The sequence below is a fragment of the Nicotiana tabacum genome, chromosome 1 (genome assembly GCF_000715075.1).
Source record: "Nicotiana tabacum cultivar K326 chromosome 1, ASM71507v2, whole genome shotgun sequence".
Classification (NCBI taxonomy): domain Eukaryota; kingdom Viridiplantae; phylum Streptophyta; class Magnoliopsida; order Solanales; family Solanaceae; genus Nicotiana; species Nicotiana tabacum.
This window is the reverse complement of record NC_134080.1, coordinates 166,901,704-166,973,792: the sequence shown is the minus strand read 5'-3', so window position 1 is coordinate 166,973,792 and position 72,089 is coordinate 166,901,704. Positions and strand designations below refer to the sequence as shown.

Here is a 72,089-nt window from a genome sequence, read left to right as displayed (position 1 = left end):
TCGCCAATGTGGGACCCAGTTCTAACGTTTAACAATTTTTATTATTAATTTAAATATTATATAAAATATAAATAAATCTGATTAAATTTTAGTGACCAAATTTGGTCTCTAATTTAAATTCATGTACATTTAGTGACCAACTTTGGTCGCTAAATTAAATTCATTTAAAGTTAGCGACCAAAGTTGGTCTCTATATGGTCAAATTTAAAAATCACTTTTGTGTTTACTATGTAAATAATATAAATGTAAGTCGTTAATAATTTTGTAATACAAGGGATGAATAGTACTATGAAGCGGGCGTGTGTGTCTATATATACAATATATGTCCTTACGCTATACTATGCACTAAGTATAAGTGTATGAGGTAATACCGTATCGAATATAGCTTATATATATATAATATCTGTACTTACGCTATACTATACACTAAGTATAAGTGTATGAGGTAATACCGTATCGAATACAGCTTATATATATAATATATATACTTACGCTATACTAGGCACTAACTATAAGTGTATTAGGTAATACCGTATCGAATACAACTTATATATATATATATAATATATATACTTACGCTATACTATGCACTAAGTATAAGTGTATGAGGTAATACCGTATCGAATACAGCTTATATATATATATATATATATATATATAATATATGTACTTACGCTATACTATGCACTAACTATAAGTGTATTAGGTAATACCGTATCGAATACAACTTATATATATATATATATAATATGTACTTACGCTATAATATGCACTAAGTATAAGTGTATGAGGTAATACCGTATCGAATACAGCTTATATATATATAATATATGTACTGTTACGCGGCGCCTTCCTGAGAGTCCTTGGAAGGGCGACGTAAGGCTAAGCAACTGATGTCAGTGTAGTTGTTGTCCGCCAACTGAGGTCCCCTCCGTACGCTAGACTAGACTGTCAGTGCCGTACGGGAAAACCAATGTCAAGAGCAATTGAGAGAACACGAATGAGAATTGAGAATGAAAGAAAGCTTGATTGCATTAATGAAAGTTATTACAGAAAGGCAACGCGGTGTCGAGGGGGAGAGACACCAGTACAGAGAATTGTTTGCTTGCTAGAAAGTTTGATTGCTTTATCCCCCCTAATAATGCTTAAAAAATATAATCCAAAGCTACAAGACTAGACTTGATTAAGCTAGAGAAACATAATGGAAGTACATGGAATAAAACTACTCTATATTTACAATGAAAAAGACTTAGTTTGCTATAAGGCATAAAACAGGTCTGTTGTCCGCAGCATTGTCTTTGGCATCAGGGTCTACGCGCGCGGCGTTGTCTGCGCGCGCGGCGCTATTGGAATCTGCCTGCGGTTGGGCGCTGGCGAGGAATATCGGTGGTGCGACAGAGGCACATGCGCGCTTGTCACTTTGCGCGGCCAAGACCACGGGACCATCCATGGTGCTAGGCGTTGGAAGGCTTGCTAGGACGCCACGGGGCACACCTAAGGGGTCATGGGGCACGACTGGAAAGCCACCCATGAAATTCTCCCCCACCTGAGTTGGCGACGTCCTCGGCGCCTTACTTGCAAGATAATCTTCAATTAGGTTCTTGTAGGCTTTGAGGTTTGTTCCCCTCTCCCAAGTGTTCTCCTCTGCATCACAGCCCTGCCATTTCACCAAGAACTCTTGGTGATCCTTTCTTGAGGCATGAATCACTCTATCATCAAGGATAGCTTCAACACGCCTTTTCCTGGTTGAATTGGGCCCTCGAATACTGGGTATTGTGAGCTGGCTCCTTGAAGGATCCTCCGTGTCTTCCCGAAAAGGTTTCAGGAGGCTGACATGGAAGACAGGATGAATTTTCCACCAAGCTGGGGTATCCACCTGGTATGTAACTTTCCCAATACGCCTTTCAATGGACAAGGGTCCAATGTACTTTTACAATAAGCGAGGGTCATGGACCCCCGCAAATAAGTAACGCTTTGGAATTTTGACCATCACTTTGTCTCCTACTTGGTATTCAACAAAGCGACGATTCTGATCAGCATGCCTCTTCATCCGCTTTTGAGCCTTGACAAGATAGCTCCGCACTATCTCCAAATTTTGCTTCCACTCTTTAGAGAAGCTAGCAGCTCGAGGAGATTTAGACATATTTGGTGCATTGACTGTGTGTGGGAGTAGCGGTTGCTGTCCGGTAACAATTTCAAAAGCGCTTTTGTTTGTACTAGAGCTCTTTTGTGAATTGAAACACAGTTGAGCAGCATCCAGAAGCTTCACCCAATTCTTCTGCGATCCGGTTACAAAATGGTGGAGCTATTTCTCCAACATACCATTGAACCGCTCCATCTGGCCATCAGATTGCGGATGAAAACTTGAGCTGTGACTCAGCTTTGACCCAAGGCACTTAAAGAGTTGGGTCCAAAAGTTGCTAGTGAAGCGTGAGTCACGATCACTAACAATGTCTTTGGGTAGGCCCCAATATTTGACGACATGAGAGAAGAAGAGTCGAGCTGTATCTTCTACTGATATATATTGTGGGGCAGCAATAAAGGTAGCATATTTAGAAAACCGATCTACCACAACCAAGATAGTTGTTAGATCTCCGACCTTGGGCAATCCGGTGATGAAATCCAGGGAAACACTTTCCCAAGGTCTCTTTGGGACAGCTAGTGGTTCCAGAGTCCCGCCTGTGTTAAGCGGTCTGACTTGTCCTTCTGGCATACTAGACAAGTCTTCACATACTGAGCAACGTCATCGGCCATTTGAAGCCAATAATATGCACGGCGAAGTAACTCCATGGTGCGTTCTTCACCGGGATGGCCGGCCCACAGAGTATCATGACATTCCGCCAGAAGAGTTCTTCGTAGGTCTCCTCCTTTAGGAACATAAAGTCGGTTCCCTTTCACTTTCAAAAAACCATCTTCCATGTAGAACTGGCGAGTCTTGCCCTGTCCTACCAAATCAACCAAATACTGTGCAGCAGGGTCTTTGATGAGTAAATCCTGTATCTGGTCCTTGATGGAGGTGGCTACTTCGCTCCCCCTTAGGGTGGCGAGCAAGCACACCGATGCTAGATCAGCTCTCCAACTGAGCACATCAGCAACATGATTGGTCTTCCCACTTCGGTACTCCAGGTTGAAGTGGAATTCAGCTAGGAGTTCCTGCCATCTGGCTTGTCGACCATTCAACTTCGGCTAGGTCATGAAATGGCTAACAGCTGTGTTGTTTGTCTTGACCACGAACGGGGTTCCCAGCAGATAGTGCCTCCAGAGGCGCAAGCAGTGGACGACAGCCAATAATTCTTTCTCATGGGCGGCATAGCGCCGCTCTGCATCTTTTAGCTTCCGACTCTCGTACGCTACAGGATGCCCTTCTTGTAGCAAGACTCCACCGAGGGCATAGTCAGATGCATTTGTTTGTACTTCGAATGGCTTGGCCAAATCAGGAAGGGCCAAGACGGGGCTACTAGACATAGCCGCCTTCAATGCGTTGAAGGCCTCCGCTCGCTAGGGTCCCCATTCCCAAGGTGTGACCTTCTTGAGGAGTTCTATCAATGGTACTGCAATGAGGGAGTAGCCTTTCACGAATCGTCGATAGAAATTGCATAGACCAAGGAATGCCCTCAAGGCGTGGATATCCTTAGGCGGCAGCCAATCTGTGATTGCCTGAATCTTCTGCTGGTCCATCTTGATCCGCCCTTCCTCAATGACATGTCCGAGGAAGTCAATTTGCTTTTGAGCAAAGGAGCACTTAGATAGCTTTGCATATAGTTCATGCTCCCGCAATCGAGCTAGGACCTTCCATAAGTGCATCAGGTGTTCCTCCAATGTTTGGCTATATACCACAATGTCATCCAAGTAGACCACCACGAATTCATCAATGTACTCTCGGAAGACTTGGTTCATCAAAGTGCAAAACGTAGCTGGGGCGTTAGTCAAGCCGAATGGCATAACCAGGAAATCGTACGACCCATATCTTGTCACACAGGTCGTCTTGTGCTCATCACCCTATGCAATCCGAACTTGCCAATAACCTATCTTTAGGTCTATTTTGGTAAACATCGTCGCACCACCCAGTCTATCGAACAAGTCTGCCATTAGCGGAATAGGGTACTTGTTCTTCACAGTAATTTTGTTTAGAGCCCGATAGTCCACACAGAGTCGTAGACTACCATCATGTTTCTTCTGGAATAGCACAGGGGACCCGTATGAGGATTTGGAGGGTACGATAATCCCTGTGTCTAGCATTTCCGTCAATTGTCTCCAAAGCTCGGTGAGTTCGGGTTGTGACATTCTGTAAGGCGCCCGGGCAGGTGGCTTCGCGCCCGGCACCAGCTCAATTTCATGGTTCACAGTGCGCCTAGGCGGTAGTCACTTTGGCATGTCTTGTGGCATGACATCTTCAAACTCTAGTAGTAGCTCCTTCACGGGTTCAGGAATGGGACCCGAGGAGCGTTCTACATCTTCGATGCATAGGGTTGCCAGGAACGTGGGTTCATTTCTTTTGACCCCCTTCTTCAACTGCAAGGCCGAGATATTTTTAACGACCATCTTCGTGGGCATGCACGGGATAATGCAGGGCTTGGTCCCGTTGGCTCCCATCATCAGTAACATGTCAGCATATGGTACAGGTATGGTGTTGGTTTGCCTCAGGAATTCCAATCCAACTATCAACTCGAAGTCATCTATGATCACCACGCGCAGGTTGAATTTTCCTTCGTAAGGGCCAAGCTTCACCGGTACTTCTTTGGCTATTCCACCCACTGGCTGGGGAGGTGAGTTGATAGCCTTGACACGGCCTCTACCTTTCCCTATAACTAGACCAAGGCGCTCCACCTGAGTCGAGGCTAAGTAGTTGTGGGTAGCGCCCGTGTCTACCATGGCCCTAATGGGCTTGCTATTCACCTTCATCTCAACGAACATTAAGGTCCTCTCGTGCTTAAGAGGAGTCTCATCATCCGCCTTCTTTTTCCCTTTCTTGGTGACGGGACATGGGTCCTTCTTCTTACGGATACCAGCACTAGTCTCTGCTAATGCCTCAGAAATGGAGCCAACAATTGCATTGAAGGCACCTACTGGTTCAGTCTGATCCGCATCGTCTGAGTCGTCATCCGTCCCATCATCAAAAGTCTGATGGGCGTTCATCTATGCTTGTGGGCACTCATTATTCCAATGTGGTCCGCCGCAATGACGGCATCCTGAAGGAGGCTTCCTCCCCCGATCATTGTTGTTAGACGCAGCACTGTTGCTACCTGTGGAGGGAGCCTTAGGTTTGGTTGAGCTCCGATCTCCCCCACTTCTGCTAGGGCCACCATTGCTAGACTGGCCCCCTTTGAATCCCGCTCGGGCAGGCGGCTGAGGCCTATCCTTCCGAGCTTCCATTTGATAGTCCCCAAGGCATTCAGCTGCTTGGATCGCCTTGGGCAGGGTATCTACCCGTTGTCTTTGTAGCTCCATATGGGTATAAGGTTTCAGCCCTTCTAGGAAAGTGAAGAGCTTGTCTTTGTCCCCCATGTCGCGTATGCTTAGCATGAGCGCGGAGAATTCCCGCACGTAGTCCCGCACGGATTTGGTCTGGCAAAGCTCCCGTAGCTTTCTCCTTGAATTGTATTCGACATTTTTGGGAAAGAACTGTAGGCGGATGGCTGCCTTCAGTTCTGCCCATGTTTCGAGAGCATCTTCACCGGCCTTGATGGCTTCGTATTTCACCCGCCACCAGAGTTTAGCATCACACTGAAGATACATGGCAGCAGTTGCTACCTTCTTAGCTTCTTCTAGGCCCCCAACAACATCGAAATATTGTTCGACATCAAATATGAAGTTCTCCACTTCCTTGGCATTCCTAGCTCCACTGTATGGCTTTGGCTCAGGAATTTTCAGTTTTTGTGTCGCGGAAGTGGGGTTTGCAGCGCCCCCAATCTGGTTTCCACCGCCTCGCAGCAGGCCCTGTAAAGCAGCATTGACAACATTGAGCTTGTTTGTCAAGTCGTCAATAGTTTGTTGTATGGCAGTCACCCTGTCTGCCTCTTGTGCCCTGTAAGCTAAATCCTCGACACGCTCCTGTTGGAGTCCCTCGAATTTGCTAAAAATTTCGGCTGCCTCTGTGGCTGCCGTTTGTCGATCTCTCTCGGAGTCACGACTGATGTTTTCTATGTCAACTTCGGCCTGGAGCACCCTGCGGTCCAGGTCGTCCAACCTTTGCCCTAGGCTGGTTCTTAGTTCAGGCACCGTATCCATGATGGGCAGTAATCCATCAACCGTCTGTTCAAGGGCCGCAATGCGTTCCCCATGATTCACCATGGTCAGAAATGGTGGTAATGGCAATGCGTTCCCTCGTCCGATGTCGAGCCTAGGCTCTGATACCAACTGTTATGCGGCGCCTTCCTGAGAGTCCTTGGAAGGGCGACGTAAGGCTAAGCAACTGATGTCAGTGCAGTTGTTGTCCGCCAACTGAGGTCCCCTCCGTACGCTAGACTAGATTGTCAGTGCCGTACGGGAAAACCAATGTCAAGAGCAATTGAGAGAACACGAATGAGAATTAAGAATGAAAGAAAGCTTGATTGCATTAATGAAAGCTATTACAGAAAGGCAACGCGGTGTCGAGGGGGAGAGACACCAGTACAGAGAATTGTTTGCTTGCTAGAAAGTTTGATTGCTTGATCCCCCTAATAATGCTTAAAAAAATAATCCAAAGCTACAAGACTAGACTTGATTAAGCTAGAGAAACATAATGGAAGTACATGGAATAAAACTACTCTATATTTACAATGAAAAAGACTTAGTTTGCTATAAGGCATAAAACAGGTCCGTTGTCCGCAGCATTGTCTTTGGCAATAGGGTCTGCGCGCGCGGCGTTGTCTGCGCGCGTGGCGCTGTTGGCATCTGCCTGCGGTTGGGCGCTGGCGAGGGATATCGGTGGGGCGACAGAGGCACATGCGCGCTTGTCACTTGGCGCGGCCAAGACCACGGGGCCGTCTGTGGTGCTAGGCGTTGGAAGGCTTGCTAGGACGCCACGGGGCGCGCCCAAGGGGTCATGGGGCACGGCTGGAAAGCCGCCCATGACAGTACTTATGCTATACTATGCACTAAGTATAAGTGTATGAGGTAATACCGTATCGAATATAGCTTATATATATATAATATATGTACTCACGCTATACTATGCACTAAGTATAAGTGTATGAGGTAATACCGTATCGAATACAGCTTATATATATATATAATATATGTACTTACGCTATACTATGCACTAACTATAAGTGTATTAGGTAATACCGTATCGAATACAGCTTATATATATATATACTTACGCTATATTATGCACTAAGTATAAGTGTACTAGGTAATACCGTATCGAATATAGCTTATATATATATATATATATATATATATATATATATATATAATATATGTACTTACGCTATACTATGCACTAACTATAAGTGTATGAGGTAATACCGTATCGAATACAGCTTATATATATACAATATATATACTTACGCTATACTATGCACTAAGTATAAGTGTACTAGGTAATACCGTATCGAATACAACTTATATCGAATACATCTTATATATATATAATATATGTACTTACGCTATACTATGCACTAAGTATAAGTGTATGAGGTAATACCGTATCGAATACAGCTTATATATATACAATATATATACTTACGCTATATTATGCACTAAGTATAAGTGTACTAGGTAATACCGTATCGAATACAGCTTATATATATATATATAATATATGTACTTACGCTATACTATGCACTAAGTATATATGTACTTACGCTATACTATGCACTAAGTATAAGTGTATGAGGTAATACCGTATCGAATATAGCTTATATATATATAATATATGTACTTACGCTATACTATGCACTAAGTATAAGTGTATGAGGTAATACCGTATCGAATATAGCTTATATATATATATATATATATAATATACATACGCTATACTATGCACTAACTATAAGTGTATTAGGTAATAGCGTATCGAATACAGCTTATATATATATTTTTTGAAATAGCGACCAGCTTTTGTCGCTATTTTGGTCAAACGGTCAGAATATAGCGACCAAAGTTGGTCGCTATATCTAAAAATTCAAAACTGTTTTACCCACCAAAATAGCGACCAACGTTGGTCGCTATTTTAATTACATAACTCTCAAAACCGGGATCCCCTCCCATTCTTTCTAAAAAATTCCCAAAATCCCTCTTTTCTCTCTCAGACTCAAACCCCACCCCCCTTCCAACTCCCACCACCAGGCCCCACCCACGCCACCAACGACCACCGCTCAGCTGCCGCCGTCGCCGTCGCCGTCGCCTCTGCCGCTGTTGCGTCTCTCCTTCTCCACCTCCTAAAAATTCAAGGTTAGAATTACAAACCTAGGGTTTCAATTAGTGTTTCAATTGTTTATTGTTTCAACCTAGAATTAGTGTTTCAATTGATTATTTAACATTGTATTTTATAGAAACCTAGGGTTTAGATTGTATTTATCATTATTTAACATTTTATAGAAATCTAGGGTTTAGGGTATGGGTTGAATATTTAGGCTAGGCTTTATTGAGTATTTCTCCTTCAATATTTTAGTAAGCAATAGATACTAATTTAACGTCAAAGACTTGATTCATAGGTAGATATATATTAGGGTATAAATTGAACTTTTAGTTTAATCTTGATTAGTTTATAGGTAGATATTTAATATAGACACATGATAGTATATTTGGATTTTCTCTTAAAGTTCAAGACAATGTTAATGTTTAAGGCCTTAAGCGAATCGTTGCGTGGCTCTTGTTTGAGTACAACGAGTCGCCCACTTTTAGGATATAAATTGAACTTTTAGTTTAAGTTTAAACTCGTAGGATACGAATATAACTTATAGTTTTTAGGTTTTGTTCTTGTGAATTGAACTTGTAGGATATAAATTGAACTTTTTAGGATACGAGTTGAATTTTTAGGATATGAATTGAACCTTTTAGGTATGAGTTGAACCTTTAGGATATAAATTGAACTTAAACTCGTAGGATATGAATATAACTTTTAGGATATAAATTGAAGCTTTTATGTATGAGTTGAACCGTTAGAATATGACTTGAACTTTTGTGGATATAAATTGAACCTTTTAGGATATGAATTGAACCTTTTAGGTATGAGTTGAAGCTTTTAGGATATAAATTGAACTTTTAGTTTAACTTTAAACTCGTAGGATATGAATATAACTTTTAGGATATAAATTGAAGCTTTTATGTATAAGTTGAACCTTTAGGATATGACTTGAACTTTTGTGGATATGAATTGAAGCTTTTATGTATGAGTTGAACCTTTAGGATATAAATTGAACTTTTTAGGTATGAGTTGAATTTTTAGGATATAAATAGAAATTTTATGATATGACTTGAACTTTTGTGGATATAAATTGAACCTTTAGGATATAAATTGAACTTTTAGTTTATGTTTAAACTCGTAGGATAAGAATTGATGAACTTTTAGTTTTTAGGTTTTGTTCTTGTGAATTGAACTTGTACGATATAAATTAAAGCTTTTATGTATGACTTGAACTTTTTAGAATATGAATTGAAACTTTTAGGATATGAGTTGAACTTTTGGGAAATAAATTGAACCTTTAGGATATGTATTGAACCTTTAGGATATGACTTGAAGTTTTAGTTTATGTTTAAACTCGTAAGATAGGAATATAACTTTTAGTTTTTAGGTTTTGTTCTTGTGAATTGAACTTGTAGAATATAAATTGAAGCTTTTATGTATGACTTGAACTTTTTAGGATATGAATTGAAACTTTTAGGATATGAGTTGAACTTTTAGGAAATAAATTGAACCTTTAGCATATGTATTGAACCTTTAGGATATAAATTGAACTTTTAGTTTATGTTTAAACTCGTAGGATAAGAATTGATGAACTTTTAGTTTTTAGGTTTTGTTCTTGTGAATTGAACTTGTACGATATAAATTAAAGCTTTTATGTATGACTTGAACTTTTTAGAATATGAATTGAAACTTTTAGGATATGAGTTGAACTTTTGGGAAATAAATTGAACCTTTAGGATATGTATTGAACCTTTAGGATATGACTTGAAGTTTTAGTTTATGTTTAAACTCGTAAGATATGAATATAACTTTTAGTTTTTAGGTTTTGTTCTTGTGAATTGAACTTGTAGGATATAAATTGAAGCTTTTATGTATGACTTAAACTTTTTAGGATATGAATTGAAACTTTTAGGATATGAGTTGAACTTTTAGGAAATAAATTGAACCTTTAGCATATGTATTGAACCTTTAAGATATAAATTGAACTTTTAGTTTATGTTTAAACTCGTAGGATATGAATATAACTTTTAGTTTTTAGGTTTTGTTCTTGTGAATTGAACTTGTAGGATATAAATTGAAACTTTTAGGATATGAGTTGAATTTTTAGGATATAAATAGAAATTTTAGGATATGACTTGAACTTTTGTGGATATGAATTGAACTTTTAGGATATAAATTGAACTTTTAGTTTATGTTTAAACTCGTAGGATAAGAATTGATGAACTTTTAGTTTTTAGGTTTTGTTCTTGTGAATTGAACTTGTACGATATAAATTGAAATTTTACGATATGACTTGAACTTTTTACGATATGAGTTGAACCTTTAGGATATGACTTGAACTTTTGTGGATATGAATTGAAGGTTTAGGATATGAATTGAACTTTTAGTTTATGTTTTGGAATTTTAGATTGCCAGAGGATTATTAGAAGAGGTTGATGACGTTATTAGACAAGCAATAGAATTTCCACCAAGAATAACTAAGACACAGTACCTGGCAAAGTGTGCCTTTAATTGTTCTTCTCATTAGCGACAATGATGATGAGAAGGCAATGGCATGTGTTTCAAATAGTGATGGTGTAGGTAGGAATTTAGTATTTTCTAAGTAGATAAAAGAAAAGCTTATAGAGTAATTCTGTACTTCATTTTCCATGAGGAAAAGAGGTTTAATTGAGAGTGACAAGGTTGATGAAGACGGAATGTGTTCCGTTGGTCAAGGCAGTTCCCATAGAATGGGGATCATAAGACTCTATGATGACAGAGATTATAGGAAGTTTTGTTCTAAATTTTCTTTCAAGTCTGATCCGTACAAGCTTAATGTGATATTAGTGATATTTCTTCGGATTCAGATAATGATTTGACCGACAAAAGTATGGAAATGCTCTTAAAAAGAATTAAAGGTAAAATCTTTTCAGCATCCTTCTCTACCAAGAAAAATATTTTACCTTTAATTCTTTTTAAGAGCATTTCCATACTTTTGTCGGTCAAATCATTGTCTGAATTCGAAGAAATATCACCAATATCATATTAAGCTTGTACGGATCAGACTTGGAAGAAAGTTTAGAACAAAACTTCCTATAATCTTTGTCATTATAGAGTCTTATGATCCCCGCTTTATGGGAACTGTCATGACCAACAGAAACCATTCCGTCTTTATCAACGTTGTCACTATCAATCAAACTTATTTTCCTCTTGGAAAGTGAAGTAGAGAATTCCTCTATAACCTCTTTTATCTACTTAGGAAATGTTAAATCCTACCTATACCATCACTATTTTGAAACACATGTCGTTGCCTTCTCATTATCATTGTAGCTAAAGAGATCAACAATTGATCAAAGACACACCTTGTCAGGTACTGTATCCAAGTTATTCTCTGTATCCAAGTTCATCCCGAGTAATAGTACCATGAGGATAATCACCAAAGCCACCAGACAGCTTTATGATGCCAATGAAGCAAGATGAGCTATTCAATGAAACTCGTATTGTAAAGAAGAAGAAAGAGACTGATTCAGAAAGGAGGGTCGAACCTCGACTATATACATGTAGGTTTTTTACTTTTCATTAAGTATTTTGATTTACTTTTATATAAATTTTGAAATACTAATTCAATATATATAATTTTTCATATAGGTTCGCTTCATATGCAGCTGACGTGGGAGAATTCATACGCAGTCAACCACATAATGAATCGGGCGAGGCAATCCAACTTTCGGATGAGGATGCTGAAAGAACACTCCTTGAGTACTTTATATACTTTGAACTAGACAAAAAAATTTAGTTCTATTGTGTTAGTTCTTTTTAGTTCGAATGAGCTTGTAATAAGCGTTAACTTAGTTTTGTTAGCTTAATGTGTTAGTTCTATTGATTGTTGCTTTTAATTGTTGTTGTTGTTGTTGCTAGCATAAAATGCCTGTTTAGGATGTTTGGTAAGCTGGCAGGTGGTGTAGCTGCCAAAACAGGCAGTTTCTGCCAAAAATATACCAAGAAAAGCGACCAACTTTGGTCTCTATTTGGTCGCATTTCACTATAAAAAAAATAATTTTCTGGGCAATAGCGACCAACCTTGGTCGCTACCTGCCCAGATTTCTATTAAAAAAATACAATTTCTGGAAATATAGCGACCAATGTTGGTCGCTTATCTTTAAAAAAAATTAAATTCTTGAATTTAGCGACCAACTTTGGTCTCTATTGTCCAGATTTTAAAATATAATATTTGGATTAGAGACCAAAGTTGGTCGTTTTCTAATGATTAATGATAAATTAAAAACAACGTATTTCATATGTAGAGATCAACTTTGGTCGCCAAATTTATATTATTAAATTAATATAGCGACCAAAGTTGGTCACTAAAGTCAAAATCAGAATATTTGGTCCTTTTACCTTAGAGACCAAAGTTGGTCGCTAATTAGCGACCAACTTTGGTCCCTAAAATAAAGGGACCAGCAATATTGCGATCAGGCATGTTTGGTCGCTTTTTGGTCGCTTTTAGGCCTATAAGCGACCAACTTTGGTCGCTTTTTGTGGTCGCTTTTTACCGGATTTCTTGTAGTGGTTGTTAATAGATATTCTGCGAGTTATTTTAGTAACTTCTGCAGTATTCTATTTCTCTGTTATAGGAGACAATGCATTTGTTAGTGGATTCCCTTATAGCATGACCTATATTTTACAAAATATTTTGATATACCTTTAAATTTTTCTTTAAATTCGTCACACATGACACATGATGTGGTAGTTATCTAGCTAACTTTTTCACGTTTATAAAATGTATGACCGTATTAGATTATTGTGACACAACATTGAATAGGTCTTCCATAACATGACATTATTTTGAAGAAAAAAATATCATGAATGTGTTTTAGTGTACTAAATTGTTTATTAATACAATAACGGTTTAAATTAGGTCGCGTCAACTCAAATTGCAATAATTACTTATTATAAACTACACCTGCAAATACCACGCGGCAGTATAATATTTATACAATTACAATTTTCAAAGTATACATTCGTATTTGGTTGTCAAAAGTTAGACCAAACTTTGGCGAAAACATATTTCTAGTGACCCTATCAATGCAATGTAAGACGAAAGCGGCTTTTCCATGGCGGAATCATTATTGACTTTATTTATTATATTAGGACAATCAGAATGCTAATCTACTTATAAATTATAGTGCATAAAAATATACTACTATTTGAAGAGGTTGCAGTTTTGATTTAATTTCTATCAATTCATGTCAATTGGTAACTTTGACAAAAATCTAATATGACCTTAATAAAGTGACAAAGTCTTTTAGGACGAATGGATTGTTTGTACCTAAATTTATTAATTATTACCGGTTTGTCAAGTCTAAGGAAACTAGGACATAATAAGTTATTTGATTTAACAATTCTAAAAATATTAAAAAATGTTAACTGGGTGCGTTAATTAATTACTATCAGTAGATTAGATATTCATGATCTTGCCACTGTTAGCAAGTTCTAATGTATTACCAACTTACTTAGGAGTTCAAAAGAGTAACTTACAAATGAGAGTTTTAAACCTCAACTCCAAAGTTCTGCCCTTGTAAAAACACCTTAATTATCTTCTTTTTCTTTTTCAAGTCCAAAAGATTGGAGAATAACAATATATTTTCGTCCAGTCGGAAGGGCCACATATTGTGCTGTTATTTGGACTAGATGGTCAATTTTGTAGCCTTATATTTAGTAACTGGCCATTTTTGCAAAATTAGACTGGTAAGTAATATAGTTTTGAATTTTCAACTTCAGATCAAGTAGTCACTTTTGAACTTCAGGCCACGTATGCTCTAATTTAGAAAAACTGACCAGCTTCTAAATAGAAGCCACAACATTATTAAGTGTCTATTTGTGCAAATTAGCTAAGAGAAGTATGTAGCAAGTTACTTGCCTGCCTTATTACAGTGGCTAAAGATTACAACGAGCGAATCGTGATTATATTCCTAAAGCTTCCGAAAACGTTTCAAACCCCACAGAAGGCTCTGACAGTGTATTCCATTTGGTCGTTAATATGTTTGGCAAAGAAATCCAGCAATTCAAAGTTATCAAATGGTTGAAACTTGATAGGGTGTTTCTCATCAACAAGCTCTTCTGGGGTTTGTATCATCCCATTAATGTATGAGAAATGTGCTATTGTGTACCTTGGTTTGTTCTCCTTCACAATCACCCTATGTACAGGACAATGCAATCTGTTGTTGCTCCATGCCTTTGCAATCATAAAAGATATTAATTGTTTAGTTACTGTTTAAGGAGTAGTAGAGAATCATCAGGCTCGACATTATAGACTCTTAAAGAAAAGATTTAACTTAGTTATATCAACTCTTGTCATGTACATAGGTTTAATTGATTAGTCACTTGTTCATCTTTTTTACCCCCAAAAATTAGACTTCACAGTGAACAAAATAGTCATTTAATTATTTTTTTTAATATTTAAAATAAAAAATTACTCTTACTTATTAAATACACTTTTTAGTTAGCGAAGAAAATTAATTTCGACCAACCAACCAATTTTATATGTTATCCTTAAAATCAAATTATTTTTTTATTTGAATTATATAACATAATTTTAATTCCTTCCATGTTACTTTTCATAATATTTAGGACCTTCAAATTGACTAAGTAATATTTTTTTTAATTAAATTTTTCTTTATTTAAGCTATGCAAAAAGTTCTAGTATATTTGTCCTGCAAAAAATAGTTTGTCATAGAACGTATTCTTGTGCGATGTCAAATCTTCATCAACTTGACAAAAAAGAGGTCATATACTGCATAGAATATTTTTAAATCTTTGATGAAACGCCAACCTAGAATACCATACAAATAAAAATATGTGGTCAGTTATGGGTATTATACGTGACTTTAACAAATGAACAAAAAAAAAAAAGATTAAAAGAAGAAACACCAAAATAAAATAAAAAATTCTTTATAAGAAAACCAAACTAATTACGGCATTCACTAGAAATTGCATACTATTACAACTATGTCGACGAACTAACCAAAACAGTAGAAAGAAATATAAACCTGCTAACTAAATAATATACTGTTTATTATTTCAAGCTCATATATTTATATATTGTTCAATCAATTTGAATTTAATTTCTAGGCCGGTAAAATAATTTTAAAAATTTATTTTTTCAATGCAAATTTTATAATAATTAGCTTTATACTTTTTTCTTTAGTTTTTATTTTATAACTCAATCACATTTTTTAATAATATCTATTAATTTTTATAAAATTCTAAACTCATTGATACAGGGACACGCGCAATGCATGTATTATGAGACTAATAAATTAAAACATACTAATAGTATAAAATATTGTCACAAATTTAATCAATATAGAAAACTTACCGAAAATGCTTCCCCTACCATAACAAGAAAAGAATTAGCAGGAGTCATATCAACAGCCATCCATTCACCATCTTTGGTCTTAATTTCCAAACCATTAACTTGGTTCTGGTGAAGTATGCTCAGAAAAGTTTTATCAGTGTGAACTTGTGACCCAACATTTGATTCATCCAATTTTGGTGTCCTATACTTTATTAATCGAAGGAGATAAGTTGTTGATTCCTCTAGAGAATCATAGCATTTTTCTACTCCATAGCTCTCAAAAACCATCTTTTTCACCATCTTCTCCAAACCAGCTACTATGTTTGCATAGTCATGAATAATTTCACTAAATTAAGAAAAAAACATTAAGGATGAGACTACGTGCTAATTAGGCCACAATTCATTGCTCTATGTATGTAACTCAACTTTTGGAATGGACATTTTTTTGGGGGAGGGCCCGTTTGGCCATAAAATGTTTTTTACTTTTTTTTTTTTCGAAATTTTTTGACTTTTTCCAAAATCGTGTTTTGGCATGAAAATTTTAAATTTTACTTGAAGTTGAATTTCGAATTTTTTTGAAAATTTGAAAAACTTCGAAAAACTATTTTTCAAAATTTTCACTTCAAATCACTCACAAAAATTCAAAAGCAGCTCCAAAACTGGATTCATGTCCTAGAAATGAAAACAGAGAGAAATTACAGCTTATAAATTAGTATTGAATTCCAAGAATATTTTCATAAAACTTTGATCAAATAGAATGTTATTCGACTTCGAACAAAAATACCAAACAATTAATTAAATAAATATAAAAATTTGTGATTTAAACATCCATGATATTTTGATGACTATACGACCATGTCATTGAAAGTAACATAAGAAATTTAAAGTTAAAAAAGAGTTTTTAAATATATAAAGTTATCATTTTTTTCGAAACAGACTAATATATAAAGCGTGTTATATAAAATGAAACATATGGAGTACCTAAAGTGGTCATTTCCTGAAGGCCACATGAGGTTAGTAAAATTTTGAACTCCTTCAGCAGTTATTGCATCTCCAATATTAATCCCTAGGCTTTCTTGAAGAGGGAAATCAGGGATTTTTCCATAGTAGCCATAGAAGGGTTTTTCAGAAGTGTTATAAAGTTTGGTTTCTGTGGGAAGATCAAACAATTCTTCCACTGCTTGAAATATATCACTATTTAGCTCCGGCGAAACCGAGTCGTAAACCGCCAGAAAACAACCGCACTCTTCCAGTGCACGGCGGACTTCATCACAAGCTGAGAACCAATTCGAAGTATTAGGTTTCAAGTAGTGATTTGATAGGGTCAAGAGAGGAAGTCTTAGGGGTGTTTGATGACTCATGTTTGTAGCAGGTTATAGAAACCCTAATACTTTTGTAAGATGCATTTCTTGTTTTGCATGTATCCTTTATATAGAAAAAGGATTTACCTAACTTATTTATGCACTGACAATATAAATATATTTTATATTAATAGTATATTTTGGCATATTACAATAAGTGACATATCTGTTATAAATATATTATATTATGGATGTTCATTTAGTACTCCGTTGTAAATAAGCTTCTTCAAGAAGCTTATCCATATGGGACTCCACCGTAAATATGTTTATCTATTTAGTACTCTATTGGAAATAAGCTTCCTCAAGAAGCTTATCACTTCGGTACCCGGTTATGGATAAATATTACCCCCGGTAGAAGATTATCCATACCAGGTATAATAAGCTTATCCTTTCAGTACCCAATTATGGATAAACATTACCCCCGATAGAAGATTATTCATACCGGGTATAATAAGCTTATCCTTTCAGTACCCAGTTATGGATAAACATTACCCCCGGTAGAAGATTATCCATATCGGGTATAATAAGCTTATCCTTTCAGTACTCCGCTATGGATAAACATTGCTCTCAGTAGAAGATTATCCATATCTGGTATAGTAGCAACTTACACAACATCTTCCTTTCTTCTATAAATAGAAGTGATTTCAGTTCATTATGTACATCAGTTTGAATTCGAATAATATAACAGTTTCTCTCTATACTTGTCTTTACTTTACAGTCTTTATTTTATAACACGTTATCAGCACGAGACTCTGACATCTCGAGCAAATACTTTGAAAGTATTAGAGGTAAGAACTTTCTTTTCCTAAATAATGTCAAATCTTTCTAAACTTGAATTTGTAGCCCTGGATATATCGGGCAAAAGCTACATGTCTTGGGTGCTTGATGCTGAAATTCATCTTGATGCGATGGGTCTGGCAGACACCATCAAGGATAAAAATCAGGCATCAAACCAAGACCGTGCCAAAGCAATGATATTCCTACGTCATCACCTTGATGAGGGCCTGAAAATGGAATATCTCACTATTAAAGGTCCAGTCATACTGTGGAATAATTTGAAAGATAGATATGACCACCTGAAGATGGTCGTTCTTCCACAGACATGTTATGATTGGACTCATCTAAGGCTACAAGATTTTAAATCTATCAGTGAGTATAATTCTGCTATGTTCAGAATTATTTCCCAATTGAAATTATGTGGTGATAATATTATTGATCATGATATGTTGGAGAAAACTTTCACCACTTTTCATGCCTCGAATATGCTCATGCAGTAGCAATATCGAGAGATGGGATTTAAAAAGTATTCTGAACTTATCTCACATCTTCTTATAGCAGAGCAACATAATGGGTTATTAATGAAAAATCATGAAAGCCGACCTATTGGTTCTTGTCCATTCCCTGAAGTGAATGAGACGAACTTCCACCAAGCTAAACGTGGAAGAGGTCGTGGCCCCAGTCGTGGTCATGGCCGTGGTCGGGGAAGAAACCCCAATCATGGTAATAATAATGCACCAAAGAAGCCTCCTCACCACCAACAGTGGAAAAGGAAGGAACAAAAGCAAGAAGCGGTGCAAGCGCCAAATGCAGAAAATACATGCTATAGATGTGGAGGAAAAGGGTACTGGTCACGTACCTGTCGTACGCCAAAGCACCTGGTCGAGCTTTATCAAGCCTCCCTGAAGAAGACAGAGAAAAATGCTGAAGCAAATTTTATTTCTGAAGATAATTTAGACTTCATGCATTTGGATGTAGCTGATTACTTTGCACTCCCAGAAGGAGAAACAAGTCATATAATCGGTAGTGAATCTGTAAAAATGTAAATATTTTAATTTTTGTTGTTTGTAATAGATAGTATGGTTATGTAATTGTTGTACATAAATAATAGTTATGCTTTGATAATGATGTTTACTATAATATATTTTATTTATGTTATTTTGAAGAATATGGATAACCCTCAAATTATGTTTGGATCAAAGACAAATCATGAAGATATTTATGTTATTGATAGTAGAACAACTCATGCCATATTCAACGATCAGAAATACTTTTCTTATTTGTTTAAGGAAAAAGCAAATGTTTCAACAATTTCTGGTAATATAAGTTTGATTGAAGGCTCCGGAAGAGCCATAATATTTCTGTCTAAGGGAACAAAACTTATTATTGACAATGCATTGTTCTCCTCCAAGTCCTGAAGAAACTTGTTGAGTTTTATAGATATCCGCCGAAATGGGTATCATGTTGAGACAATAGATGAAATGAACAGGGAATATCTTTGTATTACAAAGAATATTCCTTGCCAGAAATGTATTGTAGAAAAGTTACCAACTTTATCTTCTGGCTTATACTATTCAAAAATTAGTACAATTGAAGCACACTCTATCGTAAACCAGAAGTTTACGGATTCAAATACTTTTGTGCTTTGGCATGACCGTTTGGGCCATCCCGGATCAATAATGATGAGACGAATTACTAAGAATTCGAGTGGGCATCCATTAAAGAACTTGAAGATTCTTACAAATGACGAATTTTCTTGTGATGCTTGTTATCAAGGAAAAATGATCACTAGACCATCAGCAATGAAGGTTGGTATTGAATCCCCTGCCTTTTTAGAGCGTATACATGGGGATATATATGGACCTATTCACCCACCAAGTGGGTTGTTTAGATATTTTATGGTCCTAATAGATGCATCTTCAAGATGGTCTCATGTGTGCCTCCTATCATCTCACAACCTGGCGTTTGCAAAGCTATTAGCCCAAATAATTCGATTAAGGGCACAATTCCCAGATTATCCTATAAAGGCTATTCGCCTTGATAATGCTGGAGAATTCTCATCTCAAGCTTTTGATGATTATTGTCTATCCGTTGGGATAAAAGTTGAACATCCTGTAACTTATGTTCATACTCAAAATGGCCTTGCAGAGTCATTTATTAAACGTCTGCAATTGATAGCAAGACCACTACTTATGAAAACAAAATTTCTCACTACTGCTTGGGGCCATGCTATCTTGCATGCAGCATCACTTATCCGTCTCAGACCGACACATTATAATAAATATTCTCCGTCAAAATTAGTTTTTGGTCATGAACCAAATATTGCCCATCTACGAATTTTCGGATGTGTTGTATATGTGCCAGTAGCACCACCACAACGTAGTAAGATGGGACCACAAAGAAGGATAGGAATATATGTTGGGTTTCAATCACCCTCTATTATTCGCTATCTTGAACCATTGACAGGAGATTTATTTACTGCTCGATTTGCAGATTGTCGGTTTGATGAAACAAATTTTCCACAATTAGGGGGAGAGAAAAAGGAAATCAAAAGAGAAATTGTGTGGAAAATTTATCATTATCTCACTTTGATCCCCGTACCCCTATATGTAATCAGGAGGTCCAGAAGATCATCCATTTACAGAATATAGCAAATCAAATGCCAGACGCATTTACTGATTTGAAAAGGATAACTAAGTCACATATCCCAGCAGAGAATGTGCCTATCCGAATTGATGTCCCAGTAGAACCACCTACTAGCATGAGAGCTAGTGAACCTAAAGCACGCCTGAAGCGTGGTAGGCCTTTGGGTTCTAAGGATCGAAATCCTCGAAAAAGAAAATCGACAAATGATCAAAACGATACTATGAAGGGATCTCCTGAAGAGACCCAAAATCTGATTAGTTCTGAGATTCCTGAAGAAATCAATGAACCCGAAGCTCGTGTGAGTGAGAAATTTTTAATAAGTTCGATCAGTGATGGGATTAATTTAAATCGATCTAAAATAGTGGTGGATAATATTTTTGCATATAATGTTGCACTTAATATTATGCAAGATAGTGAGGATCTTGAACCTCGATCTGTCGAAGAATGTCGACAAAGATCTGATTGGCCAAAATGGCAAGAGGCAATTCAATCGGAATTGAAGTCACTTGCTAAAAGAGATGTCTTTGGACCATTAGTCCAAACACCTGCTGGTATAAAACCAGTTGGTCATAAATGGGTTTTTGTGCGAAAAAGGAATGATAAAAATGAAGTTGAAAGATACAAAGCTCGCCTGTTGCACAAGGATTCTCACAACGACCTGGAGTCGATTTTGATGAAACATATTCATCTGTTATGGATGCCATAACATTTCGATATCTCATCAGTTTAGCACTACATGAAAAGCTTGAAATACATCTAATGGATGTAGTTACAACTTATCTGTACGGTTCACTTGATAATGAAATTTATATGAAAATCCCTGAAGGATTTAAAATGCCTGAAGTAAAATCTCAGGAAATGTATTCAATCAGATTACAAAGATCTTTGTACGGTTTAAAGCAATTTGGGCGCATGTGGTATAATCGCCTTAGTAAATATTTGCTGAAAGAAGGTTACATAAATGATGTTATTTGTCCATGTATTTTTATAAAGAAAATGGCATCAGAATTTGTTATACTTGTTGTTTATGTTGATGACATAAATCTTGTTGGAACTCCAGAAGAGCTCCAAAAGGCAATTGAATATCTTAAGAAAGAATTTGAGATGAAAGATCTTGGAAAGACAAAACTTTGTCTTGGTCTGCAAATTGAACATTTAGCAAACGAGATCTTTATCCATCAATCTGCCTATATAGAAAGGGTCTTAAAACGCTTTTACATGGACAAAGCGCACCCATTGAGTACACCAATGGTTGTTCGATCACTTGAAGTGAATAAGGATTTGTTCTGACCTCCAGAAGAAAACGAGGAACTCCTTGGTCCCGAAGTACCCTGTCTCAGTGCAATTGGTGCACTAATGTATCTTGCTAATGCTACAAGGCCTGACATAGCATTTTCTGTTAAATTACTAGCAAGATATAGTTCTTCTCCTACACGGAGACATTGGAACGAGATTAAGCATATATTGCGATATTTAAAGGGAACTCTTGATATGGGTTTGTTTTATGCTAACAAAGATAGTGCAGACCTTGTTGGTTATGCAGATGCAGGTTATTTATCTGATCCCCATAAAGCTCGATCTCAAACCGGCTACGTATTTACATATGGAGGTACTATCATATCATGGCGCTCCACAAAGCAATCTATTGTTGCTACTTCTTCAAATCACGCTGAGATAATAGTTATTCATGAAGCAAGTAGGGAATGCGTATGGTTGAGATCAATAGTTCATTTTATTCAAGAAAAATGTGATTTGGAATGTGAGAAAAAACCCACAATTTTATACGAAGACAATGCTGCATGCATAGCCCAATTGAAGGGAGGATTTATAAAAGGAGATAGAACGAAGCACATTTCACCAAAATTATTCTACACACACGATCTTCAGAAAAGTTGTGACATTGATGTGCAACAAATCCGTTCAAGTGATAATCCAGCAGATTTATTCACTAAATCTCTGCCAACTTCAACTTTTGAGAAGATGGTATACAAGATTGGAATGCGGAGACTCAAATATTTGAAACAAAGTTTTCATCAGGGGGAGTAAAATACGCGATGTACTCTTTTTCCCTTACTAAGGTTTTTTCCCATGGGGTTTTCCTTATAAGGTTTTTTGAGGCACCTGGCAATGCGTCTTACTAAATATGTGTACTCTTTTTTCCTTCACTGGGATTTTTTCCCACGTGGTTTTTCCTAGTAAGGTTTAAATGAGACACATTATCTTTTAATGAACATCCAATGGGGAGTGATATAAATATATTATATTATGGATGTTCATTTAGTACTCCGTTGTAAATAAGCTTCTTCAAGAAGCTTATCCATATGGGACTCCACCGTAAATATGTTTATCTATTTAGTACTCTATTGGAAATAAGCTTCCTGAAGAAGTTTATCACTTTGGTACCCGGTTATGGATAAATATTACCCCCGGTAGAAGATTATCCATACCGGGTATAATAAGCTTATCCTTTCAGTACCCAGTTATGGATAAACATTACCCCCGATAGAAGATTATCCATACCGGGTATAATAAGCTTATCCTTTCAGTACCCAGTTATGGATAAACATTACCCCCGATAGAAGATTATCCATATCAGGTATAATAAGCTTATCCTTTCAGTACTCCGTTATGGATAAACATTGCTCTCAGTAGAAGATTATCCATATCTGGTATAGTAGCAGCTTACACAACAACTTCCTTTCTTCTATAAATAGAAGTGATTTCAGTTCATTATGTACATCAGTTTGAATTCGAATAATATAACAGTTTCTCTCTATACTTGTCTTTACTTTACATTCTTTTGTTTTATAACAATATCTCATTTTCTGAATTATACTAACCATACTTTGAATTTATAGTAATTAAGTTATATTATCTTTTAGGTAACGTGAATAGTACAAAATTCCTTATACACTATCTGAAGAATTTAAACATACAACAAAATACATTTTGTACAATAATCTTTTATTTTTGTCTATTTAAAATTCTCATAGATGTGCTCTGCGTTTGTTGATTATCTGATATTAAAAAATAAAGTTGTTCTACGTATTTAGACAACGACGAATTTGAGACTTTGTCTAAAAAACTTAATACTATACAGTAGTAGTTTTCAATTTTCATTTATGGTTGACTTGTTTGTCTTACATACTCTTCATTTAAAAAGATCTATTCAAAGAAACCAAATTAAAGTTAGTTGGGGTTGACATTGACATATACTATTTCAGGTTCCATTGTTCCTAGATCCAAACTTAACATGGTTAGATTTGTTCCGTTAAAATTTAATTTTGTGCGTTCTTATATTACTACGTAATATATTTCTTGGGATCATAAGTAACTGTGGAATTTTTTTATTTCTGATAATTCTGCGTTAGTTATATGGCGGTTATATGAATAATTAAGAAGGGACAGCCGGACAAGTTAATATATAGAGCACAGAGTTATGGGAGATAGATACGGGTATTTTTACAATATGCTTTATAAAAAGAAATGCAAGAAAACCAAGCGCTTAATTCGTAAAATTTACACATTTTTCATAATCGTAGTGTTTGGGCTAGCTTGTACGCAGGGGCAGAGCTAGAGTATCGCTACGAATTTTGCCGAACGTAATAGCTTTAGTTGAAACTTTATATGTCTTAAAGATCCACCGAATATGTATAAATTATTAATTTAGAACTTAATTACTTAAAATAGATTAAATCCAGAACCCATACGCTTCAATCCCGGCTTCGTCTCTATTTGTGCGCACCTCAACTAATTTCATGGGATATCAATTATCTTCCACCAACACATATATAAGTAATTCAATCCCCAAAACTTAGACAAATAAAAAAAACAAAAGAACTAGTAACATTGTAAAAAGGTCCATAAAAGATTTAGCCACGTTATTAAATTGGAAAAATCAAAACGAAAAAGGATAAATTCGTTATTGGTTGACACGAAACGACATCATTAATCACATGTCATATTTAATCTTTGTTCTAATCGCATATTTAAGCAACAGCCTCAGCCCGTCCTTTAGCACAAAAATATTGCAATTGAAACTTCATAATCTTTTGCTTTTCAACTTAACTACTGTTAGTACCAGCGCGGATGCGCGGACACTAATCATGTCAAATATTTAAGTTATTTTGATTGTATGTAAATAATCTTAAAATTTATACTTTCTCAATAAATATAGATAATCATTGGATATTAACTACATGAAAAAATTTAACGATTTCTTCTATTTTTGTTTTTTGATACCATTCTTGCTGGTGTCATTGGATCCTAAAAATAGTCAAGAAGCAAAATAATAACTCATATTTATGGCAAAACAATCAAATGTTGAGACAATGAATGACTCTTTGGATAAGACTTAACTCTTTTACTACTACTTGAACTCTTATTTGGTGTGTTGATATCTCTTAAATATATTTCTTTCTTAAAATTTCAGTTTATAAAACATTATTTTTCAATAATAATTATTTTTATAATAATGTAATTGAAAATATTATTCTTAATTCAAAACTCATTTCAGTTGGCTATCTAAAAATATAAAAAAAATTCTTTAGCTAGTGAATTTGTTTTAATCCATTTTGATAATTGACATTAACCATGTTAAATATCTGAATTATTTGAATTATATGTAAATAACCTTAACATTTAAACCTTCTAAATAATTATAGATAATCGTCAGATATTAATTAAGAAACACTACATGAAAAAATACTAACATTTTCTCAATTCTCGTAGTGATAATTTTATTTTTGTACTATTCTCATTGGTGTCATTTGAACATAAAAATAGCCAAAAAGTGAAATAATAACTCATATTTACGGAAAAACACAAAGGTTGACATGATATAAACGATTCTTTGATTACGACGTGATTCTTATACTACGACTTGAACCCTTAGTTGGAATGATTTTATCTTTCAAAAATATTTCTATTTTGAAATTTCAATTTCTAAAACTTTATATATATTATAATAATAATTATCTTTATAATGATGCAAGTGAAGATATTATTCTTAATTTAAAATTCACTTTAATCGGCTATCTAAAAATTTAAATGATTCTTTGGCCGGATTTATTTCAGTATGACTCCACTTTAAGTTTATCGATATCTCTAGCCCCAGAATTTGAATTTTTAATATCCTATATATACAAAAATTTTGTTCTTTGAATTATTAAATGTTAAATTAGTTGATTATTATTATAAAATATTGCATATATTGTCTTAAAATTGTCGAGTAGTTTATCTTTCGACATCATACTTGGCTTAACCTCAATGCAAACTACTCAAATTGCATTCCAATTCAAATTCAAATATCATATGAGTTTGTTAGTAATAGTGATTTTTTAAAAACGACACATAATGTAAATTAGAAAAAAATCAAAAATATTCTTATTATAATCTATGTATTTGAGTTGAAAAAAAAATATTTGAAATCGATGAGATTAACTTTCAAATTTTTTATACTCAACAAAGATGAAACATAAGAAGAAATTTGTTGTCATCTTTTATTTCTCGTTTTTTAGATTTTTATAATATGTTTTTCAATATTTATTTTCTTTTATCTTATTTTTTATGTCATTATTTCTGTTGTTATAAAAAATTAATTTATTTAACTATAAAAGGATGAGTTTTAATAAAAATTGTTTACATATGAACTTTAATTATATTTTTAGTCTTTGGTTGAAATTATTTCATATTTTTCTTTTGGCTTTATCTAATCAGCTAAATAGGTGCTCACCCGACCACTTAAATTAAAAAAAATTGAAAGATGTGTTATTTATATATAATACATATATAATATGTGTATAATCGTGTGTTGTCGGTATATCATCTATTTATATTAGCTATAAGAAGTAAACAATAAATATGGCCGGATATTATGTAAATATTCCATAAGATTTCGGTTTTTTGAGTTTATCCATGATATAACTTCTATTATAATAATTTTAAAACTACCTACTAATATTCAAAAATATCTTGTCTTTTTATTATCTTTGAATTAAAAAAAGCAAAAAAAAAATTGAAATAATTTCTTTACATTTTTAAAAAATATATATCACGTTATACCAATTTTTTCTTTATATATACTCTTTGTTACACTTAAAAGTCGCTATAGAATCTATCAATTAGAAACCAATTTATCTCTTGTTGAGTTTGAAAAAAAAACCTTTCACATAATCTAATGATTCAAAACTAATATCTTCAACGAAAAAAATATTATACCCTTGCAATATTGGCTTGACTACAGTTAAATGAAGGGCTTGCAGCTTATACCCTTCAATTTCTTGAATGTGCTAAATTAAAATTAATGATAGCAATTGTATAGCCAAAGTTTTGTTATTTGTTTGATGTCCATTTATGCAAATTGACTCTTCAAACAAATATTTTTCAAGAAGAAAAAAGAAACAACTTTATTTTTTTAATATTGACTGATTTTGTGATGTTTCTTTCTCCAGCATGTATGTTTACTTTATTATATATGTAAGTAAACTTTTATTTGATTTTGTAAACTCTTTTTTGTTATTTAGATAAACATAGACGTGTACCCTATATATTATATTTATTTTAAAAGAATTTCGTTTTATTCAAATCTAGCTACAGTGTTTCAAAGAACTATACTTATAAGATTTTAAATGTGAAAGAGTTTTATAGTTATATGAAGTAGTTTTTTTTTGCTAGAGGCAAAGTAGTATTTAAATAATTATAAAAAATAAAAAAAGTTCCTAACATGATTGCATATGATCATTAACCGAATTAAGTATGATAACATGATAAAAAAGATAAATTTTATTTTTAATTTAAATTCGAATTTTAGAACTTTATCTATAAATTCAAAATTATCTTTTAATTCAAATTTTGTATATATATATATATAATATTTGTATTTAACTAAAATAGTCAAATATAGAATAAAATTACCATATATAGAATAAAGTTACCATAAACTATTGATATTTATTAGCTTGCCACTTGGCTTAAGCATAATGTCAATTATATATGTTAACTTTCTTGCTATAATATATATATAGATATAGATTAGGAAGAGAAATTTGCAAGTTGGGTGGGAATATCAAATGAAAATTTTCAATTTATTATATGCTGTCTCCTGGCTTTAAACCATGGGGAAAAAATGGTTGGTCAACTCGTAACAACATCATTAATCATACATCATAATCAAGCTTTACTGTAAAAATTGGACGTTGGTCGCCCCCATTTAACCTACACTTATTTTTTAAATTTTTTTTTCAAAATAGTTTTAATTTATCCCCTTTCTCCTCCTTCGTTTTCTTCTTCTTCTTCTTCTTCTTCTTCTTCTTCTTCTTCTTCTTCTTCTTCTTCTTCTTCTTCTTCTTCTTCTTCTTCTTCTTCTTTCTTCTGCTGCTGTTGGTGCTGCTATGAAACTTCAGTTCATGGGATAATTTCCATAAGTATGTTTATCAGATTATTTAAAAATAAATTATAAATAATTACGTAAGTTAGTAGATAATAATTTGTGAATATTTTCACGTAATTCTATTCTTTTCACGTTTATTGTTTCCAAATTTATGATTTAGATACTGTTGGCAATCTGATTATTTTATAGTAGTAATACACTATGAAAGAATAAGGTGATTATTTATCTTGTATGTTAGAAAGCTTTTTCAAAAACTTCAGCTTATATAGTGCTGAAGTTTTTACAAATGAACTAAATAACTTCAACATCTTCTGCTGAAGTTTTTGAAAAAGCTTTACGACAAAACTAATGAATCCAGGACAAAAAAAAAACTTCAGCTTATATAGTGCTGAAGTTCTTACAAATGAACTAAATAACTTCAGCATCTTCTACTGAAGTTTTTGAAATAGCTTATCCAGGACAAAAAAAACTTCAGCTTATTTAGTGTTGAAGTTTTTACAAATGAACTAAATAACTTCATTACCTTCTATTGAAGTTTTTGAAAAAACTTTATAACAAAATTAATGAATCCAGGACAAAAAAACTTCAGCTATTTTAGTGCTGAAGTTTTTACAAATGAACTAAATAACTTCAGCATCTTATCCAGGATAAAAAAGCTTCAGGGTATTGCCTTTGCTATTTCAGGTCCGTCTACTAGAATGCTGAAGTTTTGTGTGATTGTCTTTGCTACTTCAGCTCCATATGCTGAAGTTACAAGAAAAAGCGGGTACGCTTGTAATTTTTTTTGCAAAGCGAGCACAAGTTAAAATGTGACCCAAAAAGCGGGTATAAATGCAAATCCCCAGCTTTCCTTATTTCCATTATGTGGTCAAATTTTTATGTTTCGTTATTTGTATTTTTTAAACCTATTTTTATGTTTCGTTATTTGTATTGTTTAAACCTAAATTTGATCTTGCGGTCATTTTTATTAATTTTCGGAGCAATTCACTATAGTTCAATTGCAATATGACGACAAGTAGCTACATTACTTTATTGTTGAAGTGAATAAATTTACTTTAATATGATAAAAGATAATTTGTGTATATACGTTATAGTGTATAAAATTTAACCAGTCGACCTGATTGCAAAATCTTACCTTTAATACTTGATTGGGTTGGGTTCTACTAATCTAGTATACAAGTAGAGCAGTTGTGTAATGTATTGGGATACTTAGTACTATTAGCTAAGGTGTAGCAATACCGTATAGTGCACTTTCACCTTTGAATTCTCCTTAGGTTCTTTTCAATTGTACACTTGACGCCTGAATCCAAACTTTTCATTTCTGAGATCAAATTTCACTAAGAAGTTGTACATCTGAAAATTCGCCAGAATTATCGATAGTCCGGTTGACAATTCCGGGCTAAAAGCACTATCAGTGATCATAGTTAAACAAATCACATCATTTTCCTGCAATGGAAAAGTAATTTGCCAATGGCAATGCCATCTCTGAACCACCTTTGAAATGAAACTTTAGCTCTGGCAAAGAAACTGTTTTATGGCTGGAAATATTGAAACATGGCCTTAAACCTGTTAATTTCTCAACATTTTCAGTTCTTGAAATACCCTTAACTTGGTTCCACAAATGCACTAAGCACATGCTCGAAAACGCCACAATTCATGTATGTGAAAGTTGTGCCTAACCACAATACTCCCTCTATTTCCATTAGTATCAGGTGCCAAATACTCCGTCCATTGTGATAATAAAATGCACATTATTTTCGTGTTTGGATAGACATTATTTGGATAGTTGATAATACTTGACATCTTTTTGTTTGTTCGTTTGATACTCTTACTAAACCACATAAAAAAGAGTGTTGTATATTTAGTTGGTTGCATCTCAGTTCTTGCAGTCATTTTAGTTTAATGAGGTTAAGGAGTTTCTGAAGTATTTTCTAATCTATTTTTATTTAGTTTTTTTTGGAGTAGATACTTGATATGATATCTTGGAGGTTATGTTATAATATTTTTTTTAGCTACATATTTCTACCCCTACCATTCTGTCTAATATAAATAAGCCTCTTTGGTTTCCTCTATTATTAATCGAAGTCTAATTATTATTATTTTTTTGTAGGATGATGATGCGTAAACCAACGTTACTTGCAATCTGGTTCATGTGCTGCACAAGTCGGAAGATTTGTCTTTTGGGTTCTATTAGATTAGAATTTAGTAACCTAGGACACGTGATGTTTTTATCCTTTTCAGTAAAAACTTTTAGAAATATTTAGATTTTAGAAGGGTGTAAATACCTAGTACAACAACTTTATGTATTGACCTTTTGCATATATATAATATTCAGTAGTTTATATATATTTGTTAAAAATCTAAAAGCATATAGGAATTATGTATATAGCAACAATTCATAAGTTGTTGCTAAAAACATTTCATGAAGCTTATATGCAATAATTAATGTTGTTGACACAAAATAACTTATTGCCACAATAATGCTTGTTGCTAAAATTCTTGATAACAAATTAACTAGCAATTCCCGTCATTTTTTTTTTTTGCAACAACTTATATTGTTGGAAAAATGATTGATTTGTCGCAACAATTATTATTGTTGCTGAACATTTTTATAAACCACAATTATATGCCTTTAAAACAACATAATATAATTTATTGCAACAACAAGATTTGTTGCGATAGTTTAACTTTTTGGCAACAACATTGGTTTTTGTTGCATAGATTTTTCGCAACGGAGTTTGTTGTTGTGTGCAACAACTTATTTTTTGTTGCGAAAAGTTTTTTTCGCAACGACAACCAACATATCACAACAAAAAATGTTGTTGCAAATTTCGTAGTTTCTTGTAGTGTGGAAATGGTATAAACTATAGTTATGAGTCAAGAGCTAGTGCAGCCTAGGAAAGGTGAGTTGGTTTTCCAATTGCAGATTGATCTTCTGGAAACCTCTTGTGGATTGTCCAACTTACAGATACAATCAAACAATTACCAGCTAATTTCTTCATGATTCAGAAACAAGGTTTTTTCAAACATCACTAATTCACTATATGTACGTTGTTTATAGGGGAAAAAAACCTTATTCGTACCCAATATTCTGACTCATATGAATTCTGAACACAATGTTGAAAAAAGAATTTGAGCGTTCCAAAATGATAATATAGCTTAACCATAAATTGTGTTCTTCATCAACAAACCTATTTGGTATTTCTAGACCTCACTTTTTTGAATGAGAACTACCCAAGTAAGTACTTTGCCTTCATGATCACTATGTACTGGATAACACTGTATAAAATTTGCTATAATAGAATCTCTACATAACTTATAGGGAAAAAAGTTTATAACTACGGGGATGTACTAAAATATAAAAAGTTTATCATTTAACCATTTTTAGCCAACAAAAAGCTACTAATGATATACAACATACAAAATATTTAGGAAAAAAATGATTTTTCTCAATGGGTATAGCTGAATTTGGTTGAAAACACATATACAAAGCAATATATAAAATTTGAGCAAGAATGGAGGTGATTTGAGCTGGTCTAGAGTTAAATTTTGTGGCTGAAATCGAGGTGAAAAATTCCTTTGCGGCATATGTATCTTACACACAAGTACGCAGATATACAGTAACTACACATGGAATACGCAGGAGATACATGAAAAATACACAACTCATCTTCTTTTGTTCATCGTCTACATCGAATTTTAAATTCAAACTACCTCAAATCTTCACTAGATCGTCTCAAAATCGAGATTCAAACTCTATAAAATGCACCAAATCTATTCTACCAACACCCACTCAAAACAAATTCCAATTTTGAAAATCCAAACTTTCAAACTCCTTTACTTATTAAGCAATCAAATGGTGCTCTATGCATATGTCACAATGTGTGGTTTAATATCAGATGTATGAATCATAGACAATATTTGCTTGAGGAAATGAAGCAGATCCTTCAAATATCTCTACTACGTTTTTCTTTTGCTAATTTGAGAAAGAAACGAAGTTGAAAGAATATATATGTTTCCATTAAGAAAGATACAAAATCTATCTATCTATTATCTATTATCTATTATCTATTATCTATTATCTATTATTATTATTATTATTATTATTATTATTATTATTATTATTATTATTATTATTATTATTACTATATACTATATAATTTATATAAATAATTAGTATAGTCTTTTTTACCCTTTAGAAATAGAATTCACACTAGACAAAATAGTCATTTAAGTATTTTTCCTAATATTTAGGAATTAAAATAAACCAACAGTTTGGCTATTAATTCTTTCCTTATTTTCCTTATCTGGCTATTAATTCTTTCCTTATTTTAGTTATGTAAGGATTCCTAATTCACACGTACAATTTACCTTTAATTCATGAAAACTTTGTTATTTCCTTAGTTATAATCATTAATACCTTTAAGTATTATATTATAATAAAATTAATTGATTTTCATGCAAGTCGAGATCTACTATTCGTGCTCAGTATCTGATAAAGTAGAAACAAGTTATATACCGGAGATCTGTAGGGAGTCACTATTTCAGTAGTATTTGATCGACAAGTGAAACAAGTTAATCACATCTCACGGGTTCTAATTCTTGAACCCTAATCACTTTACATCTTGTGCTCACATTACAACTCATAACTGCACGGACAACTCTCGTGTCAATAGAACATTCCTCACGCAGAAGACAAGTAGACAAGAGTACGTATAATGGTTACTGACGTCAGGAGTCATCTTTTAAAATTGATATGGGTGATTTAACTACGTGTATGCTTCTGCAAGTTTCTACTACAATTCCAGTCGACAAATAAGAGAAGAGACAATGATTAAGCACATAAGGAACGAACATCATGAAATGTACGGTGTAATAATAGCAGTAATGAAGTTTGAAGCAGCGACCAACACAACAAGATTAGCTATATAGAACTGAGCAAATAGAGCAACACGGAGGACAACAACTAGCAGTCTGCTAAGGAAAACAATAATCAGAGACAAGTGCACAGAAAAGAAGAAATGACAACAGATCCCTCCTGAGGTATCACCTCGTAGTCTCAAATCGTAAAAAGAATCACAACGGCACAGCAAAAACCATGAGCAAACAACAACAACCGCACGGCAAAAACCTCATTCCATAATAACAATCGCACAGCAGAAACTTCGTACCACAATAACAATCGCACGGTAGAAACCTTGTGCCACAATAACAACCGCAAGGCAGAAACCTCGTGCCAAATAATAACCGTACCGCAGAAACCTCGTGCCACAATAACAACGGCACGACAGAAATCTAGTGCAAACACAATATTGAATACAATATCAACAACGACAATAACACAAGAATACAAGAACACAGCGAGTAAATCAACTCAGGAACTCCAAAATACAAAGAGACAGAGGAACGAGCTCACAAGGAAAGACACAACAGGAAATAATGGTACAACATAGCAATAGCTCAACAAGGAAGAGATATTGTGTAGCAATGATTCCACATAAGTACAATTCAATGATAAGAGGGATTAATGTGAATCAATAACTCCAATTAAGGGTAAGTCAACAATGATAAGGGATAACAAAACTTCAATTAGGTTGAGCAATTACAGAAGATATTCAACAAACTCAATTAAGGGTAAGCAGATTAAGGGAAAGATAACAATATCTTCAATCAAGGATAAGCAATTACGGAAAGGATAGCATATCAATAAAAGAAGCAACAACTTTAGTTAAGGCACATAAGAATTTAATCGGCAATAAGGGTAAGACGTGGAGCAATTAATTTCAATTAAGACACGTAAGGGCAAATTTAATAAATGGGGGATTTAACATAACAAAGCAACTTCATATCTAATGGAAATAAGAACCTAAGAGCCCTAAATGGTAAAATTTCCACGAATAAGCCCGAGCACGTACTCGTCAGCTCATGTACACGGGCTTCACATGACAAAATTTGCACCAAAGACTCAAATCCTAAGGGGTAGTTCCCCCGCACAAAGTTAGGCAAGATAATTACCTCAAAGAAGCAAGACCATTACTCTAAAATGACATTCTCGAGTGAAACACCCTCCGGACGACTCAAATCTAAACAAAATAACTTCAAATCAGAAATGAAACTCATAAGAAATAATTCCAAATAATAAAGCTTCTATCTTTAACAAAAATTAAAAAGTCAACCTCCGGGCCCACACCTCAGAACTCGATAAAATTTACAAAACCTGAAAACCCATTCCGATACGAGTTCAACCATACCAAAATTATTAAATTTAAATATCAATTTTTCCCTCAAATCATTATTTTACATTTTGAAAGATTTCTTCAAAAATTCCCATTTTTTTCATTTCGATTCTCACAATTTTGATGTTAAAACTCAAATAAAATCATAAAGTATACATAAAAATTGAACAACGGTATTTATCCAACGATTGTAGATGAAATTCCTCTCTCAAAATCTCCCACTCTCGGGCCTAGGGTTCAAAAATATCACAAAATGAAGCAAAAACCTGAATTATATAGCTAAAAACAAGCTGCAAATGTCGCATTTGCGATCCAGGGTTCGCAACGGGTTCGCAAAAGCGAAGTAGCCTTCGCAATTGCGAACAAAACAAAGGCTGGAAAATGCACAATTGTGACAAAATGTTCGCAATTGCAAACTGGGCAAAGTAATTACGATAAAAATGTTCGCAATTGCGACTACACCAGAAAGCGGTAGTCTCCCCGACACGGAAATGAGCATAACTCTCTCATACAATGTCTGAATTCAACAATTCTTTTTTTTCTATGACTCCGTAATTATGATACAGATATAATGCTTCAATAAAAACTGAATTTGAAGCTGATTTGCTTAATGTGGAACCATTTATGCTTGAAGTAACAACACCGAAGCATAAAAAACAAGCGCAACACAACCTAAACCTATCTGAAACTCACCCAAGCCATTTGGGACCCGTCCGAACATACCAACACATCCCGTAATAGAACACGGACCTACTCGAGGCCTCAAATCACATCAAATAATTTCGAAATTACGAGTCACACCTCAAATCGAACTTAATGAACTTATGGACTTTCAACTTCTACAACTCGCGCCGAATCATATCAAATCAATCCGGAATAACGTCAAATTTTGCATGCAAGTCCCAAATGACATAACGGAGCTAATACAACTATTAGAATTGCATTCTGGCCCCGATATCACTAAAGTCAACTCTCGGTCAAGCCTCTCAACCTTCCAAAACTTCAACTTTCTAATTTTTGCCGAAATGCTTCAATTTACCCTATGAATCTCCAATTCCAAATCCGGACGCACGCCTAAGTAAAAAAATTACCATAAAAAGCTGTTGGAATCATCAAAACGTCATTTCAGAGTCGTCTATATAAAAGTCAAAACTCCGGTCAACTCTTACCGCTTAAGCTTCTAAACAAGAATCCTTCTTCCAAATTGACCCCAAATCATCCGAAAACCGAACTCGACCATACATGCAAGTCATAATACATAATACGGAGCTTCTTGAGACCTTATGCTACTGAGAGGGATTCTAATTCTCAAAATGATGGGTCTGGTCGTTCCATCCCCCCCTCTTAAACAAATGTTCGTTCTCGAACGTGCCAAGAATCATCTAGAAGTCATCAAATCACTGAATGTATTCATCCTACATACACCCGTGGGTGATCCCATGTCACCCCAATCCATATAAGATGACACCATCGCCACTGAAATTTATCCCTTCCAGCAATACAAATAAGCCTTAGAACCGAAATTCTCACCATCCGATCATCTCCAAAAGACCTGATTCCTACATCCACATATGCTATCAGCCTCAACCAGCTACAACAACTTATGCCTACACCGACAAGGTTCAACCACACGGCGTAACGCATCACACATATCCCTATAACAACATCTCTAATCACAATAACTGCTCGTAATCAAATCCAGTACTCGTTGATACCCAATTTTACCCTTATATATATATATATATATATATATATATATATATATATATATATATATATATATATATATAGAGAGAGAGAGAGAGAGAGAGAGAGAGAGAGAGAGAGAGAGAGAGAGAGATATTATTATTTCATCATTATATAGTTTATAAATCTATACAAGCATTTTCTATAATTTTCCATAATTTTTAGAGCTTTTAAATTGGTTTTCCTGCATTTAATTAATTATTAATTACTCCATCAAATTATTTTGTGATGACTTAATCATCAAAAATTACTATTTGAATCCACGTATATGTTTCATAATATTTTTTCTTCATTTCATATAATTATATTTGTATTTTTAAAGCTATTTACATAATTTTGCAATAATAGCCTATATGTTGTGCATAATTGTAATTATTACATTATTCATGCTAAAATAATATTTTTATATTTTTATAAATGTTAATTTATTATTTTCAGTCATTTTATTGCATAAGTAATATTTTATTATTTATTAATTATTTTATTTAAAATAATTTCATGTATTTAACGCGTAGCCCAATTTTAGGCTAATTTCGGATCAAAACCAGGATCAAAGCAGCTGGCCCATCTCCATTACACCATTTAGTAGCCCAAACCAAACAACCCCTTCAAAGATCCAGTCACCCATTTTAAAACAACCTGCCCCACTCTTTCTTCTATCTTAGCCGTTGATCTCAGAGATCAACAGTCCACAGACCCTCTCTCATCCTTAATTAACCAAACCCAAATCCTAAAGACCCATTCCCCCATCCCCGCCGCCCCTAAATCCTCTCTTCTCCTCTCCTCTCAAACCCTAGCATCTGTCTATCTTATTCTATCCAAAATCCGACTTCAACATGGAATCACTCTATGATTCCCTTTCCATTTATGCTCTGTCTCATCGTTTCTTACCCGATTTTGGTATTACATAAGTACTTGCTCTATTTTGGAAAGTGTAAATCTCCGAATCAAGGGAGATTAGCTTCAACCGTTTGAATCTAGACAATATTTAGTCCATATACAACATGACCATGGCTATATGGGTTAGCTTAGCCAGGATTCCCGGCCAAACTTCGATTTCTGTCAACTAGGGTTTACCTATTTTTTGCCCTAATCTGATTTTTATTTGATTCTGCATGTTAATACTTCCTTATTTATATTTGATTTTACAGTTTTCCTTATTTACTTGTTCGATTTTTGTTACTATATAAACCCCTCCCCATTCCCCTTTAAGACGGACTTGAATTGCTATAATCTCACTAAAATTTGAAGCTTTGTTCGGTGGTTCCTTCATTATCTTGTTTTGTGCTTTGTTTTAGCCGGCTGAAAGCCAAGGCCACTAAGAGTCTATTGTTCAAACTTTTTCTTGGTGCGAGGATAGCTCGGGGTTCTTTTGAAGCTCTTGGGCACTTTGATGCATTAGGGTTCTGGGTTTTTGTGGATTTTTGTTCTTTATTGTTATTCGTTTAATTGGTAAGCCACTTGACCTTTTGCAGTTTCATCCTTATGTGTCTTTGATTTGCATGTACTCTCATCTCTGAAGTTCATGGCTTAATGTGTTTCTGGGTTACTTTTATGCATGACTCTATTAACTTGGCACTTATTTTAAGTCTCTTTAGCATTTAACTTTCATCTAATGTTGCTAGTTCTGAGATTGTCTAAGTCTAACTAGGATAATCTGACCCTCTTAAGCTCGTTTAACCAATGTATTGGTACCTGAAAGTTCATAATTATTCTCACTTGCTTCGTCCTGAATCTCTGTAATGTGCTTCACATTTGTAATTACTTGTGTTGGAACTTCCTTTGTTAACTATGACATGTTTCTCTGCTATTTTTATCACTCAGCATATTCACTCAATTTCATACCCCCTTTAAGTGATTGTTTGAGGTTTTAGAATAGTCATCTCAATTTGTTGAACTGCTTCATGATATTAGGGAAAATCTCTGATATAGCTTGGACCTTCTTTAGTTAATTAGTCTACTATGTCAATGCTAGAATACCTACATGTGCTATTTGACATGAGTTTGCTTTCCCATACTGCTCTGAATCGTGCAAAGTTTGTCTTGCATATATAATGTGTTTTAATTAGTGTTAAGGCCTTTTCTATCAATTATGATCTTGTATCCCTGCTAATATGTCCTTTAGTATGTCTTTGGCACACCTAATCCTTGTTACTGCAGTGACTACTTGATTTGTCATGATGTGTGCTCCCTATCATGTCTTTATGCAATCTTGCTTCTTATAGCACTAAGATGTATACTTAACATAATTTAGACCTTTTAGGTTTTCAACTTGTTTGGTAATTTCTATCAATCTTGTAAACTTGTTTCTCCCCTAACTCTTTCAATATGTGGTTGTTATGTGTTACTTTACTAAGTGTTAAAATCCTGATGAACTTGTTTCTGAGTCTTGTTGAACCCCCTTCTAAGTTTTGTGACTTGTTAGTTGCTCTGTGTTCTCAACTTCTTCCCCCTTAACTATTGTCCACTCTCTCTCATTTGTTACCTATGCTATTCTGAACCTACCATTCCAGGTCGGCCGAAAGCCAAGGCCACCAAGACTCTTACTACTGACCTTCCTAGTGTGAGCACTGTTGGGGGTCCAATTAAGACCCTTGTGAACTCTGACACACTAGGGTCTATGGTTATTTGGCCTCTTTGTCCTAATTGCTCAATTCTGCACCCCTTTTCACCTACTGAATAAGCCAATGGGCTTGTGTAAATGGCTGTTTTCTGAATCTCTGATAGCTACTGGGTTTTGGCTATTTTTGTAAATGAAGATTATTTTCTGGGTTTGATTGGTTATGACTTTTGGACTGTGGTGAAGCCTGTTGGATATGAAATTGAAGGCCTGGTAGGGCTGGGTATACTTTGGGTTTGTCTTAGGCCCACTATAGTTATCTCTATCACTTTGTAATTTATTTCATTACCGGGCCTGTAATAACTCTATAATAACAATTGGGGTATTAGTAAAATTGGGAAAATGGGTCTATTCTAATGTTTGCATGAAAGGGTAGAAATCCTGCCTATAGGATCTGAGTGTTTAATGTGCTCAATATGCTTTGCTTTGATGTATTCTGATAGATAATATGCCTATAAGACTCATTGATTCACTTGCCATGTGTGTCGTTCGATCTATATGTGTGATAAGTGGGGATTTTAACCTATTATTTGCTTTTTCTCACTTGCGTTTTGGGCCTAAATGCGTGAAGGTATTCCCCAAAACTAATGTAATATGCTTGCAGGGATTGTTCACAATGAGCCAAAGTAGCCATGATCAACTCATAAAGGAGTCAAAACTTGAACAAAGACCACGACTGGGCCAAGATCTGTGGAACGCAGACCGCAATAGAAAAGTGTGGCCGCAAAAGTGTCAATACGGACACAGTCATTAATTCGCGGACCGTAAAATGGAGAATCAGAGAGGTGGTTTTGGGGCACGGACATGGACGCGGACCGCATCAAAAAGTGGCGGCCGCAAAAGTACCACTGCGGCCGCGATTGGAATTCCACAGACCACAGTTACTAAGGTTCAGAGAGCTCACAAGTTATGCAAAAATGTTAAGAGCGGTCCGCATCAAAATAACACGGTCGCGGAAGGCTCTCACGCAGATGCGGTAAAAATTATGCGGTCCGCGAAACAAGGTTCAACCTAGTCCCATGTGAAGATGCGGCCCCGATCAGAATTATGCGGCCACGAAACCTCCGTAGGGGCATTTTTTTCCGGAAATTTCAGCTTAGTATAAATAGATAACATTTTTAGGTGAAGTTTGGTTTTTGCTGAACACGCGAGACGGCTGGATTTTCTGTTTTGGGCAATTTTGTATTAGCTTCATCTTTTAGCATTAGCTTTTCAGTTTTTAATATAGTATTATGGATTTTATCTTTATTTCATCTGTGATTTCTGCTATTTCCATGAGTAGCTAAATCCATAGCTAGGGTTGTGACCCAACTCTAGTATGGGTATTTGACGGGTCTTGAATTTTAAGGCTTGAATATGTATGGGTTAGTGATATTTAGCTTAGTTTTTTCTAGAACTATTGAATTAGTGGTTGCAAACACTGATTTATGACTTACGTCTCTACTTGAGAAAGAGGGACTAAGTCTAGGAAAAGTAGGCTTACAAGGAATTGTGGTGAACTCAAGAAATTGATAGCCCCAATTAAAGGGTTAAACCTAGAAATAGTAATACGCGACCTGAGCTAAAACCACTTGAAATGCATGAATACTATTCGGACTTGAGAAAGCCAAATTGGGCAAAATCACTCAAACTACCGAGAGGTATAGAGTGAGTACTCCGGTGTGATAGTTGTATTACGACCCCAATTAATCACATGATTGTCTTAGATTCTTGCTACCCGTTAGATATCCACCTAGGTAGAAGTCACTACCATAGTCCCTTTAAACCCGTGAAAATAAACAACAAAAATTGTACTTAGTTTCAAATATTGCATGCTATATAATATAATTAAAAGTAGAAAACAAACCAACCATTTGTGGAAGTGAAATTAAGAGCAAAACCCGCATCTCTACTTGGATATAAACCTAACTCCAAACAAATTAACTCCCCGTGGATTCGATCCCAACCTTGTTGGGTAAAACTACATTGACCATCCCGCTACTCAATAGTAGTGCAAGCTTGGACAAGATCAATTTTTGGCGCCGTTGCCGGGGAGTTAAACAGTTTTAGCTATATTTGAGTATTTGTGTATTTTGTTTTTCTTTCCTTCCGTTTTTCTAATTTGTGTGTTAAATTGCTCTTAGGTACCAAATGGCTCTTAGCAATAAAACCCTTGGAAATTTGCCATTGGGGGAGGAGGTAGATGATGATCATATGGATGAGATTCAACCCGAACCTCAAGCACAAAGGAGAGGCCGAACGCCTCATGATAATATTCAAAACCCTCCCCACCTCCAGCAAGGGCAGCACACGGGGTGTTGCCCAACAAAGGCTATGCAAGTGCAATAGTCCCGCCCCGTATTAGGGAGGGCAACTTCTAAATAACCAATGTCATGCTTACACTCTTGGAATAGGAGGGGTATCTTCACCGGAGCTCCACACCAAAACGCCTATAAGCATCTCAAAGGTTTTGTTGATACAACTGGGGGAGCAAGCAAACTAACGTTTTTGAGGATGCATAGAGGTTAAGGCTTTTCCCATTTTCTCTAAGGGGGAAGGCTTTAGATTGTATAGAAAGGTTGCCCAACCGTTCCATCACCACTTGGGATGAGTTGGCCGAGAAGTTCATCGCAAAGTTCTTTTCTCCGGGACATATGGTGACGCTAAGAGATGAGATCCTTGCTTTTAAACAAGAGTCAAATGAACCGCTTTATGATATTTGGGAAAGGTATTGGACAATGGTTAAAGAATGTCCGAATAATGAGATGACCAAAGCCATGATCCAACAAACATTCTACCGTGGCATCAACACTACCAACCAATGTGTAGTTAACCAACTCGCCGGGGGAAACTTCATGAACACACCATATGCTGAGGCGTGTGAAATACTTGATGAGATGGCAGATACTTCTTCGGTATGGCAAAGTCGAGCTAATGTGCCACAAGGTTATCCCAATGTCATTCACCTACACAAGGAGCTCCATGACCACGACCAAGCAATAGCCGAGTTAACTACGACTATGAACCAGTTGGCCAAAGCTTAGTTGCAACAAGTTCAAGGGACAAAACAAGTGAATGCCATGGAATGGGTAAATATGATGGTCAACAAGAGGAGGCAACAAGGTCAACAAGTTCAAGGCAATCCGGATCAATTTGAGCAAAGTGGTAGTGATTACAATCAAGATAATGTGTATGATGATCAAAGTGAAGAGGTTCAATATGTGAACAACTACCAAGGTCAATGGGGCAATGCTCCGAATCAATAACAGTGGAGATCTTAAGGAAATTGGGAAATTAAATCAACAAGGAAATTGTAATAGTGGAAATAACAACAACCAAAGCAATTGGGGGAATAACAACAATCAAAACTGGGGTAACCAAGGAAACCAAAGTAATTGGGGTGGCAACAATAATAGCAATTGGGGAGGCAATAACAACCAAGGGGGTTGGAATAATAATAATCAAGGGAATCGGGGGCCGGGATTTCAAAGGACTCCATTGTATCAACAACCAAACAACCCACCCCCATATACATTATAAGGTCCTAGCTCTTCCAATAATGAGATGGGATGGATAGAGACAATGTTTGAGCAAATGATGAAGAAAAACGCTGACTCTAATACCTAATTGACCTCCCAAAACACCTCTATCCCCAACTTGGAAGTATAACTTGGCCAAATTTCTCAAGCTTTGAATACTCGCCCTAAGGGGGCACTACCAAGTGACACGGTAGTAAACCCGAATGGTGGGAACAATATGGGCCATGCTATGGTGGTGACTATAAGGAGTGGTAGAGGTGGAGTTGCTAGTACCTCTAATCCAAGAAAGGTTGTGAGTGATGAAGTGTTGGCGCAAGATGATGATGAACCAAGCAATGATGTACAAGTGAGTGATGAGAATGTGAATGATGAAGCGAGGATAAACATTGATGACAACGTGGAGGAAACACAAAATGATGAGAACCCATCTAAGGAACACGTGATAGACATACCGGAAATGATAGTTCCCAAATCCAAGGAACCTTTGCCAAGGCCTCCTCCACCATATCCTCAAAGGCTCACCAAATAAAATAATGAGAACCAGTTCAAGAAATTTATTGATATGATGAAAAGTTTGTCCATATATGTGCCTTTGGTTGAAGCTCTAGAACAAATACCGGGATATGCCAAGTTCATGAAGGACTTTGTAACGAAGAAGAGATTAATGAACTGTGAAATGATAAAAATAACATATCAAGTGAGTGATATTTTGCACTCCATGGATCCAAAGTTAGAAGACTTCGGTAGTGCCAATTTTGCCAAAGCTTTGTGTGACTTGGGGGCAAGCATTAACTTGATGCCATACTCTGTGTTCAAGACAATGGGGATTGGGCAACCAAGGCCCAAATCCATGAGGTTGAAAATGGCGGACATGACAATAAAGAGGCCACTGGGGATATTGATGATGTGCTAGTTCGGGTCGACAAGTTCATACTTCCAGCAGATTCTGTGATACTTGACTGTGAGGTTGACTATGAGGTGCCGATCATATTGGGGAGACATTTCCTAGCTACAGGGAAGGCCTTAGTTGATGTGGAAGAAGGGGAGCTCACTTTCTGGGTGGGCGATGAAAATGTTGTGTTCCATGTTTGCAAGTCAATGAGGTAGCCTAATAGCAACGAAGTGTGTTCGTTTGTGGATCTTGTGACTGAGGTGATTGTTGAAGACACAAGTGCTGTGATTAATGTAGAAGACCCTTTGGAAGCTGTGTTGTTGATTCATGATGTGGATAAGAAGGAAGGCTTAGTTGAATATGTCAATACGTTACAAGGAATTGGTTTATATACATATGAGCTCCGGAAACTTTCCTTGGACCTTGAGAATTGGAAGACTCCACAAACAAAGCTCTCAATCGAGGAGCCTCCCATATTGGAGTTGAAGCTCGTACCTTCACACCTCAAGTATGAGTTCTTAGGCCCTTGTTACACTTTACCTGTTATTCTTTCCTTGTGCTTAACTAACATGCAGGTAGATGCCACCCTTGTGGTGCTCCAAAGGAGGAAGAAAGCAATAGGTTGGACATTGGCGGATATTTAGGGTATAAGCCCCGCCTTTTGCATGCACAAAATCATATTGGAGGAGGATGCAAAACCTTCCATGGAACATCAAAGAAGGTTGAATGAGGCCATGCAAAAAGGTTATTAAGAAAGAGGTTATCAAGTGGTTGGATGCTGGGGTTGTCTACCCCATTTCTGATAGCTCATGGACTTCACCGGTACAATGTGTCCCAAAGAAGGGGGGCATGACTGTGATTACAAATGACAACAATGAGTTGATCCCCACAAGAACTGTCACCGGTTGGTGGGTATGCATGGATTATAGGAATCTCAACAAAGTGACTCGGAAAGACCATTTTCCGCCTCCATTCCTTGATCAAATATTGGATAGGTTAGCCGGACGTGCTTATTATTGCTTCTTGGATCGGTATTCCGGGTATAACCAGATTCTTATTGCACCTGAAGACCAAGAGAAGACCACATTCACTTGTCTGTATGGCACATTTGCATTCTTAAGGATGTTGTTTGGTCTATGTAATGCACCGACTACATTTTAGCACTGTATGATGGCAATATTCACGGATATGGTGGAGGAATTCCTTAAGGTTTTCATGGACGATTTATTTGTTGTGGGTGATTCTTTTGATGAGTGTTTGAGTAATCTTGATAAAGTCTTGGCACATTGTGAAGAGACTAACTTGGTGGTAAATTGGGAGAAGTGTCACTTTATGGTAGAGGAAGGCATTGTCCTCGGCCATAAGATCTCCAAGAATGGTATTGAAGTGGATAAAACAAAGATTGAAGTGGTATCAAAACTCCCTCCTCCTACTTCCGTCAAATGAGTGAGGAGCTTTCTAGGGCATGCAGGGTTTTACAGTCGGTTCATCAAGGATTTCTCAAAGGTGGTGAACCCCTTGTGCAAGTTGTTGGAAAAAGATGCAAAATTTGTGTTCAATGATGATTTCATGAAGGCTTTTGAGCTACTCAAGTATAGGCTGACCACCACTCCCATTATTACCGCACCAATTTGGAGCTTACCATTTGAGCTCATGTGTGATGCTAGCAATGTGGCGGTAGGAGTGGTATTGGGGCAAAGAATCAACACGATATTCTATCCGGTCTACTATGCTAGTAAAACCATGAACGACGCCCAAGTCAACTATATGGTGACCGAGAAAGAACTCTTAGCCATTGTCTTTGCTATGGAAAAGTGCCACCCGTACCTCATGGGTTTCAAAGTGATTGTTCACACCGATCACGTAGAACTTTGCTATTTGATGAGTAAGAAGGACTCAAAGGCTAGATTGATGAGGTGGGTACTTCTTATACAAGAGTTTGATCTTGAAATCATAAATTGAAAAGGGAGTGAGAATCAAGTGGCGGACCACTTGTCCCGTTTGGAAGAGGAGGGGAGGCCCCATGATGTCCTTGAGATCAATGATTCGTTTCCGGATGAACAACTCCTTTCCATGTTTTTGACCAGGATGCCTTGGTTTGCCGATATGGATAACTATCTTGTGAGCGGAATTGTTGATAACTAGGGATTTTGATGCATTTTACACTCCTTCTTGCTTAAGTTTTGATAGAAATGTGTACAAAATAGTCTCAAAGGCTCAGAAGTTGTGTTTGATTACAGGTTTGATCAACAAGGTGACAAGTTGTCAAAAACCAGCTCAAAAAGGAGTGAAACTTGCACAAATACCAAGAAAAGACCAAGCTTAGTCAAAAAGGGCCAGTGCGGCCGCACACCATTCGGTGCGGTCCGCAAAGATGAAGTTCAGAGAGTATGTTTTTTAGGGCACCAGGTAGTGCGGACGCAAAGGGTTTTGTGCGGTCCGCAATGGGTTCATTGCGGCTGCACTCAATTTCATGCGGTCCGCATTGCCCAAGATCAGAGAGTTGCTAGATTTAAGGATGAAGCTCAATGCGGTCCGCAATCCAATTTGTGCGGACCGCAATAGAAGCTACCGCGGCCGCACTCGACTTTGTGCGGTCCGCAAAGCCCAAGTTCAAAGAGTTGATTAATCAAGCCAAGAGCCTTAGTACACCCGCACTCGATTTTGTGCGGTCCGCACTAGCCCCGTAGCGGCATTTTTGTCCAGAATTTTCAGCCTAGTATGAATAGTGTCTTTTCCTATTTTTAGGTCATCGGATAGATTTTGGACAGAGCTGCGCTTGTGACTCCTTCTCTTTTACCATTTTGAGTAATTTTAGCTTAGTTTCAACATTGAATCTTCAAGTTTTATTTAGTAATTAATTATTATGGGCTTATCTTTATCTATTTCTTTGTTTTCTTCTCCAATTATGAGTAGTTAGACCCATTATCTAGGGTTGTGGCTCAACCCTAGTGTGGGTAATTGATAGGTCTTGTGTTTTGATGCTTGATTGTCTATATGTGTTTGATATTTGGACTAATTTAGGGTTTTAATATTGAATTAGTGGTTGCAAACACTAGTTTATGCCTAGTAGACTTTGGCTATTCTTGAGAAAGAGAGCCTAAGTCCATAAAATTAGTCCAACAAGGAATTGAGGCGTATTCGAAAGATTGACAGTCCCAATTAAAGGGTTAAACCTAGAGATAGTAATACCCGACTTGAACCTTGATTGCTTGCCAAATTTGCATACCCAATTGGTCTTTAGAAAGTCAATTCGGGCAAAATTGTTCGAACTACCGAGAGGTATAGAGTGAGTAGAATTGTGCAATGGTTATATCATACTCCCCAAATATTACAATCTAGCTTTAGATTCAAGAATCCGTCAATTGACAACCTAGGAGAAAGTCACTACCGTAGTGCCTTTTATCTATTTGATCAACTCTCAATAGTTTACTCTTAGCTTTACTTAGCCTAATTTAGCATTGTAGTATTATAAAATTAGAATTAATATCAAAACCAAAAATGTTCAGAAGTGCAATTAGGAACAAATACACAACTCCACTTTAGATAGAAACTCAACTCCCATATTTAGCTCCCTGTAGAAATTGATCCCGACCTTCTCGGGTAAAAACTGCTTCAACCTCTCTTGCTATTCAATAGTAGTACATGGTTGGCCTCGATCACTTTTTGGCGCCATTTCCGGGGAGCTAACGGTTTTGGATATCTATCTAAATAGTTTTGTATGTTGCTCTTCTTTCCTTCCGTGTTACTAATTTGTGTGTGTCACAACTTCAGGTACAAAATGGCAGCAAACTTAAACAACACACCTCTTAGAGATCTTCCGCCAGGTGAGGAAGTAGATGACAATGTTGTAGATGAGGTCCCTATTGTGCCTCAAGGACAAAGGAGAGGTCGCCAGGACAATGATAATATTTCGGACCCTCCCTCGCCTCCTCCAAGAGTGGCTCCTCGAGTGCTTCCAAACCAAGGCTATGCAAGTGCAATTGTCCCGCCCCGGATTTGGGCGGGCAATTTTCAAATTACCAATGTGATGCTGACATTGCTGGAGATGCATGGTTATTTCATGGGTGCTGCCAATCAAAATGCTTACAAATATCTTAAGGGGTTCGTGGATGCCTATTGGGGGAGCAAGCAAACTAATGTGTCTGAGGATTCACTTCGGTTGAGACTCTTCCCATTCTCACTTAGAGGGAAGGCATTGGATTGGCTTGAGAGACTTCCCAACCATTCCATCACTACTTGGGATGAGTTGGCAAACAAGTTCATTGCAAAACATTTCTCACCGGGGCATATGGCAACATTGAGAGATGAGATCTTAGCTTTTAAGCATGAGCCCACTGAACCTTTGCATGAGATTTGGGAGTGCTATAGAACAATGGTAAAGGAATGCCCCAACAATGATATGACTGAGGCGATGATCCAACAAACTTTCTACCGGGGCATTAACACAACAAACCAATGCATAGTGAACCAACTTACTAGGGGCAACTTCATGAAGCTATCTTATGATGAGGCTTGTGACATTCTTGACGGGATGGCTGACACTTCTTCTGCTTGGTAAAGTAGAGCCAATGTGCCCCAGGGTAACCCCACGGTTACTTATTTGCACAAGGAGTTATATGATCATGGGCAGGCTAGAGCTGAGTTGACAACTACAATGAACCAACTAGCAAAGGCACAGTTGCAACAAGTTCAAAATCCTTGCCAAGTGAATGCCATGGAGGGTGTCAACATGCTAGTCAACAAAAGAAGACAAAGAGGTCAACAGAACCAAGGGAATTCGGAGCAATTTGACAATGATTGTGGTGGATTCCAAGATGATAGTTATGATGGGCAGAATGAAGAGGTGCAATACGTGAACAATTATCAAGTACAAAGGGGCAATTCTTCCAATCAACAACAATTAAGGCCCCAAGGCAATTGGGACAATCAACAACAACAAGGCAATGGTAATTGGAGGAACAACAACCAAAACTCCAATTGGGGCAATCATAATAATAATCAGAACAATCGGGGTAATTGCAATGGAAACAACAACAACTGGGGTGGTAACAACAATCAAGGTGGGTGGAACAATGGCAACCAAGGAAACCGGGGGCAAGGCTTTCAAAGGCCCTCAATGTACCAACAACCGAACAATCCGCCCCCATTTCCATCCCTAGGCCCTAGTTCTTCCAACAATGACATGAGGAGAATTGTTGGCATGACCGTGGTTGCAAATTCACAAAATGAGCTGATTCCTACCAGAACCGTCACCGGTTGGAGGGTGTTCATGGACTACCACAAGTTGAGTAAAGTGACCCACAAGGATCACTTTCCATTGCCTTTTCTTGACCAGATGTTAGACCGACTTGTTGGGCGTGCCTTCTATTGTTTCTTGGATGGGTATTCTTGGTACAACCAAATCTTGATTGCTCTGGAAGATCAGGAAAAGACCACATTCACTTGTCCATATGGTACCTTTACCTTTTCTCGGATGCCCTTTGGGTTGTGTAATGCACCAGCTACATTTCAGCGGTGTATGATGGTCATTTTCACTGATATGGTGGAAGACATTTTGGATGTGTTCATGGACGACTTCAGTGTTGTGGATGATTCATTTGATGAGTGTTTGAAAAATCTTGATAGAGTTTTGGCCCATTGTGAAGAAACCAATCTTGTTCTTAGTTGAGACAAATGTCACTTCATGGTGGAAGAGGGCATAGTTCTTGGGCATAAAATTTCAAAGCACAATATTGAGGTAGATAAAGCAAAAATTGGTGTGATTTCAAGGCTCCCTCCCCTACCTCTGTCAAGGGAGTTAGAAGTTTTCTTGGGCATGTGGGGTTCTACCAGAGATTTATCAAAGACTTTTCGAAGATAGTGAACCCCTTATGCAAGCTATTGGAAAAGGATGCCAAGTTTGTGTTCGATGAGAGATGTATGCAAGCCTTTGAACTTCTCAAGCATAAGTTGACCACCACTCCTATCATTACCACACCTAATTGGAGCTTGCCCTTTGAGCTCATGTGTGATGCGAGCGATGTTGCGACTGGGGAATTTTTGGGTCAAAGAGTGAACAAAATGTTTCATCCGGTGTACTATGTGAGCAAGACAATGAATGATGCTCAAGTGAACTACTAGGTGATCGAGAAAGAACTTTTGGCTATTGTGTTCACAATGGAAAAATTCGGCTGTATCTTATGGGTGCCAAAGTCATAGTCTATACCGATCATGCCGCACTCTGGTACTTGATGACGAAGAAGGATTCCAAAGCTAGACTTATGTGATAGGTCTTGTTACTTCAAGAGTTTGATTTGGAGATTGTGGACCGGAAGGGTAGTGAAAACCAAGTGGCGGACAACTTGTCCTGCTTGGAGGAGGTGGGGAGGCCTCAAGATGGCCTAGAGATTAATGACTCATTTCCCGACGAACAACTCCTTTCAGTGTCGTGAATGGTATGTCATGGTTTGCGGACATTGCTAATTTCCTTGTGACTGATATAATCCCATGTGAGCACTCTTCTAACCAAAGGAAGAAGCTCAAACGAGATATTTTGGATTTCTGTTGGGATGAGCCGTACTTGTTCAAGATTTTCACGGATGGTGTAATCCGAAGGTGTGTCCCAGAGGAAGAGCAATTGAGTATCTTGGAGGCTTGTTATTCCTCTTCCTATGGTGGCCATCATGGCGGGGCGAGGACGACTTCCAAAGTTCTTAGTTATGGGTTTTATTGGCCAACTTTGTACAAAGATGCAAGTGAACTTGTGAAGAGGTGTGACGAATGTTAAAGAGCGGGTGGAATTTCGAAGAAAGATGAGATGCCTCTCAATACCATTCTTGAGGTTGATATTTTTGATGTATGGGGCATTGATTTTATGGGCCCGTTTGTTAGCTCATATGGGAGCACATACATTCTTGTGGCGGTTGACTATGTTTCAAAGTGTGTTGAAACCGTGGCTTTGCCCAACAATGAGGCCCGGAGTGTTGTTGCATTTCTCAAGAAGAGCATTTTTACAAGGTTTGGCACTCCTCGTGCAATCATAAGTAATGGGGGGTCTCATTTTTTCAATAGAGCTTTTGACACTTTGCTTGAAAAGTATGGTGTCAACCACAAAGTTTCTACTCCTTATCATCCTCAAGCAAGTGGCCAAGTTGAAGTCTCAAATAGGGAAATCAAGAGTATATTGTCAAAGACGGTCAATGCAAATAAGACTGATTGGTCAAATAAGTTGGATGATGCTCTATGGGATTATAGGACTTCTTACAAGACTTCGATTGGTATGTCTCCATATCGGTTGGTGTTTGGAAAAGCTTGCCATCTACCGGTTGAGTTAGAGAACAAGGCCATGTGGGCTTTGAGGAAATTAAATCTTGAATGGGAAGTGGCAGCAAATCTTCGTGTGGAGCAGCTTAATGAACTTGATGAATTTCGATTCCATGCCTACTCCAATTTGTCCTTGTACAAGGACAAGATGAAGTACCTTCATGATAAATATGCTCGTGGCAAGGAGTTCAAAGTGGGTGACTTGGTTCTCTTGTTCAACTCTCGGTTATGTCTGTTTCCGGGAAAGCTTAAGTCAAAATGGAGTGGACCTTTTGAAGTGGTGTTTGTGACCCCGTTTGGTGCACTTGATTTGAATAACAAGAATGGGGAAGTTTACAGAGTAAATGGGCACAGGGTCAAGCACTACTTGGAAAAAATTGATGACAACCACGTGGTGACACTTCTTCATCTCAAATGATTTGATGGTAACCTGCGTCGTGCCACGACGTTAAATCAGGCACTTCTTGGGAGGCAACCTATGTGTTTTTCTTCTTGTTTTTCTTTGATTTTTATTGTAGTGTAGGATTTATTTTTGGACTGACTGGTTGTGAGATGCTGTAGGATTGTGTTGATGCAATGCAAGAAAAAAATTTAAAAAATGACCACTCTCTGAAGCGTCAATGCGGACCGCACTGCCATTTTGTGCGGCTGCAAAGACCTCAGTTCGGGGGCAAGAAATCAATGCGGACCGCACTGGTGATTTGAAAATGTTGGGGTTCTTTGAAGTTTACCACCGCGGCCGCATTGCATTTTGTGCAGTCCGCGGTGGTCCACTACGGCCGCATTGCACTTTATGCGGACCGTAGTGGTTGACTTGTTTGAGCCCTATGGTTTTCAGCAATGCGGACCGCGGTGCCATTTTGTGCGGTCCGCGGTGGGTAGGTAAGCTGGGCCCCAAGACCTTTTTCTATAAATAGGACCTGAGGCCCTCCCTTTTGAACTTTTCAAACGTTTCACTCTCAGAACAGAGAAATACACTGTTCATCTCTTTAATCTGCACGAAATTAACTACTCAAGTTCATTACTCAGCATTTCATCTCAACTCTGGTAATATTAACTTTTTCTTAGTTGTTTAATTTATGCATTTTCTTTGAATTTTTATTTTTTCTTAGTTCTTCTTCTTCCCTTCCCGTTTTCCCTTCGATTTTGTAGCTTAGGGTAGTTAAAATACTGTGTTAATTAGGATTAGGGAGTTAAATGACTGAACCAACACTTAGGGACTCTTCAATAGGTGAAAAAGTGGACTAAAATTGAACAAATCATGAACCCTAGGTTGGTGCTGCTACTGGGTACTCAGTGCGGACTGTGGTGGAATTTGTATGGTCTGCGTTGCCCCTGTGCGGTCCGCAATGCCATTTAGTGTGGACCGAGGTGAACTATGTTCTGCATTCTGATAAGTGAGGACCGCGGCCGCATTGCATTTTATGCGGTCCGTGGTGCCTCAATGTGGACCGCATTGCCATTTTGTGCGATCTGCGGTGCCTCAATGCGGACCGCATTGCCATTTTGTGCGGTACGCAGTGCATAGTTTCAGAGAGTGGATAGTTTGAACCCCACCTCTGTGCGGACCGCAATGGATTTTATGCGGTTTTCAATGGCCTCTTTGCGGCCACACTACATTTTGTGCGGTCCGCACTCTGCAATTTTCATACTCTCTAAAATATTTTTTCTGCAACTGTGAACTTCATTGTTTTGCTAGATACTAACAATGTCTGTATGAATATTGTTCACAGACAATGGTGAGATCAAGAGGAAAATGTGGTAAACAAAAAGGAAGAGGAGAATCCTCCCGGGGTGGGAAACAAAAGATGATAAGATTAACCCCACAAGCCCGTCAAAACATAAAAAACACAAAGAAGATTATAAAGGCTGCATACAGGGCCATTGACCAGTTAGGGAGTGAGTATGAGCCCTCCCAGGATATATCATCAGACTCCGTGCCAGAGTACATTCCTGACTGGCCGGAGAGAAACAGGTTGAGAGATACACCCCCATTTTCCCCCACTGCCCAAGCTTCAGTGTGCATATCTTCTGAGTCGTCTGAGGGCTCAGCTGTCAGTAATAGAAATGAGTACTCCACCTCTCCTACAGCTTCATTATCCGGAGAGGATGCAATAGCAGAAGAAGGGGAAGAAGTAGAAGGTGGTGAGCCCTAAGTTGGTGGGGTAGAGCGGACTAGGAACCCGGAGGCATGGGAGGACCAGTTCGTCAGTGAGATTGCCTACCACAAATTCAGAGAGTGTTGGCCAGAAAAGAGGTTAATACTTGAGATAAAAATTATCATCAGGATCTTTTGCCTCACAATCCCAATGTGCTGAGGCAATTCAGAGAAAGAGATGGATGGGACTACTTCATAGGGCAGGTGAATGACGCTAATGAGAACTTGGTGAAAGAATTTTACACCAATGTGGCCCACATCAAAAAGAGTACCACGATCACCAAAGTGAAGAATCTGAAAATGAAGTTTGATGGCAAGACCATCAATGGCTATTTGGGCTTTACAGAGGAGGATGAGTCCCTATACTTGGAGAAGATGAAATTGGGTGAAGAAGCTCGTCTGTGGTTGGCGGAGTACTTGGCAATTCCAGGTACCACCACCGAATGGTTGACTGTGGGGGTGAAGATATTGAGGAGGACATTGAACTTTGAGGAAAAGGGGTGGGATACATTCGTGTGCAGCATGCTAGATCCTACCACCCATGACAACTCACTCCCAATTCACCGGGCGATCTTAGTAGCATCTATCATGGTGAGGTACCCGATCAATGTCAGAAATGTGATGTCCCTGGTCATTACATGGGTAGTGAATGAGGGTGACAGGTCTTACCCATTCCCCAACTTCCTAACCATGTACCTGAAGGACCAAAATGCGGAGAAGCGCAAATTTGACGTGAAAGTGAAGGCAAAGGCACCTTTCTCGTGGTATAGCCTACAGGGTGATGACAACCCTAAAGTCAAGCACTTCAAGGGGAAATCCACTACTTCAACTAGCCAGTCTGAAGATCCAATAGTGGTAGTGACTAATCTACAGCCTCCCTCCACTTCAGCAGACAAGTCCCCAGGCCTATCCACTTCAGCAGAGCCAGAGATACCCTCCACCACTGCCTATCCATTGACTGCCCACCGTTTGAGCCAGGCCCTCACCAGCATCAACAACTGGATGCAGACAACTACTTCTAAGCTATCTGTATTATCTACTACGGTGGCAGCTCAGTCAGCACCTCCTCCTCCACGTGTCCCACAGTCCATTGAGGACACTCTCAAGGATCTTTTAGACAACCAGAAGAAGATCCTTGAGAACTAGAAAGTGCTCACAGACGTTGTTGATTCACATGGAAAGGCTCTCAAGGAGCTTGCTAGGGAGGCTAAGAAGATGAGGAAGACTCGAGCTTCCAAAAAGTCCGTGAAAGAGTTATGGGTCGAGGTGGAGAGATTGAAGGAAGATCACCTGCCTTTGGATTTGCTACTACATGACCCTGTGCCACCAGCCCATCCCCAGCCAGAGCAGTCTAAGAGGCCTCCTGAGGAAGTGGGTGATCCCCTAGACCAATGATGTAGTTATCCAGTTAGAGGACCCACCAGAAACTTTCTCCAGTCAGCCACAGGATGCAGCCCAGGAGTCTATCCAGGCCTAGGTCCCAGCAGCAGAGCCACAGGTCACAGGGAACCAGTCTCAGGTTCTCGAGCATATAGAGGACCTAGGGACCACTCAGGATCATATGCTGACGGATGGCCCATAGGGAGTTTCTGTATCCTCTTTCCTCTATTTTTGGTGCTTATTTTGCTTAGTTGGCATTGAGGATAATGCCAGCTTTCATTTGAGGGGGTAGGCCTTACTTGGATTTGGATGACTGTATATATGGATGATTTTTTTCTTTCTTTTTTATCTTTGGTATATATATAATTTCAGCATTTCATTACATTTTCCGCTTTTTTTACCTTGGGTCTATATATAAAAGTTATGTTCCATTGTATATATTCATCTCCCCTATTGTATATTCGATTAAATCCCCTCTTGTACATATTCATTTTACTTTCCGCATTTTTCCTTTTCTTAGCTTCTTATTTTATTTTTGTAGCTTCTTGTTTTGAGTTTTTTTGCAATAAGTCTTTGATTTTCTTAATGCCACGGTTCTTTCCAAAGGTGGAATTTGTGTGAACCGGGTGGCTCTTTCCAATGATGGATGGCATGACAACCTTCTTAAAGGTTTGAGTCTATTTTTATTTTCTTTTTGCTTTTTAGTGGTTAGTGGTAAGGGTGCCTCAAGTAAAGATTCACTTGGGTCCAACACATTTGCTTTTGATCCTATAGTCAAAAATAAATCATTGTGTATAGGATGGTGAAAGTTGTGACCTTGAGACTCTTGTGTTGGCCGATAATCATCAAGTGGTTTTTCGGGACCATTGTGTTCTCAAATCTTATCTAAGGTTGTTGTGGGCCCCCGACTCTGTGTCTTTAGCAATCGCATAGCTTGTGTGGTGAGAAATTACATTGCAAGCCCAAGTCTCGAGCCATTGGTCTAGAACTTGCCCTGAATGTTTGTTTAGGCAAAATCCTAATTGTAATTTGACTTGAGACATGATTATAGACTCTCCTTGATCCAAATGATATCTGACCACTTCCATAGCCTACCAATGATAAAATCCCTAGTCAACCCTTTTGAGCCTTAGACCTTTTTCTTTCAAGAACTATGATACAAGCCTTTACCCGTTCTAAAGATACCCTCTCTTGGCACCCGATCTTTCCTTGGCACATGCCAAAAGTATCAGTTTGGGGGGAGAGACGAGAATTGCAACAAAGTGGTAAAAAGGTACAAAATGAAGAAAAGGAAAGGCGATAAAAAAAGAAAGAAAAGCAAAAAGGCAAAAAAAATATTCAATGTAGAAATGAATAAAGGGATTCAATGAAAGCAAAGAATGAAAGGTGTGGAAAGTGAAGAAAGGAGAAAAGATTTGAAATGAACAAAAAAGAGTGACAGTGTGTCTCTCTAACCCCTTAGAAAGAAGTGAAGTGACTCAAAAAGTCGAGTGAATGTGTGCCAAAATGAAGCAAAAGAAGTGCTAAAGGAAAGATGGAACTTACTTAGACCAAACAATTCCTACCCTGAACCAAAAGCCTTCACTATGTCTCCATAAAAGCCCTATATGATCTTGAGTTGAATGAAACTTACATTAGTGGTGACTCACATAAGGGGCAAGCATATGGTACTTAGAGCCGAACTTGTGACTTTTCCTTGAGAGAGATAAGTGTAGTTCCATTAACCTCGTTTTGAGTGCCACTATCATAAAGGTGAGGTTTGCTTAGGGAGAGTTGATGATGTGTGAGTTTGGGTTCCACAATGACCAAAGTAATAGAAAGAGTTTCTTTGATGTGTTGAGTCAACTCTTGATGCTCTTGTGTCGCACTAAATCCATGGTGTTTAAAAAGAGTGAATGTTGTTAATGATTCATTTGAATTGAGGGCAATTGTTAGTCCCAATTGATGCTAGATGAGGTCACTTTAAGTCGACTGAATTTTCTTGGAATTGACGCTTAAAGGGTGGGTCTTATTTTGTTTGCTTGAGGACAAGCAAAAGCTTAAGTTTGGGGGAGTTGATAACTAGGGGTTATGATGCATTTTACACTCCTTCTTGCTTAAGTTTTGATTAGAAATGGGTACCAAATAGTCCCAAAGGCTCACAAGTTGTGCTTGATTGCAGGTTTGATCAACAAGGTGACAAGTTGTCAAAAATCAGCTCAAAAAGGAGTGAAACTTGCACAAGTACCAAGACAAGACCAATCTCAATCAAACAGGTCCAGTGCGGCCGCACACCTTTCTTTGCAGTCCGCAAAGATGAAGTTTAGAGAGTATGTTATTTAGGGCACCAGGCAGTGCGACCGCAAAGGGTTTTGTGCGGTCCGCATTGGGTTCATTGCGGCCGCACTCTATTTCGTGCGGTCCGCATTGCCCAAGATCAGAGAGTTGCTAGATTGCAGGATGAAGCCCAATGCGGTCCACAGTCCATTTTGTGCGGACCGCAATAGAAGCTACCGCGGCCGCACTCGACTTTGCGCGGTCCGCAAAGCCCAAGTTCAGAGAGCAGATTAATCAAGCCAAGAGCCTTAGTACGGCTGCACTCGATTTTGTGCGGTCCGCACTAGCCCCACTGGGGTATTTTTGTCCAGAATTTTCAGCCTAGTATAAATAGTTTTTCCCATTAATAGGTCATCAGATAGATTTTGGACAGAGCTACGCTCGTGACTTCTTCTCTTTTACAATTCTGAGTAATTTTAGCTTAGTTTCAACGTCAAATATTCAAGTTTTATTTAGTAATTAATTATTATGGGCTTACCTTCATCTATTTCTTTGTTTTCTTCTCCAATTATGAGTAGCTAGACCCATTAGCTAGGGTTGTGGCTCAACCCCAGTGTGGGTAATTGATGGGTCTTGTGTTTTGATGCTTGATTGTCTATGGGTGTTTGATATTTGGACTAATTTAGGGTTTTAATATTGAATTAGTGGTTGCAAACACTAGTTTATGCCTATTAGACTTTGGCTCTTCTTGAGAAAGAGAGCCTAAGTCCATAAAATTAGTCCAACATGGAATTGGGGCATATTCAAGATATTGATAGCCCCAATTAAAGGGTTAAACCTAGAGATAGTAATACTCGACTTGAACCTTGATTGCTTGCACAATTGGTCATGAGAAAGTCAATTCGGACAAAATTGCTCGAACTACCGAGATGTATAGAGTGACTAGAATCGTGCAATGGTTATATCATACTCCCTAAATATGACAATCTAGCTTTAGACTCAAGAATTTGTCAATTGACCACCTAGGATAAAGACACTACCCTAGTGCCTTTTATCTATTTGATTAACTCTCAATAGTTTAATCTTATCTTTACATAGCCTAATTTAGCATTGTAGTATTATAAAATTAGAATTAATATCAAAACCAAAAATGTTCAGAAGTGCAATTAGGAACAAATACACAACTCCACTTTAGATAGAAACTCAACTCCAATATCTAGCTCCCTGTGCAAATCGATCCCGACCTTTTCAGGTAAAAGTTGCTTCGACCTCTCCTGCTACTCAATAATAGTAAAAAGCTCGATCACTTGTCCCGAATGAGTTCTCTTCAAACAAAAGGAAGAAGCTCAAACGGGACTGCTTGGATTATTATTGGGACGAGCCATATCTTTTCAAAATTTGTGCTGATGGTGTTATTCGGAGATGTGTTCCAGAAGAAGAGCAATTGGGTATTCTTGAAGCTTGTCATTCTTTGCCTTATGGTGGTCACCCTGGTGGGGCGAGAACTGCTACAAAGGTCCTAAGTTGTGGATTCTATTGGCCTACCTTGTACAAAGATGCTAGCGAGCTAGTTAAGTGGTGTGATGAGTGCCAAAGAGCCAATGGGATTTCCAAGAAGAATGAGATGCCTCTCACTACCATCCTTGAGATTGACATTTTCGATGTGTGGGGTATCGATTTTATGGGTCCATTTGTGAGATCATGTGGGAACACTTATATACTTGTTGCTGTGGATTATGTCTCTAAGTAGATTGAAGTTGTGGCTTTGCCCAATAATGAAGCACGAAGTGTGGTGGAATTAGAGCATTAGGCCATGTGAGCATTGAAGAAGTTAAACCTAGAGTGGGATGTAACTACAAATCTTCGGTGGAGCAATTGAATGAACTTGATGAGTTTCGGTTCCATGCTTACTCCAGTTCGTCTTTGTATAAGGACAAGATAAAGTACCTAAATGATAAGTACATCCGGAACAAAGAATTCAAAGAAGGTGATCTTGTTCTCTTATTCAACTCTTGGTTACGGATATCTCGGGACAGCTAAAGTCAAAATGGAGCGGTCCGTTTGAAGTGGTGCATATGACTCCTTTTGGTGCTCTAGATTTGAAAAACAAGAATGGTGATATCTTTAGAGTCAATGGGCACCGAGTGAAGCACTACCTTGGTAAGGTTGATGATGGCCACATTGTGGCATTGATCCATTTCAAGTGAATAATGGTAATATGTGTCGTGCCGCGACATTAAATCAGGCGCTTCTTGGGAGGCAACCCATGTGTTTGTTTTTCTTTCTTTTGATTTTCTTCTTAGATTAGGCATTGTTTTGGACTAACTGGTTGTGAAGTGTATGTAGGAATTGGGTGTGCAGCAAATTGACAAAGCAAAATTTTGGCTAAATGTTGGAAGTTCGCGGACTGCGCCCAAAATTTTGCTGTCCGCGTGAGCATTTTGCGGCCGCACCTTTTTGTTCGCGGATGCGTAATTGACAAGAGAAAAATGCCAACTCTCTAAAGTTGTATTGTCAAATATCCTTCATGATTTGCGGCCACGTTCACATTTTCGCAGACTGCGGTAATTTGGCGGCTGCGATCACTTTTTCGCAGACTGCGGTCAGATGCTTAAAGCTACTCTACATAAGGTAACAAAGCGTGGCCCGAGATAGAATTTGGCGGCAGTGCTCAGGTAAGGTGGTGGGTTCCACATATGTTAAGTATAAATAGGGGGTCCTTAAGCCATTTACACTTTTCGAACTCTAAAATTTCACCGCACCAAAAGCATTGTTCATTTTCTCTGGTTCTCAATCTCATCTTTTTCTAAGAAACAGTTCTTTTCCTACTAAAATTTCACAACTGGTATGTTCAAATACTTGAATTGATTTTATCTGTTTCTTTTCCTTTCTTTTTGTTTTAATTTTTCTTTTTAGTTTTAGTTAGAGCTAAATACATACCATAATCTAAAATTAATACTTAAATACATGTGGGTAATGTTTACAGGCCTAATGGGGGATATGGTTAGTAACCTTGAATGCTAATTGAACGAATTTTTGCCCACTTAGTGAAAACCCTAGGTTGATGTGTTCATCAGTACCAGTTGCGTTTGAATTTTGCGGCCGCGATCAATTTTTTAGGGTCCACAGTAGGGTATGCGTCCCCGTTCCATTTTTTGCGGTTCGCGATACCCTACCTTTTCATTACTGAGTATTGATATAAGTTCGCGACCGCAATTATTTTTACGCGGTCCGCAGTTAGTTCTTTGCGGCCGCGTCCATGTTTTTGCGGACCACGCTCTTAAACTTCAGAGAGTCTGATAATAGCTTTCGCGGCCGCATCCACTTTTTTGCGGTCCGCGGTTGGTCATTCGCGGCCGCGTCTACTTTTTTGCGGTCCGCGGTTGTCAAAGATCAGAGAGTTAGTAGTCTGAATCTGACCTCTTCGCGGCAGCGTTCATTTTTCCGCAGTCCGTGATGGGCCTTCCGCGGCGCGCTTACTTTTTTGCGGTCCGCGGTGCCTTGTTCTGAGAAGCAGTATCTGCATTTCATCTGCATTTTTTAATATGTGCTTGAAGCTTTATTCTAACTGTATTTCATTGCTTATTTGCTGTAGACAATGGTCCGGTCCAGAGGTAGAGTTGATACATCTAAAGGGAGGGCAAAACCCTCCCAAGGCAGGGGTAAAGGAAAGACCAAGATACTCCTAGCAATGCAAAAGTTGATTGGAAAGTTAGGAGCCTCCATCAAAGCTGCAGATAAAGAAGCATACCATTCTGACACCAGTGAATATGTCCCTTCTCGGGAAGCTTCGAAAAGAGACTCTGTGCTAACACATGTCCCCACACAATTCCAAGGGAAATTCCATCTAGTTGATGAACCTACCTCTTCATCTGAGTCGTCTGATGGCTCAGAGGAAGGTAGTGAGGCTTCAGGATCATCTTCCCCACCTGCTACAACTTCGACCTCACCAGCTGCCCCTATTACTATTGATGATGACGAGGTCCCGGATGATGGGAGAGGGGGTGACTCCAATATTGAGGGGTTGGACAGATCCAGAGAAGCCGAGGTATGGGCTGATAGATTTGTGAGCGAAATAGTTTATCAGAAGTTCCGAGAATGGTGGCCCCAAAGGTCGCTCACCCTTGAGAGACAGTTCATAGAGAGAGACCTCCTTCCCCACAATCCAAATGTCAATAGCCAATTTAAGGAGAGAATAGGGTGGAAGTTCTTTACCAGCAACGTTCCGGATGCTTATGAATACCTTGTCAAAGAGTTCTATGCATACGTTGCCCACATCAAAAAGGGCACCACTGTGACAAAGGTTCGGAATTTGAAGATCCGGTTTGATGGCCACACGTTGAATAAATATGCCGGTTTCGAGGATGTGGAAGTCGTGCAATACTTGGAGAAGCTGGCACTTGATGAATCAGCCCGTCCATGTTTGGCGGAGATATTATCCCCAGGGACGACACCGGCATGGCTCATAGATGGAGTCCCAATAGCTATAAATACCCTCAGCTTTGAAGCCAAAGGGTGTCCACATTTGTATGCATCCAGCTGGACCCATGTCAGCACGATAATGTCCTCCCATCACCTGGTGTGTCTTGATAGCCTCCATTATGGCGGGGGTATCCTATCAATGTGAGGAACCTCATGTACTATCATCACAAAGGCAGTTGGAAAGGAAGAAAGATCCTACCCCTACCCCAACTTCTTCACCATGTATTTCGAGGGCCAATGACTTGAAAAGAAGCTCTATGACACAAAGCCAAAGCCAAAAAAGCCTTTCTCCTGGTATAGTACCAAAGGACCGGACAACCCTGAAGCAAAGGGTAAAGCCGCTATCTCCACTGGTCAGTCTGAATAGCCAAAGGTAGTAGCCGCCGGGTCAGAGCCTACCACAGCAGGGGGATCTTCTGCTGCCATACCTCCTCCTTCATCCGGGCCATACATCACCATGTCATTGTCTATTCCATCTTCTTCCACTTACCCTCAAACTGCACTGCGGTTTTCTCAGACATTGTCCAATATCAACAACTGGATGCAGGCAGCTACATCAAAGTTATCTGTCTTATCCAGCGCCGTAGCAGCACAGTCAACCCCGACACAGCCTCAGGTACCTCCATCAGTGGAAGAGTCATTGAAGGAGCTTTTGGTCAACCAGAAGAAGCTCCTGGACAACCAGAAGAAGATCCTGAACACTTTGGAAGCACATGGAAAGGCCATCAAGGATATGGGCAAGCAAGTGAAAAAGATGAAGAAGACTCGGGCCTCAAAGGAGTTAGTGAAGCAGCTGAAGAAGGAGGTAGAGAGGTTTACTTTGGCTGGAGACATCCCACTACACTTGCTCTTGGAGGAGCAAGTCACAGCAGCACAGGTAGCAGAGCATGAGGCACCAACAATTGTCCAGTCTGAGGAGCCACCTACTGTCGTGCCCCTTTTTTCCTCACGGAGTTCGAGTTTCGACATTCATTGGGAACAACTCATTTCCTTTTGGGAATTGGGTATGGAATTTGAAGAGTCGACACCTAACGGATTTAAGGTGCATTAGGGCACCTAAAGCAAGTAACTCATAAAACCGGTTTGCATTACCAGAGATTTGGGTAAGGGCTCAAAATAACCTTGAGGGAAAGGTGTTAGGCACCCCTTGCGGTCCACAACGGTGGGTCCCGATCGAACTCAAATTATGTGAATTAGTCTTATAAACAGATAAAGCAAATTAGATAAATTGGTATTACATTTAAAACAAGGGGTAAAATGGGTCCTAGGTTTTTTAGCCTACATGATCACATCTGTACAATACTCGGTAAACCTTCCTCAACAAGAGGTGTTACATGTGGCATTAGCGCACAGGTCATCATATCCTTTTACTACCCAATTACCCTCCCCTTAGTGGTTATATAAGCGATTTTAATTAAATGAACTCTATGCGTGCATTACCCGTCCCTTCCTTATGGCCCTGGAGGTGTTTAGGACCTCTAATTTAGGCAGCTCTAGACTTTCCTAAGGTACTTAAAGGAGAAAAATCTAGGCAACAATTAAAAAAACTTGGACTATCAAGTAAAGGACAATTAAGGGGGCTCACATCTACCTCCACAAATAAGCAAACAACAGCACGTCTCAAACAACAAGACTTCAGATATTTCAGAAAGGTCCTAAAGCAGGATATCTAGGGGAGCATGACAAGCAAAACATATGTAGCATTGTTCCAAAGCGAGGTAATAGAGACCTAATCGGTTTGCCTACTGATTTTAGGACCTGTTGAATCTGGGCAGTTCATAAATAATTAAGTAAAACACATTTTTACCAATTGCAGGATTTTAATTACCTACAGGCTCGCCTAGGTGTGGATTTGAGATGTCCTATAACATAATATCTAATAGTTAACCAGAATTCTAATAACCAATTTAAAATTGGCAGTTTGAGTTCATTATGCCCTAGAAACATGTTGTCTAGGTGCGGAACATTACAGGACTGGTTTTGTACACATTTATCTCTAGAACATGATATCTGGGCATTGGGACTGCTTTTCATTAACGTGGTAATTAATGATCTTACACTATGTAGGCGTGGTATTAAAGCTAATGTAATAACAGTCCTAAAGCATGATTTCTAACGCACATAAAAGAATGAACGTGTTTATTACGCAGGATTAGCAACTTAGTGACAGAATTTCTAAGTGGTCATGATTATGCAGAAATTTAAAACTTTTCAGAACAAATGAATGTGCCTATAAACATGTTTTCTAATATGCCAAATAATCCTAAGAGCATGGTTTCTAATGCAAGTAAATAATCCTAAGAACATGATCTCTAATGCAAGCAAATAGTTATAATAAGCCTAAGGACATGATTTCTACCCAGTTTCCCCATAAAAATTATATAAGAATCCCTCCTTTTTTACTAATTTCACCAATACCTGTTTACAAGAATTATTATTACAGACCATATGAATTACAGAAGGAACAAACTATTCTATAGGGAGCGTGAATAGAGGCCCAAAGAATAAACCTAGCGAACTAGGCCTTTAACCAGTCTAAGGTGCCATAGTCTCACAGTGCCCAAGAGAAGGTATCCTGACATGTCAAAGTTCCCAATAGGGGTGGGCATTCGGTATTTCGGTTCGGTATTTAAGAATTTCGGTTCGGTATTTCGGTATTCGGTTTATCATTTGTGTATACCAAATACCGTACCAAAGTATCTCGGTATGGTTCGGTATTTATTATTTTGGTTCGGTACGATTTCGGTTTAATATTTGCTAATATATGGAGGCACCAGTGACAAACTAACGGAACAGCTACTGAAGGTTTTCAACTCTCCTCCAATATTTTGTTCGTTCTCTTTGTATAGTTGTTATCTCACAATCACTATATTTTAAAGAATCAAAGGTAATGTTCCTAAGCCAAATGCTTACCCACATAGGTTTGTTCAGAAACTGCTGAAGTTATATGTGAGGTACATATTCTGTTTCTTATTCAGTTGCCATTTTTTAACTATCAAGAAAATAGATTCAATGTTTTGTTTCCTGTTTTAGTCATTGGTAGTGACTTTGAGTGAGATTTGGTGTTGCCTTGTAATGTTTTGTGCTCTAATCTCTTTTAATTGTAGCTTCGGTATGATGTGCCACAACTTTACAAATTTCACAAGAAAAAGGAGGTCGACATTGTTGTGGACCTCTGGCATTTGGTTCCTCGAAGAAAGGAATAAAGATCTCTGTAGTATAAAGAATAGAGAGTACGCAGATACGATGCATGTCAAATTAAGGACACACCTATTTCTTAACTGGAGAAGGTTTCTCACATCATTACAAGTAACAAAACATATAAACTAACAGAAGTACAGAACAAAGGCTTAAAAAAGGTCCAACTTAAAAAAAAGGCTTTAAAAATTCGGTATTTCGATATACCGAAATTTCAAGATCCTAATACCGAGGACCGTACCGTAATACTGAAATACCGAAAATATAATACTGAATTAGACCGAAATACCAAAATACCGAAAATCAAAATACCGAATTAATTCGGTCCGTTCGGAATTCGGTTTTTCGGATTTTATGCCCACCCCTACTTCCCAAGGGCCTCAGGGACCCCGGGAAATGCTCACACCCAGATCCTTTCAAACATAGAAGTAGCTTTTTGTGCAGTGTGGGAGTGCCAACCCCAGTATGTTAGAGTTCGGAGGAATCTCATGGATTCCTAGGTAGTACACACACTAGAGGGGCAGGATCCTAAATGTCCTAAGAGTAGGAGTGAGAGTGCTTGACAGAGTAGGAATAACTTTAGGAAAACAGACCTGAAATAAAAAATAGTTTAAAAGTGGAAACACTTTCGGAGTGAAGACAATTTAGAGGTGAAAACATACTAGGCATGAAAGCAGTTTAAAGATGAAAACATATTTAAAGTGAAGACAGTTTGGGAACATTCTAAAAAGTTCAGCAAACAGCAAATAGAAGCCAGTCATAGAACTTCATATTGCCCAAATCCAATCTTAGTTTGTTAATTAACTCTAGGTGAGGGCAAGTAATTTTACAGAGAGGGGGTCAGCCGTCAGGGGTTGGGAACACAGGAAACTTAAATCAGAGATACATAAAATAGGGTGAAAGTAAGAGCATATTGAGCAACAAGGACATGGAACAGGCAAGGGTTGATTGACATTCAATACCCAAATTCTTAGCATTCATTAAAACATAGACTGTTGATTTAAATTCTTAACAGGAAAGTTATATTTAATGATGAAGTAATCACACTAGCTTAAGGCAATATATAGGGAAACATAGAATGTAGGAGCAGTCATGCTAATTTATAGAAGGGGCAGAGATTGAACTATACAACATTGGTTATACCAATTGAAGTTAATTAGGTAGAAAGATAAGAGTCTTAGACACGGAAGTAAACATGCAGGTTTTAAAGCAAAGATATGAAAGATTAAAACTTAAACATGTTGATTAAGGTGATAAGCAGGAAAGGGCCAAAGTTAGACATAGCAGTACACATGCTAATTGAAATACATGAGAAACATGAATTCAACAACAGTAACAGATAAAAGAGCACATAGGTTCAAGTTTCATGGTATAGTAAGCGATATTAGGAATAGAGACGTACCAGTCAAAGGAAGCAAATAGGAGATAAAATGTATGCAGGATTCAATAGTCTAGCCTTGGCTTTCAGCCGGCTAGACAAGCAATGAATACAAGTAGCAGAGATGAGAGTAAAGTGTGTGTGTGAGTGTATTTGTGAACTATTGTTCGTATGTTTAAAAGGCAGAATGATAGTGTATATATAACACTTAGGGAGTAAAACAAATAAGGTAAAGAGAATCACAATTCAATCGATTGGAATCAATCAGCCAATTATAGAATCAATTCATATAGAGAAATCTAGAAAAGACCCCTTTAATTAGGGATAGTTAGACAACGGTCAGAACTGAGTTCAATTAAGGTAATAAATCAAAACCATACCATATAGGGAGCCAGTAAGATCCCCAAACTACTGATAACTAATTAGGGCAAGTATAATCAATTAAGATCACAAATAAGGAAACAAGTAAAATCCCAGCACACACTGATTTTAACAGGACAATCATTCAAATCAGTAAAAACATCTCAAAGAATATTGATTTTAACAAGAAAGATTGCTCAAAACCCTAATAGAAATTAATCACGCTAAGATCCCAAAGAATACTGATTTTTTAATAGGGAAAATTATTCAAACCCTAAATAGAATCAATTAATACATTGGGTTGATAGAAAAATAAACAAATAATGGAGAACAAGTGGAAGAAAATCAATGCAACAGACAAAAACATCCAAAATTTATGTATATATGCGGGAATCAGTCAAGATAGTGAAGAACACTTAGTTTAAACACTGAAAAGTTAGAAAAAACTTTGATGAACGTCTGGGACGAACCCTAAATTCAGAAAGAGTGAATAAAATCGAAGCAATTAACTAGAACAAAAGATTTTCAAAGAAAAATACCCAATAATATTCGAATCCTTTCAGATTTACAAAGATCTGAACACATTCGAATGGTAGTGAAACTAGGGTTTTTAGAAAACAGTAGAGATAAAGAAACTCGGTCTAAAACCCATAGATTCAAACTAAAATAGGAGGATATCTATACTCATAAATGAAAATAGCCCTAGACAGGCCCGTAAACCAGTTTCGGACAAAAACTCAAGTTGAATCTCCTTGAGATTCTTTTAAGGATCCATGTAATCTAACAGCCAAGGGGTGTAGAAGGCCGGTAAGGGTCGGAGAACACATAGAAACTCCTTAGACGGGAGTTTTTTGGCCGGACGGTGCTTAGGGTTAGGATGTGATTGAGAGAGAAGCGGAGGGGTTAGGGAACGAAGGCGGCAGAATCAAAGAGAATGAGGGGGTTAGGGCTTTGGTTAGGCTTAATTATGGTAAGGGCTAATGTGGACTGTTGATCTAAAAGATCAACAACCACAATTGAAGAGGGGTTATTGGGTCGAGTAGGAAGATTTGGGCCTGGGGATGAATTGGGCAAAGTTTTAAAGGGGTTTGGGCTAGTTTAGGTCCATAAATTAAAGGAATTAAAAGGGTTATTTGTTAAATACCCAATTAATTAATAAAATAATTTATAAAAATAATTAACAGATTATAAAAAAATTATTTTTGTGCATGAAAAATATTTTAAAACAATCACTCGATATTTTAAAAATACAAGAATCTATTTTCTGGTAAAATAATGTAATAATGCATACATAGGCTATAACTGCAAAGTCATTGTAATTATAACCCTAAAATGCAGATGTGGCTATTTGTAAAATAATTCAAGCTTAGTATAAATATAAATAGTAGAATTAGGTCATACAAAATGGTTATAAAGCCATTTCTAATGAAATTAGTAATTATTTATATAATAAATTACTGAGATAAATTAATTAAAATCCTTAAAAATGCAGAAATTATAGAAAAATATTAATTGATGCTAATGCATTATATTGAAGGTACATATGCATTTTAAAAATATTATATGGAAAAATTGGGTATCAACAACTGCCACTACACATAGTGCTGCGGAGATGATCCAGATTGGGAGATCCAGTTAGAGGAACTGGAGAGAGCTACTGATGCTATGCAGTCCCATTTATGTGCCTGACACGATGCAGACCACATAGGAAGTTTTCTTTACTCTCTAACCCTTTCCCTAATTTTATTTTGATATTAGCATTGAGGACAATGCTATCTTTTATTTGGGGGGGTGGTCTATTTTGATTTGGTGATAATTGGATAACATTGGTATGTAATAACTATGAGACTATTTTTCTTTATCTTTACTTCTCTTTATTTTGCTTTTGGTATGTATATATTCTTTACTTTCACATTTGGTATGTATATATTTTTACCATTTGATGTATATATTCATTTCACCTTTGTGTGAACCAGGTGGCTTTTCCCGATGATGGATGGCGTGACAACCTTCTTAACGGATTGAGTCCGTTTTCTTTATGTTTTTGTGTAAATAGTAGTAATGAATAAAAGGGTCTCAGGCAAGCTTCATTTGCCCCTAGCACATTTCGACCTTATGGTTAGAAACAAGTTGATTGGCAAAGAATAGTTCTAGTTATGACCTTTAGACTCTTGTGTTGACTAAACAATCATCGAGTGGCTTCTTAGAGCCATTTGTGATGCTCAATATTAGCTAGGATTGTTGTGGTCCCTCAACTCTGTTCTCTTTAGCAATCCAATAGCTTGTGAGGTGAGGTATTGAATTGCAAGTCCATTTCCCGTGCCAATAAGTCTAGAACTTACCCTGAATGTTTGTCAAGGCGAAATTCTAAGTGTAGCTCGACTTGAGAAATGATTATAGGCTCTCCTTGATCCAATTTGAAACTTGAAAGCTTCCATAACCTACCAAATATGATATCCCTAGTCAACCCCGTTGAGTCGACGCCCTTTTTCTTTCAATAACCATGATACAAGCCTTTATCTGTTCTATAATGACCCTCTCTTGGTACCCGATCTTTTCTTAGCATTCACAATTGGCAAAAGCATAAGTTTGGGGGAGAGACGAGGAATGTGAAAGTGATAAAAGGTACAAAATGAAGAAAAGGGAGGGAAAAAGAAAAGAAAAAAAAGCCAAAAAATAAAAAAGAAAGTGAATAAGATAGAAAAGTGAAGAGATTCAATGAAAGCAATGATGAAAGGCATGGAATGATTAAAAAAGGGGAAAAATGACCGTCACGAGCAAGAAAAAATGATGGTGTGTCTCTCTAGTTCCCCTAAGGAAGAAGAAAATGACTCAAAGAGTCAAGAAAGTGTGAGCCGAAATGAGAAAATGGAGTGCTTAAGGAAAGATGAAACCATCATATGCCAATAAGTCCTACCTTGAACCAAAAGCCTTCAGTATATTCCCACAAAAGACCTATATAATTTCGAGTTGAGTGAGCTTACATTAGTGGTGATTTACATAAGGGGCAAGCTTATGGTACTTAGAGCCGGACTTGTGACATTCCCTTGAGAGAGATGAGCATATTTCTCCACAATCCTTGTTTTGAGTGCTACAATCTTAAGTGAGATTTGCTTAAGGAGAGTAGAGGAGGAAGAGTTTGGGTTCCACAATGACTACGTAGTAGAGCGAGCTTCCTTGGTGAGTTAAGTCAACTCTTGATGCCCTTGTGTCGCACTAGAACTATGGTACTAAAAAGGTTGTGTGTTGTTGATAATTCATTTGTGTAAGCACGTGATTTTTGCCCTATATGAGAATTACTCCCAAAAAATTCAAAAATAAAATGATTTTTCTTTGGTGTACAATTTTGTGATATTTTGAAGAATTATTTGTATTTGTCTGTGCGTGTTTATTCGCTAAATTAATAAAAAATAAAAAAATATGTCGCATTTTGCATGTAGGATTTAATTCTACAATTGTTAGTAATTAAAATTGTTTTACAAAAATTAAAAATTACAAAAATAGGCATCGTTTGCATTTTTAGCATTTAATGTCCAAATATACAATTTTATGCTTAATTAATACTTAATTGTGCGTTAATTGTTATTGGGAGTTAATTTGCGCCTTTATAACTTAATTTAGTTCTTAATAATAGTTTAAGTATTTTTATAATTTAGTTTTAGAAAAATAAAAGAAGAAAAGAGAGCGAAAATATAAAGAAAGTCGGAATTTGGCCTCTTCTTCAATTTCAAGCTATAGGCCCAAAAAATGGCCCAATCTTCCCTACGACCCATTCCATTTCAAACTGGGTCGACCCAGTCCATTAACCCAACACCCCTTCTTCATTTTTGTCCAACACAAAACAAAACCAAAAAATAAAAATAAAAAAATAAAAAGTGAATTATCACTATTAATAGTTTTTTTTTTATATATATAAAAAAAAATCCGAAAATATTTTATTTTATTTATTATTTTTATTTTAAAAAAAATAAATATATATATATATATAGTAATTTCGGAAATGATTTTAAAAAAATAAAAAAAATAAAAAAAAAGTAAAAGAATGTAGAAAATTTTAAAAAAAAAAGTAAAAAGTTTTAAAAAAATTTAAAAGTAAAAGAAGGTTGGAATTAAAAAATAAATATAAAGATATCTGAAAATTTAAAAAATTTAAAGTAATTGAAAGTAGCATTTTTAAAAGAAAAAGAAAAGATAGTGGTTTATTTTTTAAAGAAAAGTTAAATAAAGTGAGATTCTCTTTTAAAAAAAATAAAAAGTGGGATTTTAAATAAGATAAAGTAATTAAAGTTGGAATTTTAAAAATAAAAGTAAATAAAGGTGGGATTTATTTTTCTAAAAAAATAAAATCAATTTGTAAGTGGGATTTCTTTTAATTAAAAAAATAATAAAATAATAAAAAACAAATCTGAAAATTTCGAAAATTTTGCTATAAATAGAAGAGAAAATTTAGGAAGAAGGGTGGAAAAAAGAGAGGAAAAACTAGATAGAGAGAAGAAAAAAGAGGGGGCGGAGTGAGAAGTATACACCCGATATACATTCTGGATACACTGAATATACAGGGGCAGAATTCATTTTGGAGAGTTTTGAAGTTGAAAAAGAATAGTTACTGCTTCATTGCCTCGCTTAAGATATGAAATAGTCAGAACCTTCCTACCTTTTACTTCTTCACTATACTTGGAGTCGTTTATAGTCTCCTGGGTTTTCTGCTATTCCTACTGTACTGGTTTGAGATGTTGCTGAATCTGCTGTTGCTGTGTTATTACTGCTGCTGACTTCTCCTTCTTTTGTTCTTGTACTGCTGTTTCCAGGTACACATTTGTACAATCTCGGCTTGAAGCAAAAAATGAAATATTAATCAGGCTTTGTTCCTGTTGAATTCCTCCTGTTTAGATTTGTGGTTGAATATAATTTTTCTTTCTTCGTATAAAGATGTAGTTGAATGATTAATGAATAATGAGGTTGCATATGTATACTTTCTTCATCTAATAATGTTAGTTTAAATTACGGAGAATAATTAATTTGTTTTGATATTATGGTCAATCTCATGTTCTAGTATTATTGAATAACAGAATATAAAATGAAAGCAGTTTTTCTTTGTACAAACTCGATCGCAATTTTCCATTCGCATTAGCCGTAAACTAATAACTAATAAGTTACGTTTTTCAGCATGTAAATAATTAAGAGATTTTCTTTTATTTTAGAGACGAACTTAATAGAAAATATAGTCATTGTAGGTTTATCCTTTAAAAATAAAAATGAGACGAGTCTCGCCAAATAAAACGTATAGATTGCGGGGCCCTCACAAAATGTATGGTTTAATTAGAATTCGGAAGGACCGTTTAGCGAATTTCACGGTCTTCCCCAAAATAATAACGCGATAGTCTCTTTAGGCGCGTGTTTAATATTTTACTTTCTTAAGCCTGGGTGTGCATTTCATGCGACCCGAATCCAAATCCCAAAACATCAAATAAAACGTGTTCCGGATTGTGGGTGCATTTCATGTAACGCAGTCCAAAGACGTGTTTTAAGCGATGTTCATATTTCTTTTAAAAACAATAATAATAAAGCGGTTAAAATATAAAATTTGCACATAAGTTCATATTTGTATAAAATCAGATAATCAAGCCGAATATAATAGTTGAGCGACCGTGCTAGAACCACGGAACTCGGGAATGCCTAACACCTTCTCCCGGGTTAACAGAATTCCTTATCCGGATTTCTGGTACGCAGACTGTAATATGGAGTCATTCTTTTCCTCGATTCGGGATTAAAATTGGTGACTTGGGACACCCTAAATCTCCCAAGTGGCGACTCTGAAATAAATAAACCAATCCCGTCTCGATTGTCCTTTAATTGGAAAAACTCTCTTGCACCCTCGCGGGTGCGGAAAAAGGAGGTGTGACAGCTCTGGCGACTCTGCTGGGGACTTGGCCCAGAACCACTGGTTCAGGGTTAGAAATTCGAGCTTAAAATAACTGTTATAGTTGGCTTTATTTATTATCTGATTTTTACATGTTTATGCTTAATATGCTAAATGATGCTTTTACCGCTTTAATATTATCTGAATTGTGTATAAAACTGCTACGAAACTCTTCTTCTTTCTGAGTCTTCTAAATTTATGGTGTACACGTGCGCGTGACCCACCTTTCTGTTAGAAGTCATACCAAATAAGACGAAGTTGGTACAAGTAACTAGGCCGGGCAGACTTTCGTGCTCCCGGTACGTTGCCCCCATTTCGGCTCAAGCTGTCCACTTGGGTAAGCCAGGGTTAGAACAATATGCCTCAGGTTTTTTTTCACTTAGAATAACTCAGCTTCATGCCGGATCCCTAGTAGGAACGTTTGTTTGCATCACGTGCATTTGACTTTGGAGGCTCAACACAGGGGTTGGGTCTGTCTAGGACAGGTGTACCAAAAAAATTGACCATCCTGATGCATCTTACTTGCTGCTACTTGCGCATTTATATGATCCGGATTTGTGTGTTGACTGACTTTTGAATATCATGAATAATATTTTAAAATTGAAAAAAAGAAAATAGCGGTTAGGGAATTGACTGTTTATTTTTGAAAAAAAAACCAATGCCCAAATAACTGTCAAAACTCTGCCGAAATTTTGAGAAAATGAAAAAAAAATATTTTATTAGTTTGTTTTATTAAAAGCAAAAGAAAAATAGAAAATGAAAAAAAAAGAGTCTTATTTTTAAAAATGGTTTTTTTAT

General features: G+C 37.1%; 1 protein-coding gene across 1 annotated transcript; it reads right to left on the bottom strand.

Annotated features, from left to right (window-relative positions):
- Nucleotides 1-14,203: 14,203 nt before the first annotated feature.
- On the bottom strand, nt 14,204-17,061 carry LOC107826631 (deoxypodophyllotoxin synthase-like). The gene is made up of 3 exons (XM_016653633.2): nt 16,650-17,061; nt 15,690-16,014; nt 14,204-14,546 (listed from the first exon to the last, which is right to left on the bottom strand). Exons 1-3 carry the CDS (start codon nt 17,027-17,029, stop codon nt 14,304-14,306), a joined length of 948 nt encoding a protein of 315 aa, XP_016509119.1. The 5' UTR covers nt 17,030-17,061; the 3' UTR covers nt 14,204-14,303.
- Between the last annotated feature and the right edge of the window lie 55,028 nt (nt 17,062-72,089).

Bases quoted from the DNA above. Each gene is read 5' to 3' on its own strand.
- LOC107826631 (XM_016653633.2), bottom strand. From the start codon at position 17,029: ATGAGTCATCAAACACCCCTAAGACTTCCTCTCTTGACCCTATCAAAT. The intron at 16,015-16,649 runs GTACTCCATATG...TTCTTAATTTAG, and splicing joins TCAGGAAATGACCACTTTAG to TGAAATTATTCATGACTATG. The intron at 14,547-15,689 runs GTAAGTTTTCTA...ATGATTGCAAAG, and splicing joins TGGTAGGGGAAGCATTTTCG to GCATGGAGCAACAACAGATT.